At 37.3% G+C, this 72,089-nt stretch overlaps 1 protein-coding gene and 1 long non-coding RNA gene across 2 annotated transcripts; both read left to right on the forward strand.

Moving 5' to 3' along the window:
- The first annotated feature begins 4,776 nt into the window (after positions 1–4,776).
- Positions 4,777–7,762, forward strand: LOC140169477 (galactosylceramide sulfotransferase-like). Its single transcript, XM_072192739.1, has 3 exons — positions 4,777–4,859; positions 5,729–5,844; positions 6,718–7,762. Exons 1-3 carry the CDS (start codon positions 4,848–4,850, stop codon positions 7,760–7,762), a joined length of 1,173 nt encoding a protein of 390 aa, XP_072048840.1. The 5' UTR covers positions 4,777–4,847.
- Positions 7,763–34,530: 26,768 nt separating this feature from the next.
- LOC140170272 (uncharacterized) lies at positions 34,531–40,516 on the forward strand. Its single transcript, XR_011861515.1, has 4 exons — positions 34,531–34,707; positions 37,069–37,261; positions 37,871–37,926; positions 40,264–40,516. It is a non-coding gene; the product is annotated as an uncharacterized lncRNA (long non-coding RNA).
- Positions 40,517–72,089: the final 31,573 nt, after the last annotated feature.

Here is a 72,089-nt window from a genome sequence, read left to right on the forward strand (position 1 = left end):
TGCCGCATTCTCCTGTGAGCTTCGATCAAAGTGCAAAATATGACCACTTTAAACTTCAACGGCCTTTATTTCAATGTTCATTTTCTCGGTAAAATGACGATTTAGGTACACGATAACTCAATAAATACAGCATCTATAGGTAAGCAATTATGCTCATCATAAAAAGCATGATCGACTTAAGAAACGGTTTTCTCATTTTTTATATTTTGGTCTATTTCCGATTTTAGGCATCATTTTGTGCAAATAGGCGTTTGTGAATTTTAAAAAGTTCATTTTGATGCCTTATATGGTCAATATCTCAAAAATAAGGCCAATATCAAAAACTAAAAAACCGTTTTTGGAATGGTGTCTCAAGATTAAGAAAAAAATAAAACAAAACTTTTTGGAAAGAATGTTTTTTGTTATGATGTACCGAACAAAAAATTGCCAAAAACTCACTTTTTGTGATTTTCTTCATAATTGTTGTTTTTACACCAAATTTGTATTTATATTAAGATTCATTGATGTCTTGCCTTTATAAAAATGTATACTTTTATATGTCTTGTGTTAATAATTACAAAGTTATGGCACTTTTACTACATGCATGTCTGAGAGTACACAGCTGCCTTAAATTACAACCTCTTTACAAAAGAAATTTTGAACTCAATGATTTAAATTCATTAAAAGTAGCATTTCATCCAACCCTAAATTGTCAATCAATTTACAGCCGTTTTAGCCTAATTATATAAAAAAAATTGAATTAATAATTTTGACCCCAAGTTTCCAAACCTGCCAACTTGATGCAAAAAATTGTAACTTTAATCAATATCACATGTGGTTTGTTCAGGGACCTGTGGTATTGAAGTACATATACTAAAGCTGGAGCATCAGAGCTGCTGGGCTGGAGCACAGGGTGGCAGTTTGAACCAAAATCTGTGTACACTGCATGTGAAACAAATAATATTGTATTAAAACAAGTAAAATACCCCGTGTGGGGTTCTACCTGGTTGAAGGTATGTGGGGATATGCCATGATTTTGGGGTCCTTTTCAACGATTTTGGTATTCAGTGGAGACCAATATTTGGGGGAAGTGCCAAATTAGGGTAAATTTGGGTGCTTTTGTGAAAACTTGAATACTCATAGCCGAGTGGCGAAAGCAGCAAGAAGTAGGCACAATTTTTCAGCCTGATGTGTCAGCAGGCCCGTACGCAGGGGGGTATACAAAAAGTCCCAAAATTTCAGAATCTGCGAGCAAAAAATCAGGTTTGTTACGCTTTTTTGGTCAAAAGGTCCAAATTTGGGGAAGAAAGTCCACTTTTCACAAAATTGCCCCCCTTGTAAAAAAAGTCCATTTTTTCAAAATCAGCACCTCCAAAAAAATCCTGCGTACGGGCGCCTGTGTGTCAGTGACGTAATGCGTTGAAGCAGCTGATCCATGCGTGCATCTATTGCGCGTCTTTAATCACGTGTGTGCGTATGCCAGCACTTTAAGCGTCCACCAGCTACATAAATAAATAAATAAAGCTGTGTAGCTGTGAAGCACATGAAGCTGTGTAATGAAATGCACACTGACATCACTGCTATATCAGGGTCAAAAATGGTTTAGAGAAATGCGTGGCACATCCCTGTTATCAAAATTACACCCCCCTCCTCTGCGGGAATGCCTTTTCTTGTTTGGTTGGCGTTAATGTGTGTGTGTGTGGGGGGGGTCATATGATTTTCATGTAGCTCGGAGGGGGGGGGGTCATATGGTTTTTATTATCGGAGAAGGGGGGTCATATAGTTTTCGGCAGTGACTTTCTGTCTGCTCCCCCCCTCCAGTAGAAATAATGAACGGTCCCTAAACTTTGTGAGAAGTTGAATGTTGAAGTGGGATATATCTAGGCAAAATATGTATTATGATTATAAATAAATATTCTGTTATTAATTGATAATATTATTACGATTCAACTATTGTGACAGATAAATCTAAATATAGACCCCTTGGCAAATAAGTGAAGCCAACCAATTTAGGATCAAATGATCAAATGACTCGGCTCCAAGTTAGTCATATTTTTGGGTGGTGGCGGGGGGAGGGGAGGTGGTCATCTCCTATTTCATAAAAAAAGGGATATATATTTATGATCTTCTGGCCACTAGAAGATCATGGCCACTATTTTTATAATCTTCCGTTTTGAGACCCACCCCCTGCAGATACCAGACATTTGTACGACCCTTTCAATTCACAGACACAAATACCCAGATATCTGTATTATTTTGTACATGTACATTGATTAAAATTGTCTTCTTGATGGTAGTAAAAACAGTGACCCACTGACCCCTCCCTTTCCGAAGAAAATGACTGCCCCCTTGTGTCCGAGTGTGAGTATAGCCAAGTCTGTTTGTGTCGGAGTCCGAATCCGACAAAAAAAGTCCGAGTCCAGACTCAAAAGATGAAAATCTGGATTTCCGGAGCTTGGATGAATAGAAAAAGTCTGGATATCCAAACTCCTCTATAGGTCAAGCGTATGGCTATGTCTGAAAAGTCCGGATTTCCGGAGCTTGTATGCATAGAAAAAGTCTGGATATCCGAACTCCTCTATAGGTCGAGCGTATGGCTATGAGGGGAAAATGTCTGAAAAGTCCGGATTTCCGGAGCTTGTATGCATAAAAAAGACTGGATATCCGAACTCCTCTATAGGTCGAGCGCGGTACTATGTAGGGAAAATGTTTGAAAAGTCCGGATTTCCGGAGCTTGGATGGATAGAAAAAGTCTGGATATCCGAACTCCTCTATATGAAAAGTCCGGATATCCGGAGCTTGATGGATAGAAAAGTCCGGATATCCGAACTCCTCTATAGGGGGTGTGCGCTTATTTTCTGGAATAGCCCAATACAAAATGACAATTTATTTGAATGACTTATCCTTCACTTTTAAGCAATTTATAAATACTTTCGCTGGGATCACTGAGGACATAATATTATTTATTAATTTTGAAAATAGCTGAGGCATATAAAAAATGCATGGTAACAAATTTGATGCTTACTTTAAGGGCTGGGGTATGAACGTTTGGGCAGTATTTATTGTGGGACATTAGAGCACATCAGACATATCGAATTGCATTCTGAATACGAAGAATGTCCTTCTGATATCAAATAATTTTGATTTTTGAAATTCGCAATTTAATACACATTTTATGGCAAATCATTAAAATTGATATTTTGATATTTAACAGTACTCGAAGTAAACTTTATAAATCTGATGATTTATACTTAAAGTGTATGTAGGTGAGATGAAAAGCCGACGATCAATTGAAAATGTTGACCTTTCGTATTGAATATATGGATTTTTTTCCCAAAAACACACACATAAGAAAGGTCTTTTGGGGAAAAAAATCCATATCTTCAATATGAAAGGTCAAAATTTTCAATTGACCGTCGGCTTTTCCTCCCAGCTACATACACTTTAAGAATATATCATTAGATTTATATAATTTACTTCGAGGACTGTTATATATCAAAAATTTGAAAAATGTCAACATTTTATAATTTGTCATAAAATTTGTATTATATTGTGATTTTCAAAAATTAAAATTATTTGATATCAGAAAGACATGCTTCGTATTCAGAATGCAATTCGATAGGTCTGAGGTGCTCTCATGTTCCACAAAAAATACTGTCGAAACGCAATAAACGCTCATTCTAGATCCCTTAAAGCAATATAATTATCGAGACAATGAATTGTTATTGTACGTACCATCAGGGCTATGACACTCACCTCATTTGCATGGCAAAATTACCCGTCTCCTCTGCAGCCAATTTGGTTTCGCTCCATCGAAATCAAGCTGGTCACGGAGGAGACTACCCTCCTTTGTGTTTGTTCATTTGTGTATGGAGAGCCCTTTTTGGAGTCTATAATGACTTAGGCTACGCTCTCAGCTAGAGTCCGACGCTGCATTGTACTAGAAATCGGGATAGAGCCAATCGGGAACACGTATTCGTTTTGAAAATATAGCATTAAAATTAGTATCACCCTTGTGGCCCCCGTGCAGTGGAAAACCTTAATTCTTTCATTAAAAGGAAATGGAAATTAAAAAAACACGGATCTACCTGTGCACCTATAAAATGGGCACAGCAATTTGTCTCAAATATGAATGAATTTTAAGAAACATACGGGATATGATGAACATTGACCTGACGCCATGATAGTAGGATCTATTAGTCGTTTTATATACAATGTATATACCGTATTGCCATAATACCAATATTTGTCATTATATATGATGAGTAATATTTAGCAACGTAAATGTGCAGTTCATTTGCACAATCGAATACTGATCTTTATGATATTCAGGTTTTTGTACATCACATATAACATGTCACATAGGAGGTCATACGTGTTGACCTTCATCTATTGTATTTGTTCATCTGTGTATGGAGAGGATTAACGCCATTAAAACTCCATCAGTATTAGGGCGTAGTTCAGTGAACTCACCGGATTGCTGTTCCAAGTACTTTGATAATACAGATAATATGTATTAATGGGTCGAGGCGATTGCATTGAAAAACCTAATAAATTATTCATAACAGTTACGTAATCAATCGATAGTGCGGACACTTTTCATTTGCAAACCACCAAAATTCGTGATCTTTTAGCGTTGGAAAAGAAACCACGTGAATAGAGTGCCCTCTCAAGAATATCAACTCTCTGGTACCATGTTCGGACTATCCGGAAAATACATTATCTGCACGGTCTATTGAACGAAATCTGGTACTTAAACCGTGCAACGCGTGCACGCTGCATAAACCACTGTGTGCATGAACATTGACCTGCATTCAGGGTCAATCATGCTACTATAGGTTTGTGTGTGTTGACTGTGTTTTACTGCTATGGCACTAAACGTAAGTACTAGTAGTAGGCATATAATACTGTATTAAAGCCATGTAGCTAAAATGTGTTAACGTAAAACTATAGTCGCGTTGAAAAAAACACTGATCATGAATAAAAATATAGGCCTGTAGTGATGCAATACAGGGGAAAACAGGAAGCTTAAGCTTTTAAACTATATAGCAGTAATAGCACACCATGCAGTAATGTAGGTCTATGCTAATTGCTGTACATGTAGGCTACTATCATCGTCAGAGCTGTTACAGATACAAGGGTAGTAAGCTATAATTGCAGTCTTTGCAGAGAAGGCCAAAGCCAACAACTTGAACTTCACAAAATGATCGATTCAAGCCTTCGGCATATCCGTAGCTGTGTGGTGCGTGGTATGTGTAAATCCGAGTGTACATGTACGGCATTGTAATTTGTATTGTAGGAAGTACTACGAAAAGCGTAAGGAAATCCGAAATTGTGTAGACGCATTACACATATCCTTAGGACCCCCCCCCCCATGTTGAAAATCTTCCTAAACAAATGAGACGGGTGTAAGGGTTTTATACGTGCAGTTAATTTTACTCATTAGTCAATAGACAAATAAATCAACAAAAGCCGAAACAAATGAGGTAGGACAATAAATGAAAACACTTTGCCTATCTTCGCTGTTTAACATTGGATGGAGTTCTATCTTAATTAGTACGGTATTTCAAAATTGTCCTATACATGCACAACGAGTTTGGCTGATTCAAATTAAATGTGTGTTAAGTTGGACATGCGTTAAAACATTACAAATATGCCACAAAATTCAGGTTGAAAAAACAAAATAACCGGATTAATTTTTTAAAGGATACATTATGGCTTTGAATAACATTTGGTTTGTTTGTTTCAGTTTATATTCCAGAAAAGATATTTCATGGTGTTTTGTGGATTAACTACATTGGGACTACTATTTCAGATCATATTCCTCAAGAAACATATCATATACAGGAACGGATTCCTCCCACAGTACGTATATTATAATCACAAAACATTTTTGTGTTTCCTGTCTTATTGTATTTTTTGACGATTAAAATAAAGAAGGTTATAAACGTGATATATGGGATTAAGGTTTTATTAAAAACGTTTTAATAACATTTAAATCTCGGGTTGTAGGTCATGATGACGTTTTTAAAACGTTTTACATGAAAAAACCCGCTATATCTTGTCAACTCTTAAATAACATTAATGTTAGAATCTTTTGCATCAAGTTAAATTTTCAGAAATGTTTGTGAATGTTGTTAAAATATTGTTATTCTCTTTATTGTAACCATATTTATTATAAACGTGTAAAACGTTTTGTGTTTGCTGGGTATGAAGCCAAAACTATTAAAGATTTCATACCAGAAAAAGACCCGGTGAAATCGCAGATTGGGTTTTCTTCCCGAATGTCACAAAACTTCACCGTCTGCACTGGCTTCCAGTTGCTAAACGTGTCTAGTTCCGCACTCTCGTCCATGTTTAGAAGGTTCTTGCTTCATCTACACCTGAATACCTGTCCCCTATCCTTCACACCCTGTCATTCTGGGTACTCATTGCGCTCTCCTGCTGCCACTTGCCTTTCCATTCCCATATCCCACAAGCTAGCTGTTGAGAGCATTTTCCATCATTGCCCTTGTTTTATGGAATGGCTTACCACGGTGACTCTGCCAATGTCCAAACCTTTAAGAAGAACCTGAAAACTCACCTATTCCCCTAACATGCCTAATGCCACCTCTTGCATTTTTCCTTTTCCATAGCGCTTTGTTTCTTCATTTAAAAAGCGCTCTCAAAGTCTTGTGTATTAATTAGTATTACTATTATTATTAATTATCTTTGCATCTTTTTTTCTTTCATATTCAGGTTGCAATTTCAACATCCAGAACCTACGACGCTTTATAACATTCCTGCATGTACTTCACCGCATAACCAGTTAGTGTTCGTCAAAACTCACAAAACGGCTAGTACTACTTTACAACACATAATTCATCTGTATGGATATTATCGAAATCTCTCCTTCTTGTTCAATGCAAACGATCAAGTAAGGGGCCATTTTCGATCTCAGAAATTGACGCCAGAAAACATCGCATCTTTTCTCCCACCTATCAATATCCCAAAAGGGAATTACAGTCGATATAGAAATTATGATATATTCACAGGACATATGGAATATAATCGCCCAGCAATAGATCAATTTATGAAAAAAGATGCAAGATATATTACTATACTCCGTGAACCAGCAGAACAATTCGAGTCTGCCTATAGTTTCTTTGTCAAAAATGGTAACAGTTCAAATCCAGAAGAAACGAATATTAATATACGAAGTTTGATACAAGAAGCGGAATTATTTTCGAAATTTTATAGCAGAAGTTACACGATATCAGGATGGTTGGATAATGGACAAATCGTTGACCTCGGATTGAAGTCAGAATACGTCCGAGATCGAACTAGAGTAACACAAATGATTAAGAAACTGGAGCGAGAATTTGATCTTGTACTTATTGCCGAATATTTTGACCAATCCCTGCTACTTCTCATGAAACTCATGTGTTGGGATCTGGACGACATTTTATATTTGAATCAAAACGTCAGGGGCAAGCGATCGCTATTAACACCTCAAACACGCATGCGCATTAGAAACTGGAATGTGGCGGATGCAATGCTTTATGATCACTTTAAAGCAATTTTATTTCGGAAAATAAAAGAATATGGACCAACTTTTCATATAGATCTTTTAAAGTTCAGATTGAAACTCAGAAGACTTAACGAGAAATGCGTTGATAGAGATATTATCAAGAAAGAGGAGAAAAACACAATGGTCCATTTAGTGAAACAAAATTCGTCCGATTATTGTTTCTTAGTAAGTTACGATAGGAACGTTTTTGTGTACATTATAGTCACGTGGTAGCCCAAAATAATTGAATTTCTTATATGAATTTATGCACTCTGTAATATCCCTGCATATTGTGCCTCATCAGTTACTTGGTATAACCGATTTACTATAGAATAGTTCTTATACCAAAGTTTTATCATATTGATAAAATGTGACCAAATGTTTATCAAATATCTTCCAGGGTCTATGCTGAAACAGATGTGCCTTCTGACTACTGAGCATGCCGGGAAATCAATTCAGGTCATAGACATGATGTGTGAATCGTGACCTTTTTCAGTCACAATTTCCGGATATCTAAGTTCCCTGATTCATGTGAATGATTTGTCATTAAATTTAATGTACAGCGTAGAGCATTGTCATGATGATGTCACCTTTTAATAACTGACAGTGTTTTATGTTTCAAACGCTTATTTAAACACACTATATGTACTTTGTAACACTTTTGAAACACTACTAATTGTTTACCACTCAGTGTTTGTCTAAGGTTACAATGTATTGAGAGTTTGTTAGGGGGCCTGATGCAAAATGGGGGCCTTTAAAAGTTTTGACCCTCCTAAGGGGGCCCTGAAAAAATTGACCACAAATTTTTCCAGGAAAATTGAGTTTATGCTTTTATATGAGGTTGACCCATAATTTTCGCGATGAAATTGTTTGTATCAGGCCCCCAAACAAGTGTTTGTGAACGGTCCCGTATTCAAAACTACGATTCATCGCAAAATGTAGCAATATCCAATCAAATACAAAATAGCTTTTGAACTTTTTCAAACATTTTCAAAAATTACAAATCGAAAATTAAACCAAAACATTAATAAAAATAGACATCACACAATTTCAGAACGTTTGCACCAAGTATGCGAGACCTTTGTTGTTTTCAGTATACGATAGCATAATGTTTGTATAATGTAATACTTATAGTAACTATATCTTACATGTTAAAAGATTTGGAAGTATTTTTGTTCAAAACTTTGTGTTGGGCAATTTAATCTGCTCTACATAATATTTTTTTTCGAAATTCGAACCCCCAATCTAACTATTTACTAGTCTATGCATGCATAAAGTCTATGCAAGCTAAAACTTGTATTGGCTCTAAGTTCCCCTAAGACTTATGGTAAATGTCACACATCTTTGTGATCGGTCAGAATTACTTCATATGTAAAGAAAGATGCAGTTCTGAAAGTTGCACTTCGATCCATCAAGTTCAACTCTCAATCAATGCAGCAGGTGCTTCATACAGAAGTCCTATATGCTAATGAGGAATATAGATTTATTCCGTTGTTGAGCACCAGTGTTACATGGGTGTTAGAGTGTGACATTGTATTCATACATACTCACGATATAACGACGTTTCTGATTGGATTTGCGCTCTCTTCTTGCTGGTCATAAATACCGTTTATGACCAGTACGCAGGGCATAAACAAGCTGCGTCACGCAGCGTTGGAACCCAATTAACACGATCCACGATTTGCTAGTGTTGCGTACACGCGCATGTCACCGCGCCCATCTCACGCGGAGCGCAAAAGATGACGCGTATCACGCGTTGACTCCCGGCCGTTGACCTCATGAGCCGAGCTGCTTCCTGCAAGTAGGCCTACTCATTTTCTTCCAATTTATGAAGGAAAACGGTATGGAAATGTTATTTAAACTTGTAAACCCTTATTATTTTCATCTGTATTGCCTTGCTAAGAATGTTGGGTATGTATGAACGGGGTTCATTCATAGGATTTCGGGCATGATCGCTGTTTATGCCCTCGGCTTTCGCCTCGGGCATAAACAGCGATCATGCCCTCAATCCTATGAATGAACCCCTAATTCATAATCCTCATTAGCATATTTGGGACTTCTATTATGAAGCAACAAAGGCGCAGACCTGACCTATACAATGGATTAATTCGATTTTTTTTAAAGTCTTAGGGGACCTTAATACAACTTGTCGAACACCTTAAAACTATGTGCCTTTTCTTTTATTTCAAAATCATCTAATTTTGTGCCTTATTTTCGTTGTACGTGCTATTATTACACTGGGCTTTTGTGCTTCACAAACAGTTTTTAATGTACCTTCATACATACTCACGATATAACGACGTTTCTGATTGGATTTGCACCCTTTTTTGCTGGTCATAAATACCGTTTATGACCAGTACGCAGGGCATAAATAAGCTGCGTCACGCAGCGTTGGAACCCAATTAACACGATCCACGATTTGCTAGTGTTGTGTACACGCGCATGTCACCGCGCCCATCTCACGCGGAGCGCAAAAGATAACGCGTATCACGCGTTGACTCCCGGCCGTTGACCTCATGAGCCGAGCTGCTTCCTGCAAATAGGCCTACTCATTTTCTTCCAATTTATGAAGGAAAACGGTATGGAAATGTTATTTAAACTTGAAAACCCTTATTATTTTCATCTATATTGAATTGCTAAGAATGTTGGGTATGTATGAACGGGGTTCATTCATAGGATTGGCATGGCTGTTTATGCATCGAGGCATAAACAGCGATCATGCCCGAAATCCTATGAATGAACCCCTAATTCATACATACTCACGGTATAACGACGTTTCTGATTGGATTTGCGCCCTTTTGCTGGTCATAAATACCGTTTATGACCAGTACGCAGGGTATAAACAAGCTGCGTCACGCAGCGTTGGAACCCAATTAACACGATCCACGATTTGCTAGTGTTGCGTACACGCGTATGTCACCGCGCCCATATCACGCGGAGCGCAAAAGATGACGCGTATCACGCGTTGACTCCCGGCCGTTGACCTCATGAGCCAAGCTGCTTCCTGCAAGTAGGCCTACTAATTTTCTTCCAATTTATGAAGGAAAACGGTATGGAAATGTTATTTAAACTTGTAAACCCTTATTATTTTCCTCTGTATTGAATTGCTAAGAATGTTGGGTATGTATGAACGGGGCATGATCGCTGTTTAAACAGCGATCATGCCCTCAATCCTATGAATGAACCCCTAATTTGTATTGTAAGAAAATATACTTTTATTAAATGACCAATCATCCAATTGGACTATTCCAGAATATAACTTAAAGGCCGCTATAAATATCTGGAAAACACATTAAGTTGGGAGCTGTACAAAGTTTGGTGGTATACGCTGGCGAAGTTACGTAATTAATCGGATTAATTACCATAGCAATAGGTGAAAACAATTTTGAACATATCGCGCTGCACTACAAGCAGGTTACACTCATCATCTGTGTATGTCTGCAATCATAGATTGAATACAATACTGGTCTTTTCAAAGATACTAATCTTACAGGTGCAAGTAATCAGCTTGATATGGTTCAATGAAGAGGTACTGCGTGACGGTTTCAGTGCAGCGCGGTATATTCAAAAATTGTTTTCACCTATTGCTATGGTAGTTAATCCGATTATTACGTAACTTCGCCAGCGTATAGAGGTGAACATTGACTTGAATATATTTTAAGCCTACTTAATTGGGTTGTCCTTGAAAGTTTGCCTGGTCAACTGGATCCCCCTTTAAGTGGTAAAATACGCACTATTATCATACGGGCCTTTGTGCTTCACAAACACCTTTTAATGTACCTCTGTATTGTAAGAAAATGTACTTTTATTAAGTTACCAATCATCCAATTGGACTAGTAATAAAATACGTGCTATTATCGTACGGGCTTTTGTGCTTCACAAACAGCTTTCAATGTATTTTGTATTGAAAGAAAATGTATTTATTTAATATGTTTAATAGCTAAAATTGGACAGCACGAAAAAATATATTAATTTTTGAGTTTCAGGATTATTTTTATATATATTTAAAATGCATTCCAAAGAATATGCCTACGTCAAATTGGAGCTATATCAAGTTGGAAATCTTGAATCTGACGCTCGTAAAACTGTTGGAACGTTAATCGCGGAATCTGGAACTGACAACCAGTGGCGTAGATTTCTTTTTGACATTAAGGGTGGGGTGGGGTTGGAAAATAATTCTTGAAGTATAGTGAATCAATCGCCTTTTAGCGACAGAATAAGTCAATGGTACAAATGCGAGCGTAGTGCGCGAAAAATTTTGTCACATTGAAGCTAAATTGCAAAAGTGGAATAAATGCGATATATATGAGGTTAATTTGGTCAGAAACCCACATAGAGGCGTCAACATGGGGGGGGGGGTGATTGTATGGACTACCCCCCATGCAAAATATTGGGGGATTTATCAAGTTGGAAATCTTGAAGTTTGAAATCTTGAATCTGACGCTCGTGAAACTGTTGGAACGTTAATCGCGGAATCTGGAACTGACAACCAGTGGCGTAGATTTCTTTTTGACATTGGGGGATGAGGTTGCAAAAGAATTCTTGAAGTATAGTGAATCAAGAGCCTTTTAGCGACCGAATAAGTCAATGGTACAAATGAGCGGGTAGCGCGCGAAAAATTTTGCCATATTGAAGCTAAATTGATGATATATGGTGCAAAAGTGGGATAAATGCGCGCGAAGTGCGCAATAATTTGCACTTTGGGGGCCAAAATGGCCAAATATGAGGTTAATTTGGTCAGAAACCCACACGGAGGCGTCAACATGGGGGGTGGTGATTGTATGGACCATCCCCCCGGCAAAATATTGGGGGAGGATTTATCCCCCCCCCCCATCTACGTCTTTGCTTACAACCTATCCTCAGAAAGGACCCAATTTTGTCAGATTTAAGGTGCATTAGAGGGTATCATATCGTCACCCGGCTACGATAATTACCAAATCATTTTGAGAACAAAGTACAAAATATGGTTCAAGCATGCATCAGTTACGTAATCACCCTAATTATATTTGATTATTCCCTTTAATTGGTCTCATTATCATTTGTTCTTGTGCATTAGATTGGTGAATAAATATGTTTAAATACATGCTTGAACCATATTTTGTACCTTGTTCTCAAAATTCTCAAAAGAAATGACTTAGACAATTATCGTAGCACGCAGACGTTATTCAAAATTTGGGCGCACTTGTCTCTGCTGAAAACACAGACAAACTTTAAACAGTCAAAGTCTCAGCATCACCCGATAATGAGGGCCGATTGTCCCATGAAATGCGACAACGCACGTACCGCGTATTTTATGGTCTTTCGCGTAAACGCGAAGACAAGCAAAGCTCTTCCGCGTATACGCGAAGGAACGCAACGCTGGCGTTATTGTTAGACACGGCAAAATCGAACGATCGGCCCTCATGAATATGCGAGAATTCACAGCATACAATGCATGGGCACTTTTGACTGTTGATAAATAGTCTGTAGTAGCAGGGACCGTATACGGTACCTGGTAGTAGTCTGTGATTTACGCACATTGTTGATCTGACCATGATTATACCGTTTTGATATTACTGCAATGGTGCCCTCACGCAAAAACGCTTTGACAAAATTGATATTAAACCTGGTAAATTGACGGCGTCGTTGTCATTGCATGTACATGTAATTTGGAAGTGTTTTGCCTTTGTTCAACATTTTATTCTAGCTCTATACTGATCTGCCTACAGTTGCGTACCTGTCGGGGAACAGGGGCATGGCCCCCTAGTTCAGGGGTAAAAGAAAAGAGGGGAGAGAGGGAAATGAGAGAGGGGGGAAGAGAGAAGGGGAAGGGTATTATCCGACTCCTCCACACGTGTATCAGAGGTAAAATCTAGACAAAGAGGCCCGTAGCTATGTCGTGACTTCGTTTGGTCAACTCAACAAAAAACCTCTTCCCAATATTTTTCTCAGATAGTAAGAAAAACATCAACAGAACACAACTATCACAAAAATGGGCACATCAGCCTTCATTCCAAACTTTTCCCTTTAAAATTAACCAGATATGGTCAACGAGAATGTAAACACTGGCTTTTATATTTCCGGGTTGTATCTTCAGTCAGATAGGCGCACAGTGTCACCGCCCTGTATTATAAATATTTTTAATTAGTGTATTGCATTTCCAGTTAGTGTATTGGAAACAAAACCTGGGTTTTACCTGACAACAAACCGAATTTTCTTGTAATGGCAACATCATATGGGGTACTGAGCATGCGCAAATCGTAAAAATGTGTAGAATAGAAACTCTGTGGTATCTCATATGATAGCCATATCGTGTAAATGGTATGCTTAGCCTGAGTCGCTCGGCCTATCTCGAACAAAATCGCCATGCGTAGCTGTTGAAAAACGAGAGGATTCGCCGTACTATCACGGCAATTTTTGACATGAAGATATAGGGATGATACGCTGTGAGGCGGGGACCTGAATTAGTGGTGTGATCTCAGAAAAAAGTGGTGAAATACGTTTTTCCTTTTGGTGATATTTTCAAATACAGGGTGTCCCAAAAAAAGAGGCCCCTCATTGCGCCCTCTTTTTCTCCTATTTCTGAAAGGTTGATCAAATATATTTTGGTATGTAAAGAAACCTTGAGTCGTTAGCTTTAACAAACCAAAACAATTATTTATATCGGCTCACAACTTTTGAAGATATGCTCTTTTAAAGAAATGTACCCGTTTTTCACTCTGTCCACGGAGAAGGTTTGGCTACTTCAAAGATTGGAAAGGAGCACACATACCATGCATGATCAACATATTCATCAATGACAACTTTATAAAATAATTTCATTTATGGAATGGGCTTTACCGGTGGGTTTATGGGCAATGGATTTCGTGTTCACAGTGTCATTAATTTGTGGGTAAAATGGGTGCCAAATGGGACTTCTTTTGCTTTACTTGCAGTTACTTAGTTTTTCTTGGTTATTTATGCATTTTTGGTTTATTATGTTTATTACTTTCTTACTTTGTTGTTTCTTGCTTTCTTTTTTTATTTACAACATAAGTCATTTCTCTTTTTAGGATAAAAGGTAGCCCTAAAAGGCTGTTTGGTTTGTCTTTGGTTCTTCTAAAGTGAGTTTACTGTGCTGCTCTGCCCTCTACCTGGTTGCCACCTTGGCGAATACAGGTTTCAGCCCTGGTCCTCATTGCATCAATTGCGTTGCGAAGATCTTGGATTTTGCCACAAAGGAAAAAAATCAAGTGGTGTGAGGTCTGGTGATCGTGCAGGCCACTCCACAGCATGAGCCATCCCAACCACTCTGTTTGCTATCCGAAAAAAAAGAAAAAAACGGGTACTTTTATTCAAAAGGACATATCTTCAAAAGTTATGAGCCGATTGAAATAATTGTTTTAGTTTATTAAAGCTAACAATTAAAGGTTTCTTTACATACCAAAATATATTTAATCAACCTTTCAGAAATAGAAGAAAAAGAGGGCGCAATGAGGGGCCTCTTTTTTTGGGACACCCTGTAGCTAATGACAATTATTTGATTGACGCATCCTTCTAAAACGAGAGGGGTAAGGCTAAAATATTTCAGCATATTGTTGTTCAGACAACTAAACATTTTGATCTGATTTTGATATTTCTGCAGGAGTAAAGCGCCATCACGCACATAAACGCTTTGAAATAAATACAAACTTATAATCACTGATATTATACGTGGCTGGCGGCGGCGCTGTCATTATTGCCAGTGTATGTATATAAATCGTCCATGACAAAACCTCGTATCTCAAAAAAATTAAGATGTTCAGGAGGGCAAAAAAACATTGCTATCTGCAAATTTTAGCGCAAATGACTGTCTTTCTTTGTCAAGAAATGATGTTTTGTATACACTCAAGTTTCGTATAGTTTGGTAATGTTTTATACATGTTCAGGGGCCAAAACAAATCTTTCACAACCTTTCATGATGTTTTCACCCTGGAACATGTATTAAACATTATAAAAGCCTAAGAAACTATACGTAACTTTAGTGTATACATGTTGAGGGGCCAAGTGGACTTACGGTCTTCTTACGCTCAGGTCTTCACATGCCTTTCACTTTTGGCTGAAATGTGTCATGACGAAACCTGGTAACTACGTACTATACCGTATCTCATCTTATCCTTTATATTATATACGAAGTTATGTCAATTCAATAAGGAAAATGAGGTGACTGTGGGTTTACCATGTTTACTGTTCACCTGAAAAATAAGGCTTTGTTATCATTACAGCGACAAATTTGTATAATAAAAGATAATACCGCGTATTTTATGGTCTTTCGCGTAAACGCGAAGACAAGCAAAGCTCTTCCGCGTATACGCGAAGGAACGCAACGCTGGCGTTATTGTTAGACACGGCAAAATCGAACGATCGGCCCTCATGAATATGCGAGAATTCACAGCATACAATGCATGGGCACTTTTGACTGTTGATAAATAGTCTGTAGTAGCAGGGACCGTATACGGTACCTGGTAGTAGTCTGTGATTTACGCACATTGTTGATCTGACCATGATTATACCGTTTTGATATTACTGCAATGGTGCCCTCACGCAAAAACGCTTTGACAAAATTGATATTAAACCTGGTAAATTGACGGCGTCGTTGTCATTGCATGTACATGTAATTTGGAAGTGTTTTGCCTTTGTTCAACATTTTATTCTAGCTCTATACTGATCTGCCTACAGTTGCGTACCTGTCGGGGAACAGGGGCATGGCCCCCTAGTTCAGGGGTAAAAGAAAAGAGGGGAGAGAGGGAAATGAGAGAGGCGGGAAGAGAGAAGGGAAGGGTATTATCCGACTCCTCCACACGTGTATCAGAGGTAAAATCTAGACAAAGAGGCACGTAGCTATGTCGTGACTTCGTTTGGTCAACTCAACAAAAAACCTCTTCCCAATATTTTTCTCAGATAGTAAGAAAAACATCAACAGAACACAACTATCACAAAATGGGCACATCAGCCTTCATTCCAAACTTTTCCTTTAAAATTAACCAGATATGGTCAACGAGAATGTAAACACTGGCTTTTATATTTCCGGGTTGTATCTTCAGTCAGATAGGCGCACAGTGTCACCGCCCTGTATTATAAATATTTTAATTAGTGTATTGCATTTCCAGTTAGTGTATTGGAAACAAAACCTGGGTTTTACCTGACAACAAACCGAATTTTCTTGTAATGGCAACATCATATGGGGTACTGAGCATGCGCAAATCGTAAAAATGTGTAGAATAGAAACTCTGTGGTATCTCATATGATAGCCATATCGTGTAAATGGTATGCTTAGCCTGAGTCGCTCGGCCTATCTCGAACAAAATCGCCATGCGTAGCTGTTGAAAAACGAGAGGATTCGCCGTACTATCACGGCAATTTTTGACATGAAGATATAGGGATGATACGCTGTGAGGCGGGGACCTGAATTAGTGGTGTGATCTCAGAAAAAAGTGGTGAAATACGTTTTTCCTTTTGGTGATATTTTCAAATACAGGGTGTCCCAAAAAAGAGGCCCCTCATTGCGCCCTCTTTTCTCCTATTTCTGAAAGGTTGATCAAATATATTTTGGTATGTAAAGAAACCTTGAGTCGTTAGCTTTAACAAACCAAAACAATTATTTATATCGGCTCACAACTTTTGAAGATATGCTCTTTTAAAGAAATGTACCCGTTTTTCACTCTGTCCACGGAGAAGGTTTGGCTACTTCAAAGATTGGAAAGGAGCACACATACCATGCATGATCAACATATTCATCAATGACAACTTTATAAAATAATTTCATTTATGGAATGGGCTTTACCGGTGGGTTTATGGGCAATGGATTTCGTGTTCACAGTGTCATTAATTTGTGGGTAAAATGGGTGCCAAATGGGACTTCTTTTGCTTTACTTGCAGTTACTTAGTTTTTCTTGGTTATTTATGCATTTTTTGTTTATTATGTTTATTACTTTCTTACTTTGTTGTTTCTTGCTTTCTTTTTTTATTTACAACATAAGTCATTTCTCTTTTTAGGATAAAAGGTAGCCCTAAAAGGCTGTTTGGTTTGTCTTTGGTTCTTCTAAAGTGAGTTTACTGTGCTGCTCTGCCCTCTACCTGGTTGCCACCTTGGCGAATACAGGTTTCAGCCCTGGTCCTCATTGCATCAATTGCGTTGCGAAGATCTTGGATTTTGCCACAAAGGAAAAAAATCAAGTGGTGTGAGGTCTGGTGATCGTGCAGGCCACTCCACAGCATGAGCTATCCCAACCACTCTGTTTGCTATCCGTGGACAGAGTGAAAAACGGGTACTTTTATTCAAAAGGACATATCTTCAAAAGTTATGAGCCGATTGAAATAATTGTTTTAGTTTATTAAAGCTAACAATTAAAGGTTTCTTTACATACCAAAATATATTTAATCAACCTTTCAGAAATAGAAGAAAAAGAGGGCGCAATGAGGGGCCTCTTTTTTTTGGGACACCCTGTAGCTAATGACAATTATTTGATTGACGCATCCTTCTAAAACGAGAGGGGTAAGGCTAAAATATTTCAGCATATTGTTGTTCAGACAACTGTAAACATTTTGATCTGATTTTGATATTTCTGCAGGAGTAAAGCGCCATCACGCACATAAACGCTTTGAAATAAATACAAACTTATAATCACTGATATTATACGTGGCTGGCGGCGGCGCTGTCATTATTGCCAGTGTATGTATATAAATCGTCCATGACAAAACCTCGTATCTCAAAAAAATTAAGATGTTCAGGAGGGCAAAAAAACATTGCTATCTGCAAATTTTAGCACAAATGACTGTCTTTCTTTGTCAAGAAATGATGTTTTGTATACACTCAAGTTTCGTATAGTTTGGTAATGTTTTATACATGTTCAGGGGCCAAAACAAATCTTTCACAACCTTTCATGATGTTTTCACCCTGGAACATGTATTAAACATTATAAAAACCTAAGAAACTATACGTAGCTTAGTGTATACATGATGAGGAGCCAAGTGGACTTACGGTCTTCTTACGCTCAGGTCTTCACATGCCTTTCACTTTTGGCTGAAATGTGTCATGACGAAACCTGGTAACTACGTACTATACCGTATCTCATCTTATCCTTTATATTATATACGAAGTTATGTCAATTCAATAAGGAAAATGAGGTGACTGTGGGTTTACCATGTTTACTGTTCACCTGAAAAATAAGGCTTTGTTATCATTACAGCGACAAATTTGTATAATAAAAGATAATACCGCGTATTTTATGGTCTTTCGCGTAAACGCGAAGACAAGCAAAGCTCTTCCGCGTATACGCGAAGGAACGCAACGCTGGCGTTATTGTTAGACACGGCAAAATCGAACGATCGGCCCTCATGAATATGCGAGAATTCACAGCATACAATGCATGGGCACTTTTGACTGTTGATAAATAGTCTGTAGTAGCAGGGACCGTATACGGTACCTGGTAGTAGTCTGTGATTTACGCACATTGTTGATCTGACCATGATTATACCGTTTTGATATTACTGCAATGGTGCCCTCACGCAAAAACGCTTTGACAAAATTGATATTAAACCTGGTAAATTGACGGCGTCGTTGTCATTGCATGTACATGTAATTTGGAAGTGTTTTGCCTTTGTTCAACATTTTATTCTAGCTCTATACTGATCTGCCTACAGTTGCGTACCTGTCGGGGAACAGGGGCATGGCCCCTAGTTCAGGGGTAAAAGAAAAGAGGGAGAGAGGGAAATGAGAGAGGGGGAAGAGAGAAGGGAAGGGTATTATCCGACTCCTCCACACGTGTATCAGAGGTAAAATCTAGACAAAGAGGCCCGTAGCTATGTCGTGACTTCGTTTGGTCAACTCAACAAAAAACCTCTTCCCAATATTTTTCTCAGATAGTAAGAAAAACATCAACAGAACACAACTATCACAAAAATGGGCACATCAGCCTTCATTCCAAACTTTTCCCTTTAAAATTAACCAGATATGGTCAACGAGAATGTAAACACTGGCTTTTATATTTCCGGGTTGTATCTTCAGTCAGATAGGCGCACAGTGTCACCGCCCTGTATTATAAATATTTTTAATTAGTGTATTGCATTTCCAGTTAGTGTATTGGAAACAAAACCTGGGTTTTACCTGACAACAAACCGAATTTTCTTGTAATGGCAACATCATATGGGGTACTGAGCATGCGCAAATCGTAAAAATGTGTAGAATAGAAACTCTGTGGTATCTCATATGATAGCCATATCGTGTAAATGGTATGCTTAGCCTGAGTCGCTCGGCCTATCTCGAACAAAATCGCCATGCGTAGCTGTTGAAAAACGAGAGGATTCGCCGTACTATCACGGCAATTTTTGACATGAAGATATAGGGATGATACGCTGTGAGGCGGGGACCTGAATTAGTGGTGTGATCTCAGAAAAAAGTGGTGAAATACGTTTTTCCTTTTGGTGATATTTTCAAATACAGGGTGTCCCAAAAAAAGAGGCCCCTCATTGCGCCCTCTTTTTCTCCTATTTCTGAAAGGTTGATCAAATATATTTTGGTATGTAAAGAAACCTTGAGTCGTTAGCTTTAACAAACCAAAACAATTATTAGGCATGTCCACTAAAAATTGAAGTACTTTTAAATTGATTCAGACCTAACTTATTGAATGGGAATTGATGAAAGAAACATTTTGGCGTTTAAATAATCTTAATCGGACGTTTCATTCCAGAGATATGGCCTTTCGAGTGTCACGGTTTTATATAGGGCTGCTAGAACATGTTAAAAAGTTAAAGTCCAAAAAGGAATACTAACAGAAAGTGCAACTTTAAGGTACTTTTTTTAATGTATTTTATTAACTATCTTATCTGGAACATTATATTTGCTTATAACAACATGAAAATAAGATCATCCTGAAAATTTAATCGATTTTGTTGACATACAACAAAAACTATAAGACCTCAAAACCCATGGTTTGTTTGTTGAAACCTCAAGCATGATCATAGATGGCCGCCATGGAAAATATCTCCATAGAGGAGATGAACAATAAGTGCATTATTTCAAATGAAAAGCGGTAGTCTTAAACATTGTTCAATCTTTTAAGGTCAGCACATTTTATCTTCAAAATTATTATATTTCATCATGGCATAAGTTTGGTAACATTAATCACTACCAATTTTGAGAAATTTGCTCCAACTCAAAGGTTATCTTTACTACATTGAGCAATACACTGTGTGCATGGAAGCCATGATGGTCCCCGGTTTTTATACTCCCTATGAAATGGACATGGTAGTGAGAAGTGCACGAGGAAGTGCATGATTTGAGATGGGCCGCGGTAGGCTTAAACATTCTTAAATTTCTTAACATCCTACACATTTTGTCTTCATAAATAGTTAAATTTTATGAGTATGTAAGTTTGCTTGTCTGATTCACTCCAAATTCGGAGATAATTGCGTTTGAACACCTGATGCACGGAATGGTGTCACTTCAACCTGTTGTAGTTCTCATCTCATTAAATTTTTCATTAAAAAAGTTGATCTCTTCATGCAGGAAGGTCCTCTCTATTTACTGACCAAACAGGAAAAAGTTTGGTGAATGTTTTCTGGTGGAATCAGGAATTTCTTGAAACACCCTGATATAGGCCTACATTTGGATCAAAACAAGTATGTACGCCATTTAACATGCCTGGGATTTCTTGTATCGATCAGTTTCTCCATAGACAATACGTGTGTGAGTGCACGCACAAAGTAAATGAAAAATCGTTCTAGTGGAAACTGTATTGAGAGTGGGCATCCCTACAATTATTTATATCGGCTCACAACTTTTGAAGATATGCTCTTTTAAAGAAATGTACCCGTTTTTCACTCTGTCCACGGAGAAGGTTTGGCTACTTCAAAGATTGGAAAGGAGCACACATACCATGCATGATCAACATATTCATCAATGACAACTTTATAAAATAATTTCATTTATGGAATGGGCTTTACCGGTGGGTTTATGGGCAATGGATTTCGTGTTCACAGTGTCATTAATTTGTGGGTAAAATGGGTGCCAAATGGGACTTCTTTTGCTTTACTTGCAGTTACTTAGTTTTTCTTGGTTATTTATGCATTTTTGGTTTATTATGTTTATTACTTTCTTACTTTGTTGTTTCTTGCTTTCTTTTTTTATTTACAACATAAGTCATTTCTCTTTTTAGGATAAAAGGTAGCCCTAAAAGGCTGTTTGGTTTGTCTTTGGTTCTTCTAAAGTGAGTTTACTGTGCTGCTCTGCCCTCTACCTGGTTGCCACCTTGGCGAATACAGGTTTCAGCCCTGGTCCTCATTGCATCAATTGCGTTGCGAAGATCTTGGATTTTGCCACAAAGGAAAAAAATCAAGTGGTGTGAGGTCTGGTGATCGTGCAGGCCACTCCACAGCATGAGCCATCCCAACCACTCTGTTTGCTATCCGTGGACAGAGTGAAAAACGGGTACTTTTATTCAAAAGGACATATCTTCAAAAGTTATGAGCCGATTGAAATAATTGTTTTAGTTTATTAAAGCTAACAATTAAAGGTTTCTTTACATACCAAAATATATTTAATCAACCTTTCAGAAATAGAAGAAAAAGAGGGCGCAATGAGGGGCCTCTTTTTTTTTGGGACACCCTGTAGCTAATGACAATTATTTGATTGACGCATCCTTCTAAAACGAGAGGGGTAAGGCTAAAATATTTCAGCATATTGTTGTTCAGACAACTGTAAACATTTTGATCTGATTTTGATATTTCTGCAGGAGTAAAGCGCCATCACGCACATAAACGCTTTGAAATAAATACAAACTTATAATCACTGATATTATACGTGGCTGGCGGCGGCGCTGTCATTATTGCCAGTGTATGTATATAAATCGTCCATGACAAAACCTCGTATCTCAAAAAAATTAAGATGTTCAGGAGGGCAAAAAAAACATTGCTATCTGCAAATTTTAGCACAAATGACTGTCTTTCTTTGTCAAGAAATGATGTTTTGTATACACTCAAGTTTCGTATAGTTTGGTAATGTTTTAAACATGTTCAGGGGCCAAAACAAATCTTTCACAACCTTTCATGATGTTTTCACCCTGGAACATGTATTAAACATTATAAAAGCCTAAGAAACTATACGTAACTTTAGTGTATACATGTTGAGGGGCCAAGTGGACTTACGGTCTTCTTACGCTCAGGTCTTCACATGCCTTTCACTTTTGGCTGAAATGTGTCATGACGAAACCTGGTAACTACGTACTATACCGTATCTCATCTTATCCTTTATATTATATACGAAGTTATGTCAATTCAATAAGGAAAATGAGGTGACTGTGGGTTTACCATGTTTACTGTTCACCTGAAAAATAAGGCTTTGTTATCATTACAGCGACAAATTTGTATAATAAAAGATTTGATATTTTTTTTGTTTTTTATTATTCTCCTCTGCTTTGCCCCTGTTTGAAAAATAGAACCACGTTGCCCTGCGATTTTCTGATGTGTCGATGATTGATGAACTGTCCCAGTCTTTTCTCTTGATGATAGGCCCTACATGATCAGAAAATCGCAGGGCAGGATGGGGCAAGGAAAGCGATATGGATTCGCACGAGAGGGGACAACACCATGAACAGAGACGAGGGAACGTTCTTTCTAAGTCACATCTTTGATCCTCTACTCAAGACCAACGCTGGAGATAGGAATACCACTTCCGGGAAAATTAAAACATCCGGTCGAGTTTCCCGCTCCAAGCAGATGGATCAATAACATCATTAACGCTTTGAGAAAGCCAGGTTTCTGGCGAAACTGTCGGCAGAAAAACGTGTTTCATTTGGTATTGACAAATGAAATCAAAATAGCTAGCGCAGTGTTTTTCACCCAGGTACGTAGATTTGGGTATAGCGCGGTGTTTTTCAGATTCGGACTAGCGCTGTGGTTTTCAGATTCGGTCTAGCGCTGTGGTTTTCAGATTCGGGAGCTATGATTTTCAGTTTAATTCGGACTAGCGCCTTGTTTTTCAGATTCGGATCGGACTAGCGCAGTGTTTTCCAGATTCAGATAGTGTATTTCGGATTCGGACTAGCGGCGTGCCGGACTGAATAAGTGCTTTCAAATTCGGACAAGCGGCGTGCCGGAATGTTGCAGTGGTTTTCATTTTCGAACTAGCGCATGCTTTTTTCGGACTAGCGCAGTGTTTTTTCATTTTCGGACAGACTCACACCTAAGTCAGGGAATTTGTGCAGTCTGACTAGTGGTTTGTTGGACTAGAGGCGTGTCAGACTAGAGGTGTGTCGGACTGAGCGGTGCACAACAAACGGTTACTTACTTTTGAGTAGTGATGAAAAATTATCAGATCCTAGGCCTAAATAGGCCTATCACAAATCATGCTATTTGTCAAAATAAATGCTGTTGCAACTTGCTTGCAACCATGATTAACATTCTAATAAAATCCCTTGACCATACATGCCCACAAAATCTGTACATGCATGTCACTTTATAAAACTAGGATTTTCCGTAACTAACCCACTTGCCTGAAGCGGGGATATGAGACTAAACATGCTAAAGGCTTGTGAAAAGTTAACAGATCATATACTTCTCTGTTTAAACCTGTGTGTGCATTTAAACAGAAATTGGTTAAAATCGTAAACTATTTTTCATGAACAGCGCAATATTAATTTCTATGCTGAAATAAAAGTGTATAGCACAGGGCGCTATCGGGTGATTTTTTAGTTAGGATCTAGTTTTGCTAGTAGGCCTATAGTGGAACCAATTTGTAAGCATAGGCCTACTTAATACACCTCAAATGATAAAACTAGAATCGGTTTCATTTTTTTCTCTGCCCCCTGTGCTTCCCTAGAGTGGTCGAAGGTCATAATGGGACCAAAAGTTAAAAATTTGTTCTATCATGTTGTAATATACCTCAAATTGTTCCTCTCATTGCTAGGAATAAAAACAAGTCGACTGTGATTCTGCACTAGAATGCTTAGTTCAGAGTTTATAAAGTGAACTAGGTCAATGTCAAATATCTCATGCACAGAGGCCAAATTTTCAAAATGCACCGATCCAATCGCAATTGTCTCAAATTACTCCTCTCGGCAATCGAAATAGGAAAATAATTTGTTTGAGAAATGTATAACCTCAGAGTGGGATGAAAAAATAGAACCAATTAAATTGTTATCATTTCATATTCAAGGATGCCAAAAAACATTGGTTCCACAAATGTAAGTAAATAAAATCCCAAACCCACAGTGCCCTGTACTAGTATTGCTGCCATTGAGGTGTAGGAATGCGTGAAATTGGATTCGTATCATAAAGAACTCCTGAACTAAGCACCATAGAAAAATTTGAAATCTTGGATTTTTGATTAACTATGTTAATGACCTTGAACCTTATCTGACGTAGGCCTTCTTTGTATGAGTGGATATATTGTAGTAAGGCTAATACTAACAACAATGGGTTGTAATCTATGCAGGAATATTGATGACAACCTTATTAAATTTAATTGCCGCCGTCACTAAAGCAAATTGCAGTAGGAAACGTAACTCACAATATTGGTATGTTGTTCCGCATGTTTGTGTTTACTACGTGGCGCTATGGGTTTGGGATTTTACTTTTCTACATGAGGCCCATGAAAGTCAATTCCGAGTTTAGGCGTCCTTTTTTATTATTTCATCAGATTTTATTATTGACCTAAAAGCGTGTTGATTTAAAGCCACACTCATACATGTTATTTATAAACATGTTTTTATATGGGTAGGGAATAGAAAAGTTAGAAAGGAGCCTGGTTTTGCTTCCAAGTTATGAATTTATATGTTTTACAAACAAACATAGGCCTATATATGTTTCCAATTGCTAAAACTGGTGAAAACACTGATACTTTGAAAATAATGAATTATTTTGGCATTTTGAAAATTTGACGCGGGTGTTTTTGGTTTCCAAAAAGTGACGCGGGCGGGGGACGATAAACTCGGAATCGACTTTCACGCGCCTTATGTGTTTTGGGGTGTTTTGACATCCTAAAATCTGAAATGATAAGCATATGATAAACCTTTATATTAGCAGATAGGCGAGATCTGCTTGTTCTCTATTGACAAGGGCAGTCTTCAGTGAACGGCTCTTTTCAGAGTCATCAGTAGACAAGGGGCAGTCTACATGTCTCATTCTTAGGTACTTTGTCCTGAAGAAGTCAGAGCTACTCCTGACGAAAGCTTGACAGTTCTAAACTTGTCCGACGGTGAACCCGCTAAAAACCCACTAATAGCATATGATTGGTTCAATTTTTTCTATGCCACCTCTGGCTCCCACAAGTAATCGATGGTCACTTTGGTCCAAAACTTAAAAGTACTAGTAGTCTCGTTGGTCCATATGCACAAAAGATTTACACCGGGTCTAAAGTTAGACCTGGTCTAAGTGGAATTTAGTTCCATCAGGTATGGTCCTTTCCTATTATTTCCTTCCAATAGTAGCTAGCAAGATTTTAATGCAAAGTTCAAAAATAATACAAAATAACTTCAGCAAATGTAAAGGAAATGTCCTTTCTCCTGAGACTAAATTCTACTTAGACCAGGTCTAACTTTAGACCCAGTCTAAATCTTTTGTGCATACGGACCATAAGGTATCTCAAATTGCTTTACTCATCACAGGTAAAAAACTAGAGCAGTTACCGCACCATAGCTGAACCATGGGGCTTTAGCAGTATATTGTGGTACATGTATATATCAACCCTTTATGACCCCCTTAATGAATTTTAAAATATTTTAATTTAAAGGGACCATTGAAAGAAAAACATATTTGGTATCAAAATAAAGCTAATAACATATAGAATCCATTTCTAAAATGATAAACGCAATTTTCCTTCATTTTACCCCCCCAAATCAGCAAATAAAGACAAAGTGCCCAATGTCGCATTGTTCCGCCCAATTCATATGTGCAGAGACACGTGGCAACCCCTGTGACGTCAAAGTGGTTATCCTTTCCGCTGCATGGCAACACTGCATAGGCCAAACCAACGCATGAATGTACGTGTTTACAGCAATGAACTTTTCTGTGCCTTTTAGGCCTAACAAGTACAATGAAGTATATTAAAAAGGACATTATAATATTAATTACAAAGCTACAATGACTGTTGCAAGATGCCGACATGAGACGGACACTAGACTGGTAGGCCTACTATATATAAATTCTAGCTACTTAAAATTGGCCGGGGAAACATAAGTAAGTTAGGCATAGGCCTATTGAAAAAGTCAAAGCTGTCAGTGCTAGCTTCACTCCTTCCTCTTTCATTTGACATCACTCGGGGGTTCATACCTTCATGGCATTTAAAGATATGTCCATTTCAGACCAAAAGGTTAGTTAGTAACCTAGTAACATACACTGTTATAGGCTGATACCATTTCATGGTTCAGCAAAAAGTCAATGGTCATAATTTTTTCTACGTTGCTCTATGGAGTGAGGATTGATTAAACTAAATTCTAGTTGTTTTTGGATACGTAATTATTTTGCTGTGGAAACCCTATTATTTAGAGTGGTTAGGGGCTGTACGTATGCACAAAACAACTTTAGATCTGCTCGAACTCTGGAGATTAGTCTAGGAAGAAAGAACTCTTTGGTATTTCCATACCTTATTCTATATTATTTTAGATCCTGCTCAGGGCATATACATGGAGCTTAATATTAGATGGCTGCAGTTTAACTTTTGTACTTTGCTAGGAGTAAAGGAGGAAGAAAAGAGTAAAGAATTCCTCCCTAAAGGTCCGTTCATACTACGCCGTATTTGCTTTGCGGTGCGGTGGGGTGCCGATACCATCGATTACTTTTTGCCGCAACTCAAGTTTTCCAAGTTAAAATGTATCTAACTTCATTGCGATACAGCAATGCAGTATTTTGCAGTACGATGCAGTGCGGCCACGTACCGCACCGCAAAGCAATTAGTATGATCGGACCTTAAATCTAACTTCCATGGTTAGATCCGGTTTAAAGTTAGACCTGGTCTAACTAGTGTTGTGCATTTATGTTTAAAGTAGAAAGCCATAATTGCAACTGAAATTATTCAAACATAACATAAAAAGTGAGGTTATGTAATATATACAATGTAAACTAATATGATTTTAGTCATGTTTGACACCCGAGGGGCACTGAACACAAATGACCATACGGGTATGTTCCCCCGGAAAAAACAGCGGCAAACGAACTTTTTAATTAAGATGGCCTTACACAACAAAATCGTTTTGAGCCAAAGGGAACCTTTGCTACTAGTGTTTGAATATTTTATTATATTCAAGCACCATGCCTTTGATTCACTTCATTTTGGAAAGCTTATCAACCGATTTTTTTTTTAAATTGTGGATACGCGTTGTTAACACATAATGTTGATGTAAATTGACAATAATTGGTTCCTGATTTCTTTTATGATTTCATGAACTTGGTGATTTTCAGTCCTCCACTACTCCACACACATAAAAAACGAATTGGTTAAAATGCTTCTTATTTTCAATATAGCTATATTTTGTATTTTAACTAGCGACGTTATTTCACTGAAATTAAGACAAAGGTAAAAGTTTCCACAACCAAACTACGGTAATGTTGAAAAAAAATACATTTCTCGTCAGATTAGGGATAGTTTTTCATATGCTTTACTTTGACCTCTTTGCCAATAACTCCTGAATGATTAGTCGTACCGGACTTTACACTCACAAGGAAGTTCTATCTGACTAGTATGTTTATTAGTGCAACAAAAAACGTTTTAACACTCTTTGTTGGCATACACTGTAGTTCGGGGTACAAAATGACCAAAACAATACTTCATTTTAGCCAAAAATTGCTGCCTTTCCTTTCAAGACCAGTTTAAGTTTGATGGTTTGGAATCATCCATATATTGTAAGCTGAGCTGACAAAATTTGACAAAACTTTTCTTACTGGGTTATCTTAGTAATACAATCTTCATTATAGATGCATGGTGCCTGTGTATTCTGCTCACAAGACCTAATGTAAGCCCAAATTAACCCTACCCTAAAGCAATCGGTTTCAGGCCATTTTTGTCCCGTGGTCAGTTCTCCTAAACATGCTAAAGAAAGTGGTGTCTAGAAAAGTTTCTTTTTGTGGCTGTCTATATATTTTCGACACCAATACATTGATTAACAATTAATTGCCCAAAATTTCTAATTTTGCGTTTGCGAGTTTAATGCATAATAATTTATTGTATATTACCATTTTACGTTGCTATCCTGGACGCGTAGTTTCTTTTTGCAACCATAAATGGGCCGCAATGCGATGAAACACAGTACATTTAAGAATATGGGGCTAGATATAACACAGGTTTATTACGGTTTATTATCATTTCCTCTTACTTAACAAAATAAAAAGATATTTATTAGAATTAAAATTCTACTAATGTTTAACCGGGGCTCGAACCCACAATCTACTGATCAATAGTCCATAGGTAATACCACTATGCTACGAGTCGTTCTGCCAGTGAGGCGTTTGTTTAACAAACTTATTGATTACGGTATAAAGTGCATATAGACGAATCCAACGAGCCAAGTCATGGTCAGGATTTGGTCGGCCATTATTGGGTCCCCGCAGCACCAAACTGGTGTTGTGACTGCCCAATTGGGTGGATTAAAGCCGCTTAAAATTCGATGTTAGATTCTTTTGTGTTGTAAAGTGTCATCATTCTTTTGTCTACGTGTAACACGGGTGATAGAAAGCAGTTTAAAATACCCTCCAAGGCCGCATCATTTCACATTTTAGGTAAGATGGAGCCGACGGGGACCCAGCTTTGCCGGCCATTGAGGTGTAGGAATGCGTGAAATTGGATTCGTCTATAGGCTATACGATATACTATGACTAGTAGGGGAGAGCGGGGAGTGTTCGCCCTATATTTTTCTGACCAGCCTAGCGATGTCAATTTTAAGGTTAGGGATGACCTGATTAGCCCATGTGAAAGCCCTATGTCTTAGCTATATATAGCCACAATCCCAGAACTATATAGCCTTACAATAGCAACTGGATAGAGCAAACAAAAAAGTTTTTCAAAGTGGCGAACTTGCCCCATATTGGGGCAGGTTCGCCCATATGGTGGGGTAAGTTCACCCTAATCACAAAGAAGGGTTTAAACATTGCATAACAATAAAATATATAATGTAAACATTTAGCAAGAGTATACAGGGCATTAATTCTCATGGGGAGTCACTAAATTTGTTGCAGGGGGTCGGGTCAGGGTAAAATGTAAGGGCTCAAAGTGAGCTTAAACGTATCATGTTTACAACTTCGGGGAGATTATGGATTAGGACATAAACGGTGGTATGAGTAATACTGATACCACATATCTTTAAAAAACATGCTTTTCAGTAGTTTTACCTTGTTTAATGGTACAATTATAAATATTTTGCATAATACGCTGATGGGGCAGGTCCGCCCTCCAGTTTGGGGTAAGTCCGCCCAGGGAAGATATAGGGCGAACATGCCCCATCCTCAAAAGGGCGAACGTGCCCCTTGTGCACATTTTTGTTTTTTCTTCAGGGTATGCAAAATACAAATCGAATAAGGAGTTTATAACTGCATTAAATCTTTGACAAATCCCATATGTTCCCAATACAGATTTCCATTAAAACCATCTGTATTTATGTATCAATGATAATACAACATTATTAATGCAAGAAAAATTACGTTTTGGTGTAATTTTTTTGTTTTGGCTGCAGTTCGATGGACACGTCCCTATATGTCGCGTAGCTAATATGAGAAGTTTATAATGACCTATGTCACCTAATTTTGCCATCACCAAATTCCCCGATAGCCGTAGTGCTGAGAAACAAGGGGTGGGTGAACCTGCCCCTAGGGCGAACACTCCCCGCTCTCCCCTATAATTACCAATGAATACGTATATAATTAACCCTAACCCTATCCATAAACCCTAATAACCATAACCATAACCCTAAACACTAACCCTAACCCTTATCCTAACCCTAACCCTAACCCTAACCCTAACCCTAACCCTAACCCTAAAGGTTTACCCTAACCCTAATCCTAAACCCTATCCTTAACCCTAATTCTCGGACTATGCGAGTAGTGATATATTGCGGCCCATTACGGTTGTAGAAAGAAATTAAGCTTCCCGGACAATGTGCTGTAATTTCCGCGTGCTGGTTGCATTACATGAAACATATTTCACATTTTTTCTCAAGCTAAATTATGCAGACAAATCTTATTTCAGAAAAATGAGTATATAGTGAGGCTATGGATCAAGAAATTCTATTAATCATTATCCGGGATCATTATTTTTATTTATGTGAGAAATAATTTTCCCAATTGAATCACAGGTTATTGCTATGCTTAATAATAAAGGCACATTTTTCACACTCTAAGTCAAAACACTTGTTTGTGGTATAAGGCTAAACAAAGCAGTGTTTCCTGTTTGAGGTTTTGTATTTTTATTATTGTCTGGATTTACGAATAAACATGTCCCTCGTTCATCAAATCACAAATGCCTAATGTCAAATAAGTGCAGAGTAAGTGAAAATTAGTTTTGAGAAAATTATAGAATGATTTTCATAGAATTTAGAAATTGAAATTTACAATGGTATAAACATGTTCATAAACATTGCTTCCAAATATCCCTCTGTTTCTGGATTTATCTCAAATATTTTATTTATACTGTCATTTTTTTTTTTTTTTTTTTTTTTTTTTGCTTTTGAAAATATCGTTTTGTGTGTAGTTATATTCTTAAATTTAAAAAAATGCTGAAACGCGATTTAAAAAATACTGTAAAAACTAAACAAGCTTGTTATTTAAGCTATGGAAATGTTTCCCCTCACGCAAACGAAAACAACCTGCTCTACGAGCCCCATCAACCAAGGATTTAGTTTTTTAGGGAATTCTTTTACCGTTTTTGACAGAAGTGTTTCCCGGGGGCACTTCAATATGAAATGGATATAGGTGTAGGGCTGGCACTTTCGCACTAAGGGGCATTCGGTGAGAGCAAAATGTAAAAAATATGGGGTCATTGGGTGAGAGCATGATTTTTGGCATTCGGTGAGAGCAAAATGTAAAAAATATGGGGTCATTGGGGGAGAATATGACCAATCTTTTTAAATGGAATCTTTGGGTGAGCGCCAAAACAGCGTTGCAGAGACCTCGAAAATCGAATTTCTAGTTCTAAATGGCTTCAAATTTCTTTGTTTGTTCAAAATAAGTAACAAAATCAGTGATAAATGAAAGTTGCTGTTCAAATTGAACTTGTAAGGGTCTTTCGGTGACAGATCAAATGGAAAAATAAGGGGTCTTCGGGTGACAGAGCATGTGTTCGTAAAAAAAATATGGGGTCTTTGTTAACCACATTAACAATATAACAACTGGTTGGTTAAAAATATTAACCAAACCAACCAGTTGGGAAAGCATGTTGGGCAAAATACAAGCAATAGTTGGTTTAACACTAAAATAGGATGAATGGGAAGTTCATTTCACTGTTTACATTTTAACCCCCTGAGCACTACCTGCCGATCTAACATTGCCATTGATTGGTCAATTACATGATATCTTCACTTTAATCAACAATCAGAATGGAGCTTTGCAAATAATTCACCCCAATTTTTTTGTGTGGTGAAATTATTCTTATAATGTTGCTGATTGGTCCAATTGATAATGAAAACTTCTTTTTAGCCAATCGGCCGGTAGTTCTCATGGGGTTAACCAATATGCTGGTTAATTTAAACTCAGGTTAAATGAGTACACAATGAACTACAATTGGAGACGATTGAATGTAAGAAAGTCGCTACATCAGTCCTGTTTTATTGATTTTTCAAAGTAAAATGCTAAAATACTAATTTCAAAACATCCGAAGTCCAGCGGAATAATTGTGGTGTTACTGGAGCTGGAAAAGAGCTGATTTGATGTGAAATCAAAACAAGGAACGTGGGCGTCACCTTCCCCTATGCCGACATAATTCAAAAACTTAAAATAAAGCATAATCAATATCTCTAGAATCCTAAAGATGCCTCCCCCTAAACTACAATACCATGACCTCTTCTACATTCTAGCTTTCCCTTTTAAAGGGATTTTTTATTGTGTTGTGTTTATGTGTAAAGTAGCCTTTGACAAGGTGCCATTCGATATTAGCCTTTTTGAAATTGTGTGTGCGAGGCCCACAGCGTCATCATCCCTATATCTTCGTGTCAAAAATTGCCGTGATAGTGCGGCGAATCCTCTCGTTTTTCAATTGCTACGCATGGCGATTTTGTTCGAGATAGGCCGAGCGACTCAGGCTAAGCATAGTACGACTATCATGTGAGATACCACCAAGTTCTATTCTACAAATTATTACGATTTGCGCATGCTCTAGTATCCCATATGGTGTTGCTATTACAAGGAAATTCGATTTGTTTTGAGGTAAACCCCAGGTTTTGTTTCCAATACACTAACTTGAAATGCAATACACTAATTAGCGACCATTGCTGTTGGCTCTGGATACATTTTACTGCATTTTTGGCGTAACGATTTTTAAATCGTAAGTTAAAATTGTGATATATATAATTTTGAGAATTACAATTATATAAAGGAACACAAATAGCCCATTCACCTAAAATCCAGGTGCTTGTATTGAATATTCGATCACACGTGTATTTCACAATGCATATGTAAACTTTCTTTATCTAAGTCAACAATAGAATATTGATTTCACCAACGGAGTATGGAGCTATGAAAAAAATATTTATAATACAGGGTGTTGACACTGTGAGGCCGAGACTGCGATCAAGACTTGCGATGATTTATCGGCGACAGCTCTACCACCACAACCGGTAAGCTTAACAGAAAGGAAAGGGATTATCAATTACTTAATGTATTTATAGTTGAATAGACTAAGCGTCATGTTATAGCAATGTTTTCAATCATTGTAAATGATATCGGCACCACGCTTGACTTACTTAAATGGTACAAGCTTAAAAGTATCACGTCTTTCTGTTATTTACCTATTCGCCGTAGAAGTGACGTCATAATCGGATTAACTACCATAGCAATAGAGGAATACAATTTTCGAATAGATCGCCCTGCACTACAAGCAGATTGCACTCTAACAGGTGTGAGTGATCAGCATAATATGCATACTAATATTCTATAGAATTACGATACAGGTCTTTATCCTGTTTTTGACAATCTATGGTTCAATGCATAGGTACCGAGTGAACGTTGTAGTGCAGGGCGATATAGTCAAAATTGCCACTATTCCTCTAGGGCCTATTGCTATGATAATTAATCCGATCAACGACGTCACTTTTACCAATGTCTACGGCGAATATGGAGGGCTCATGGATGCACCATTTACTAAAAAGCCAAAACCTTTCTGTATACGATAATGTATGAAAATTAAAAAAAAAACACCTGGGCTTTACCGGATGTAAACAAATGCCCCGCTCAACTTCCACCTTTCCCTGAAGACAAATGGTGCGTCCCTTACCGAAGAAAGTATTACGCAGTAGTAGGTAATGGGCAATTCCAGAAAATAAGTGCACACCCCCTATAGAGTAGTAAATTTTCAATCAAAGAAATGTCCGGATTTCCAAGTCTGATTTCTGAAAACGGCTGGAATTCCAGTTGCCAATGTCAATGGAAAAAGCTTGGAAATCCGATTAAATGAAGAAAAATTCACGGAAATATCAAAAATGAGCTCTTAAATTGAGGATTTCTGATTTTGAACTATTTTTCTGCCGGATTTTTTTGCATTCGGACACTTTAAAAGTCTGAATTTCCAACAGTCACGATTGGACAAAAAGTCCGGTAATCCGAACTCCTCTATAGGGGGTGTGCATCTATTTTCTGGAATAGCCCAATACCTTAATACCAAAATTATTTACATCACAATAAACATCTATAGAAGGGACGGTGCTTGCGGGACAGGGAAAAACTATTTTATTTAAAGATGAATTCTTCGAATTGATATTACGGATATGTTTTACATGTACTTTTATGATTGGTTGAAATTTATCATTACAACATTCTATTTTTAGCGCTCATACATTGCTCTTCTTTTTCAGAAATGCATAAAATAATGAATTTCTGTCGACCAGACTATCATTCGGTCCTTGACAACATTAAGATAGTTTAACAACTGCAGAGTATACTAAAGCATATTATTTCATTTCGCAAGTTTGCTGAGGAGCACTGCTGGTGTGATACTTCTAGCTACTTCGAATTCAACAAGGAACTTCTTCGGGTTTAAAGTTACAATGACGGTAAGTTAATCTAGTGGTGATGGTGGACAGTGGTGGTAGTGGTTGTGGTGTTATGTTGGTATTTGTTATTTTCAATTTAGGGGTTCAAATTTCCCACAAGTTTTCACTGGCCAGTATAAAGCAAACATATTTAAACCATAATTTACCATTTACGTCCACTTTAATATTATTATTCTTTACCTAAAATGATAAAATAATATATGAGGAGCTTTGTTGCAAAACCCCTGACATCGACTTTTGACTTTTTGAGAAAAACAGCTTTTTTTAATTGTGCAAGTATTACTTGTTCCATTTGATTCAATTTGGGTTTGGATAAAGTGTTGATGAATAGAAACTAAAAGAATAGGTTTGGTACAATTTTCAAGCCTTCCTATTTATTTTATTATTTATTTTATATCGCACCTTTTGTGGATGTAAGGGTTTTGCAACAAAATAAATTTACCCCTTTTCTAGAAACCACCTTTGCAATCAAATTTGAGCCCATTTGTTTGCACTACTTTATGTAACTTGACTAATGCATTCAAAATCAAAAAGAAAAATTGAAATATCTCATTTACTTGTTTAATTATTAATTTTAATTAAATTCAGGAAAATGGCATTTTTTGGGTATTTCCGAAGCTACACCTTTTGTTAATTAAAATGATTTTTTCAAACATAGTGACCAAAAAACAGTTCCTCTTGGTTTTAATAGGTAAAGAACATTCCAGGCTACTATTATACATCAAAAAAAATTAAAACAAAACAACTCTATATTCATTTTAAGTTCAGATTTCCGGAAATTCCCTAAGATTTCCCAAACGGGAAATATACGATACCTCCGGAAGGGAAGGTAGTATGAAGATCAAACAACCACCAAAATGTGTATTTTTACCCACACTATAATATCATGCCAATAACTCAATTTCAGCCAAAAGTGGATGTAAGGTTTTTTTTTTTTTTTTTTCTTCATATATTAAAATAACAGGAAAGGTATTTACGTCGAACTTATCAGGTAAAATGAAAGAAATCCTACTTACTTAGCAGTTAAGCTAGCTTAATCGATAAGGCGTTCAACTTCGGTGCGAGAGGTTGCGGGTTCGAACCCTGGCGGTGCCTAGTACGTTCTCGTGGAAAAATTGAGTTAGCTTGAAATTCCCCTGGACAATGAACTTACTGTTAAATTTTCTCGTTGTAACCCATACGAAACTCGGGGAGCTGATCCTGGTTGCGATGGTTATTCGTGGAATGTCTAGGGTGTGCGCTCTTGAAACAGCAAAGTCCTTGATTTGTTTTAAATGGTTCATAGAATGATGTGGGGCCGTAGTGGTCAGTGGCAACCTGTAAAGTGTGCTGAGGCTTGGGGATCACGCGTAGCGCACTATAAATCACTGCGCTTTTTTTTTTTATCTTAGCCGTTTAAGAGCTCTACAGTGGATTGATTTTATGTCGTAAATTGCTCTGTTGTCCTACAAAATTCACAGGATTGTTTGTTTTTAATTATCACACAAAACAAGGAAAAGGTCAAGTAGATTAAACACAGTAAAAAATCCGTTTCGCGTGGCTTGTTTGCTTTTTAAAAAGCATAGCACATTCAGCATAATGTTTGAGAGACGACATTTTTTCTGCGGGGTTTAAAGTTGGGATGTGTGTAAACATAACAAATAATTATGTTAAAATATTTGAAAACAATCTTTCATTTCAAGTGGTCGTACATTATGGCTTTCATATTCCGGGTCTGGAATGTTCGAAAGTACTCAAGTATTATAATATGACATTCCATATACTGGTCAAATTACTTGGTGTTTGTTTGTTTGTATATAAACGTTCGCAACGTTTTACAGAAAACATTTAAATGTAGGGTTATATAAATGATATAACAACGTTTTAATTACATTGATGAAACATTTTTGAAAACGTGGTGCAAAACATTCTGAGAAAGGTACATTTTTCCAATTAAAAAGTTCATCAAAATTTGGAGAAAAATTGACAATAATTCCACGCGTTTGGTGATGCGGTATTCAAAATGTCCCAACAAGGGCAAGTTTTTAGGGGGACACTTGTCCACTTTTTACAAAACATCAGCGCAGGCGTACGGATTTCTCAATCGAAAAAGGTCCATTTTTGCCATGCCCCTCCCTCCCTCCCCACCTCACCCCTTAAAAAATAATGATAAAAATCCTGCGTATGGGCCTGCCATCAACTTCTTTTCACGTGCAAATAAAAAAAACAACAAGCAGATGTAGGGTTATTAGTTCATATACTAGTAGTGCATCGGGTTTAAAACCATTGAGGTTTGTACCACCCCTCCCCCACCCCCACACCGTCATTTTGTTACTATACGAGGGTCACTAAAATTGTATTTTGTTTATTTTTGTGCATTAGAACTTGACGATAAGAGCACTTGTATTGGCGTTTATGCTGTGTCATGTAATTATCACGATTTCTGCTGGTGAAGTGGGGTGCAACAAGTGCATTCGACGATACAGCGGCGACAAGTTAAATGCTGCGTGTACTCTGAAATGCTGCAGCGCCAGTTACCAACACCCATATTGCTGTTCGGAGTTGGGAATTGGATGTAAGTAAATTTTCGTTATTTTTTTTACTGTGCCGAATATAAATGTTCCACCGCAATTTAAACGATTTAACTTAACTTTGATTTGACTGTACTTGAAACTTGAAGACTTTTAAGACAATAATTAAGATTTATTTACTCTTTGTGTGAATCAAAATGCGGGGCGTTTATATTCCTGGTATGTTTTAAAAGCAAGTTATGCAAGGGATTTCTTTTTTACAACATACTCAATATTGGACCATCTTGAGTCATTTTAAGGGGGAAATATTGCAATATGACTCAATTTCATAACACATGATTCGTGGCTTATTTTAATACCCAAAATCATGGTTTAACGCTAGATGATCATACCAGTATACGGCATGTTATTAACAGACGCCAGTTAACACACCACGTATGCATACATAAAATATGGGCTTGATGGTGATACTCTTTATTCTTAAGCACCACATCAGACCCAGAACACAGGATATATATACATTAAATTACAACAGGTATAATGTAGTATATGGAATGTGGCACCAAAGAAAACTCCAATTATCATTGCCGTTAAATCTGCAACTTTTACCCCTACTTTTTCTTACCATTCTTTTATGTATTTGATATTAACAGGCTCAGGCTAGGTAACTTCAAAACCTTCAAAACACGGATCAAACAGGTATATCTAGGTAAGCTATTCCACTTGAAATCCACAGACTCCAATCAATCAATCAATCACCCGTACCCTCCTATACACCCAAAGGACATACCTAAAATGAGCGCAAAGGAAGTGAGAGTCTTTTTTTTTTAGAAGAAATTTCATCCCATATCTTTACACGGGGTAAGGCCATGTTGTCCCATATTTGTCTCCCAATGCTTCGCTGTTGACTTGCTAGTTGAAAATGTAGTAAACCAGGAACTTGTCGATTTGTGTGTGTTGAAAAAAAAGGTGCAGTGATTTATAGTGCGCTACGCACAGGCACAACGCCTAGACGTTGATCCACAAGCCTCAGCACACTTTACAGGTTGAAGCAAGATAGGTTGTGGTAGGCTAGGCCAGACCCCGTCCAATTTCCTTGGCATTATAACACTATGCAACAGTATAGGCAGTTCTTGAATAAGCATAATCATTATACCAAAATCAGGAAAGTATACATCGTGGAGGTCTTATAGCTTAGCCTTATCCCATAACAACTCTTGCCATTTATGAGATTTATGTAATTTTGGTACAATAGCATAGTAAAATAGATCGTAAACCGACAGTCTGATGGGCCTTTCCTGACACATTGCATAAATTGTAATAGTATTAAAACGGTGGTGTAAAAAACATCGGCTAGTGACGCATACTCCATCTTCGGTATGGGGATGAGATGGGGTCATCATATGCAAAGATGGGGCGGATTTCCTTCTCACCCCTATGTAGGGGTATTGGGTGGCCTAGAGGAAAATAAGTTCCTAATTGTAACATGTGCTCAAGGTGAAATATATTATTCATGTTACTGTCAGATCATTTTCCTGGGAAATGAGGAATTGAAGACCTGAGCGCAAGAAGACCGTAAGTCCATTTGGCCCCTCAACATGTATACACTAAAGTTACGAATAGTTTCTTAGGGTTTTATCATGTTTAATACATGATCCAGGGTGAAAACATCATAAAAGGTTGTGAAAGATTTGTTTTGGCCCCTGAACATGTATAAAACATTACCACACTATACGAAACTATACGCAACTTTAGTGTATACATGTTGAGGGGCCAAGTGGACTTACGGTCTTCTTGCGCCCAGGTCTTCAATTGCAATTATCAGTGTACTTTGGATATTTATAAATGTGCTTTTATAAATACGCACGTGACCCACGGGCACGATATACCAAGACCAGCAAGCGTGACCAAATCCTCGTTCATTGACCACTATACAGAAACGGATAGGAACTGTGCAGATAAAATATCATCAAATTTTAGTATGAATTGAATAGCAAAATTATTACACATGGGGGCGATTCCGAATTTGTATTATGTTATCAAAAACAACATGTTGAAAGTACTTGACGACGAAAAAATATTCAACCACGGAAACGTTTACAATAAAGTCACAAAGTTGAACAAAATAGACAATTTTGCTGCACAGTCGTCTCATGTTGTTCCACCTTTGTAATCAAATGTATAGGAATACCACCCGCTATGTAGAAGGTCACTTCGAGACTTACTATTTTAAGCTGTTATGGCAGCGCGGAGGTGGTCACGTGCGTATTTATAAAAGCGCATTTATAAATATAACCGAAGTACACTGATTATGTGGCTTTGATCTCATATTTGGGCGCGTAGAGGTTTTAGCGCGCCGAGAGGGATCTGTTGATGTTGTGGATAGTACAACCCCATAAACCCATCTAATCTGTTCGATTAATATTCAATCGGGGCCCTAAACTTCAGAGCTAAAAGACTAAGAATCATTTCTTTTGATTAATTCAAAGATTTAAAGGAGTATTTTGTGATCCTAGCATGCTCTTTTTATGACATTTTTCGTGTGACGTGTACCAGAACACTAATTCAAATTTCGCAATATCTTTGCTAAACGAATTAATCTGCAAAAACATTTTTGTACATAAACATTGTGAAGCCAGAGGTTTCCAGTAGTATGAAAATCTGAATTTGTTTTGAGAAAAGTGTGTGGGATGATGCTGTCGATCACGAAATGCCCTTTTAATTCACTAGGATCCACAACATGCTCATCTATCAGGGCACAGTTCTTTAACCCCAATACATTTTGCACATTCATTAAATGACCTTTGAATATTTTGGTACTAAAACTCATACTCTGCAACTTGAGGTTAAATTTTGCAATATGATTGTTTAATTGAGGTTATTGAACTATGCCATTGGGATGAGGCCATTGTGGTCCATAGTAATTGCAGTTGGCAGAGGAGTGAATAAAATTGGAGAGTGTTATCGTTCTTCACTCTTCGTTGAATGTCGTCAATATAATGGACCGATATAACCATTAATTGTCATTTTTATGTTTTTATCGTAGGTAGCCAGTGTTTATTTCAACAACGAGGACTACTATACGGATAAGAAACTGCAAACACGTACAAGGACGTGAAAATGGACTGCAAACAATTGAAAATTGATTATTGAATATTGCTCAAGTTTTTAAATATAGCAGTAATTAGGGCAGGTCTGTAAAAATCAAAAATCTTACACTAAAAGACACAATTTCATGCCTAATTTTAACACTAGGAATTTTTGTAAAAAGTTATATCTTACTTACTATACTCCTAAAGTAGGGGAGAGCGGGGAGTGTTCGCCCTAGGGGCAGGTTCGCCCACCCCTTGTTTCTCAGCACTACGGCTATCAGGGAATTTGGTGATGGCAAAATTAGGTGACATAGGTCATTATAAACTTCTCATATTAGCTACGCGACATATAGGGACGTGTTCATCGAACTGCAGCCAAAACAAAAAAATTACACCAAAACGTAATTTTTTCTTGCATTCATAATGTTATATTATCATTGATACATAAATACTGATGGTTTTAATGGAAATCTGTATTGGGAACATATGGGATTTGTCAAAGATTTAATGCAGTTATAATCTCCTTATTCGATTTGTGTTTTGCATACCCTGAAGAAAATACAAAAATGTGCACAAGGGGCTCGTTCGCCCTTTTGAGGATGGGGCATGTTCGCCCTATATCTTCCCCGGGCGGACTTACCCCAAACTGGAGGGCGAACCTGCCCCATCAGCGTATTATGCAAAATATTGATAATTAAACCATTAAACAAGGTAAAACTACTGAAAAACATGTTTTTTTAAAGTTATGTGATATCGGTATTACTCATACCACAGTTTATGTCCTAATCCATTTCTCCCCGAAGTTGTAAACATGATACGTTTAAGCTCACTTTGGACCCCTACATTTTACCCTGACCCGACCCCTGCAACAAATTTAGTGACTCCCCAGAAGAGAATGAATGCCCTGTATACTCTTGCTAAATGTTTGCATTGAATATGTTATTGTTATGCAATGTTTAAACCTTTTTTGTGATTAGGGTGAACTTACCCCACCATATGGGCGAATCTGCCCCAATATGGGGCAAGTTCGCCACTTTGCAAAACTTTTTTGTTTGCTCTATCCTGTTGCTATTGTAAGGCCTATAGGTCTGGGATTGTGGCCGTATATAGCTAAGACATAGGGCTTTCACATGGGCTAATCAGGTCATCCCTAACCTTAAAATTGACATTACTAGGCTGGTCAGAAAAAAATAGGGCGAACACTCCCCGCTCTCCCCTACTATGGTTTATCTAACATTACTGAAAAAAATGCACGAGAAATTATTTTCAAACCAAAAAGGTGTATCTCGGAACTTTTTGATTTCAACATGTATCGATCAACTTCCAGCAAGAACAATTATAGGGTGTTCAGTAGCGTTCTGATTGGATTGTTTGTTTGTTTGTTTGTATATACAATTCGGCCCTGATTTGGTAAAATGATCTAACTTGAAATTAAAATCGCTGTTTCGAGAAAAAAGAGCTTTTAAGTTTGAACACTTGACGTTTTTCTTTTTGAATATTAAACAGATCTAATGTCTTAGAAAATATAAAAATCTCATTATTTGGTGGCATGGGGGTGATTTGAGGATGTCACCAATGGTAAGAGCGTCCTCACATTACCCAAGATATGGATTTATCTCAAAATGTCCAAATTTCAAGTTAGATCGTTTTACCAAATCAGGGCCGAATTGTAATTATATTTAAGGTAATTTATTTAAGAGTAAAAGTCATAGATACAATTGAATTGTAAATTGCTTAAAATTCAGTATTATATAGTCATACATTCCTATTAATAATATTGGAATACTTCATATCTTAGTCTATCACATTAGGGCCTATACGGTAAAACCTCGTCTACAAGCATATACAGGTTGGGTTTTTTTTTATGAAAGCTCAAATCGAAAAAGCGCAATACAATAGATTGGTCTTAAAATAATACTTGTTTGTATATGCTTGGATCCGTAGTTTATTTGATCAAACTCCATAATGGCGCCTGGATTAATGTAGCTTTCATCAGAAGCACTCTATATGCTTGTAGACCAGGATTATGGTATCTTAGTTCATCATATTATTATTTTACATTATAGCATATTTGACTTGACTATATTCTGTACTTCTCTGTTAGATATATTATACTTTTCTTTTCCCTGTTACGACATGTCGGAACCTTCGGGATACATTTTTCTTAAATAGTATATAGTGTGCAGGATTATCCATATATTGATGACATATGATGCAATATTATACACTAGACATACATTTAGTAGATATTCTTGCAATTTACTACTTCAAATTTCTCTTGCATCTTATTGTTTTTCACCCGGCGATTTCTAACATGTAACAATGTTTGAACAATAACATGCACGCGTTTATATAGCATATGAATCCTGTAGTTCATTCTTAAAATCCACGTGATTTATAAATCCATGGATAAAATAACTCGATGTACGATTGAATTGTAAAATACGAAGCAACTTGAAGCAAGAACTCTTGGAAAAACAACGTAGATTATAGTGGTGGCGGTATAACACTTTGATCCAAAGAGCCAGAGGGGAGGGGCAACCATATAATTGCCATGTGCGCCCAAGGGCGTGCTAAAACGGTAAATCCAGCACGGAAAAGAAAAGTTTGTCTTTTTCGACACGTTTGGGGTTTAACTCCCGGGTGAGGCACTCCCTATCTAAAGTGGCAGGGATGTGCCTCGGCCGTGAGTACGGGGCATTCAGGTCAAATGTACAATTACAAAAATATGGGGTCATTCAGTACACAACCTGAATAAAAATGGGGTCATTCAGTATGAAACCTTGAAAAAAGCATGGTCATTGGGGTAACAAATTGTAAAATGGGAGTCATTGGGTACAGGATTGCCAAAAGAGTATTATTAAGTACACATTAATAAGTGCCAAACAGCGAAAAAACAACTTGACCACCTTGGAAATTTGAGAAATCTCATTATTTCTTAAGGAGAATACAAATACCACCTAAATTTGGGAATTAAAAAGGGGGGTCATTGGGTAGCAGGAAATAGAATAAGGGGGGTCATTGAGTACATGATTTTTTTAAAGGGGGTTATTGGGTAATAGGTGAGACCATAAAAACAAAAAGGGGGTCATTGGGTACAAGCCGGTTTGAAAAAGGGGGTCTTTCCCGAGGCACATGATGCATATCTGTTATGGAAGTGCCCCCCGGGGTTTAACTTTGTGTAAGCTTATTTATTTGTTTTACTTCAGTCCATCGGATGTTGTGTTACCTAGTTTTTTAATTTGCGCTTTGTTAGTGTGATACACTGGTATTCGTTTGGATCCATCCTTTGATATAGAATTTTCAATTTTTTATAATTTGAACGGATTAACACGAAGAAGTGCATGGCCCTTTTGTTGAATTAACTTTATTTATTATCAAAACCATCTTGATGTATTTAATATTTAAACATATTTTATCTTTATAAGATACATACAATTATCTTTGTAAGATACACATAGGCCTATCTTGTTGTAGGCCTAGATAATTCATCCAGTAGTTTAAAATATTATTTTATAAATTAATCTAGTACTGGAACTAAAATTTGCAACTTATTTTGCTAAGTTACGTCCGATACCTAGATTTGATCCTCCAATCCTCAGATACTCACGCACGGCCGCTCCACTTTGGCAACGTGAAGGATGGTGGGTAAAAAAAGGCGCCGCCATTGAAGGCCAGAAAGATTCAGGCTATCCGATACCATTGGGCTTCATCAGGCATCTGATTGATGATGGTTTGACGTCACTAGCATGAAGGGGGTTTCCGCTTCCAATTGTCACACGCATGAGACACCCGTCATTGCAAGAACTTCCCCGTCGTATGACGTCACACCACACCATCATCAATCAGATGCCTGCAGTCCGATGGTACCGTACCAGTTCCAGTGCTAGATTAGTTTACAAAATAATACAAATATTATCTTTGTAAGATACATTGTTATCTTTCTAAGATCTCAAATATTCTTACATTTGTATGAGGTGAATCATGTATGTCAATATTAAAATTTGATTTGAATTGAATTTGCGTAATTTTCACTGAATTAAGACCACGCGTGCCATACATAGTCCAGAAGGGGTAGAGAATAATAGTACAGCTGCTAAGCTGAATCATTGTGCACCAAATTATTTGTCTGATCACAAAAATGTATAGTTTGGGCTTTCTACGACCTTTGTCGTTGGCAAAATCGGAGCAAGCTGAAAATTTCACCCCTGTACATCCAAAAATGTGCTCTTTTTACCCAAAAATGAGGTTTTCGTAGAATAATTCTGTAACGATATATAGGTCGTAGATAGCACAAACAATACATTTTTGAGATCCTTGTGATGACTCGACAAATAAGTTGGTGTATCTGTCGACAAGATTGGAGCATTTTCAAATTTTTAACCCTGTGTGACCTTTTGTGACCTCTAGATATCACTAGGGGTCAAGTCTGAAATGGCTCCACATCTTAAAATAAACTTTGGACATGTACTTCATGTGTGGACATTCTCAAGCTTCTATCACAAAATGCACAATCCCAGCAAACACAAAACGTTTTCGACATCATTCGCCAAAGGTTATAAAAAGGTTGTCAGAAAACGTTTAAATGACGGCTTCGCTTATATAAAGGGTATATTAAGGGTATAAAACGTTTTTATAACATTAAGAAACATTTTCTGATAATCCACTGCCCAACACCCACAAAATGTTTGACAGAAAACGTTTAAATGTCGGGTTATATAAAGAGTATAAAAACGTTTTATAATTACATTCCAAAAACATTTTTGAAAACTTGATACAAAACGTTCTATACAGAATGCTATTTTCGGGTTGAAAAAATATTCTACGAAAAATGTTTGCTCAAAATATTTGCAATAACGTTTTAAAAATAGTTTTCATGACCTTTATATAACCCGACATTTAAATGTTATTAAAACGTTTTGTAAAGAAAATTTTAAGAACATTTCTGTGTTTGCTGGGTGCAAATATTTTAACATAATGTTATTTAAGTGTTGACAAAATATTCGGCAAAAGATGTTTGCAAAAATAGTTTACAATAACATTTTGAAAACATTTTGAAAATGTTGTTGTAGTGTGTTTTCATACAAAACGTTTTAAAACGTTTTCATGACCTTTTTATAACCCGACATTTTAATGTTATTAAAACGTTTTTACCTAAACCAAAAGCCAAAATATAACTTATTAAAAATGTTATTAAAACGTGTTTGTGTTTGCTGGGATTGTACCAAAATTTAGGAGCTTAGCAGCTAAACTATACCGGTATATGGGACACTATAAGCACGAGCCACCGTTTAGGCTTTAAAATTCGATTGCTCAGTGCCAGAGGTGGTGTAAGTATAATAGCTGCTATGTATAGATGAGTACCATGAACTGTGTGTAAATTGCACAATGTTCACAGGGCAGCTATTGCACTTGCCAACTTCTAGCACTGAGCAGTCGAATTGTTGTGCATCCGGAATTTTCATGCAAAAGTATGAATGGCCAAGTGGACCAAAAAACGTGTAAGATTATACGTGTAACCTTACACGTGTAAGATTGCATCTTATACGTCTTCGAATTTAGCGGGTTGCTTAAATTGACGAATCAAATATAAAGAACCCATATTTAAACCCCAAACAACCAATCATCTTACGCGTATTCATCTTCGACCAATAAAATTACGCCATAGCATTTCTTACACGCGTAAGAATTGACTATATAGGGATGGACGGTATTCCAATTTGACTAGTACATACGACGAGCGTCGAATAATCTCAGCGTCGATATCGATATGTACCACGGTAGACTCGCAAACGTGATCATTTTACTTTCACCTCTTGAAATTAATTGACATTGAGTAAAAATTGACTCCAGATTACTGAGAAAAGGTAACCAGAAAGCTGTGACTATGACGGTCCAACAATAGGAACAATTCATGACAGTTTCGGTATACAATACATTGTTGCACAGATTGTAGCAAATATAAATTGAGAAAATACCTTGTTTACGATGTTGGTGATGAGCTCTACTTATCCTCGGTACGCCGCCAATAATATCGAGTATTGTCCATCACTAAATTCAAAATCTTACACGTATAAGAAGTCGTGTGTGTTACAAATCTAGAAACGTCTTTACATATTATTGGTCGAAGTTTGCTACGCGTAAGATGGTTGGTTGTTTGTGATTTCTTACTCTGTGATTCGTCAACTTAAGAATCCAACTTCATTCTTACACGTGTAAGATGCAACCTTACACGTATAAGATGCAATCTTACGCGTATAAGATGCAACCTTACACGTGTAAGATGCAATCTTACACGTGTAACCTTACACGTTTGTCTTACCCGTTTTTTGAACCACTTGGCCATTCATACAAAAGGCCCTATACACACAGAAGTGATTAACTAGAGCTAATTGCGCATACACATGTACGCGACCTTAGCAATGGCTAATTAACTATGGCTATAGCCAATTAGCCCAGCTATCTAGCATGCATGAATGTAAGGCATATAAATAGCCAGCAGTATATGCTGATTTCACTGAGAGGTCTTTTTTGAAATGCACTCTATTTTGAAATTTGACTAGGGACCAAGGGACCAGAGTTATAGCATATGCGAGTTCAAAAGGACCAGCATTTTGGTATTTCATCGGAATATGAACAGAAGTTATATATTAATTACATAATTATTTCCCTAGTATTACGCTCTGTCCTATGTGAAATCATTTTGTTAATCAAAAATTATTCAATATTCATGTTTAATATATCTGTACAACTTTGGTCATGCGGTATTAAGTTTGACTTCCTGAGGTAGTTTGCTTCATACCGGAAGTAATCCCTACATGCTGTATTATAATCTGTGGAATGACTTAGCATTTTAGTAACAGAACAGAAAATCACATCAGCCATAATGGCCTTTGTATGACCTTTGACCTCAAGGATAATGCATGTGTCAAGTTACGTCATCGTGCTATGTAATTCGTGTAAGAAGCTGAGTAGCAGTTTTAGTAAAAATAACAGGAAATCACATTTTCGGCCATAATCCAATTCTGTACAATAACTTTTAGACACTGGGTATAGTAGACTATGCCATAGTCGATTTTTGATAAATAAAATCATGTTATTAATCATGATGAAAGCATTCAGTTGAACTCGAAATTATACTGATATTTATTACATCAAAATACTAGTACAAATTGTTATGAAAAAGTTTATATAATTATATTAGTGACAGTAAAAGTAAAGTGTACGTAGGCTTATATTATTGAATGCAACATATCATAATGTCATAATTATAACATTGGCACTTCAATACTGAACAATTCTGATTTTAGAATCTACCAGTATTAATCGCGACGGTCCCGAGTTAAAAATCGACTATGGACTTTCACTTTTAAGCAGAACTTTACCCCGGGACTTCGTTCTCTAAAACACACTGTCAATCATACTTGTTTATCATCAAATCTAACCACAAGACTACGCATGGTGGTACAATACGCACTAGATGCGTACGTTCATCCACCAGGCGCACCAGCACAAAAGCGCCGCATTCCATAGATAGTTGTGTACTCAAATCAGAGTTTTCAGCTTAAATACAATATCCAGAGTATGCACAATGGGCAAGTGGACTACAGAGTAGTCTACTGGGTATAGCTGATGCATGTGCCCAAGTGCCATTATCGTGCTGTGTAATGTGTGGTAGAAGTAGCATTTTTAGTGAAAATCACGTTTTTGGCCATTGACCGGAAGTGGATGACCTTTAACCTGAAGTTGATCATGTTTCATTTGTCCCCCCCCCCCACCCAATGGTCCTAATGACCAACTATGGTCAACATGGCTCAAATCATATGGTTACGGTGGTTCATTATAAGATTGATTGAAAGAAAAAAAGAACTTGACAGAAAGAGACCTTGGCAATTTTGCAAATTGCTAAGGGAAAATAAAAGGTATATTTAAAGTGATTAAAATGCTTAAAAGACAGCAAAAAACAACAGCTGAAAAAATTTGTATTGACACTTTGAAAATCATTTAGGCTTACTTTAAAAAAAAAATGAAGGGAAATCTGAATTTCGGTGCGACTTTAGTAGTGTTAAAATCCCCCGTTGCAGTTGTTCGAGCGAAGTACTCCCAAAACGTCCACTATATCTCTTTCTTTTGCATGGAAGCGATTTTTTTCAATTCCGCAGCCCACGCAAAAAGCATCCCGGAAAGCATCCTGGCCACGGTCCCGAGATATGCTTTTATCAAATACAAATTGAGGATATATAAGACAACTCCAAAAGCTTTCGGTACGATTCCCAGGTCCGCGTGTCTTAAAGCATCAAAAGCACAGCCGGTACCAAGCCACACACGGTAATAGAACATGATTCCTAAGTGCAGCAAGCTTGCTGTGAAAATATACATCTGGTCGCAACGGTTTATACGCAACATATGGCGTAGAAACCCTAAAGGAACAGTCACCTCGTGATAAATAACCGCAAGACATGCAGCTGATCCGGTGTATCCCAAATGAAGCGGGATAACTGAGCCTACAGCCGACAGGAAGTGATGACAAATAACCACATGTTTCTTCGCCCAGGTCTTCGATAATTCAGGAATAGGTAGTATGATTCTTGTAAGATCGTATATGTAAAATCCGAGAACAATGGTTAGCGCTAGAGTCTCATCTGGAGTATTGGGACTTGCTGAAAATTAAAAAAAAATGCATTTGTCAAATAATATCATTATATTTCCCTTACAAGTTGAGTCAAAAAGAAGTAAAGTCATGTTTGAGGGACTGTTACTAGAGGTCTGTAAGGAATCTGCTATAAATGAATATATCATTGAAAAGAGCAAACTCTATACGTCTAAATAAAAAAAGAATTGTTGCAATTGCTGTCAACAAACTAAAGTTATACTCATTTGAATACAACCACCCAAATGGACGTCTTGCAGATCTACTCACATAATGGCTTTGAGATCGTGCGCTTTAAGGCTGGTTCAAAGTGAATATTCGAAGGCGAATATTCGGCTTCGAATACGTTTTGGGCGTCAAAATATATGCGACTTCGAATATAAAACTATGAACCGGAGAAAGATATATTTCTACAATTCATAGCGTTGCCCGACTGTTAACAAGTATTGCCCGTTGACCAAGGTAAGCAAAATTTAGAGAATTTCTTTAACGAAGTTAATAAAATCATAATAGGTAAACTCCATTGAACTATTGTCATGATTTAATGTCTGTATAAATGGGTCAAATAGGAGCCGTGGCGTAACCAGTGGGGGCCGGGGTGCAAGCTGCCCCCCGGACACAAAAAACCTGGAAGAAGAGTCCTCGGAAGAGTCAAAAATTGGGAAGGGGGAAAGAGAGAAAAAGATGGAAGAAAAAGAGGGAAGAGAAAGGGGAAAGAAGAGAAAAAAGGGGAAGGGAGAAGAAAAAAAAGGGAAAAAGAGGGAAGAGAAAGGGGAAAGAAGAAAAGAAAAAAGGGGAAGGGAGAAGAGAAAAGGGGAAGGGACTCAAGGGAGAAGAGAAAAGGGAAAGAAAGAGAGAAGAAGATCTATAGGCCTACTACTTTCATTGTGAAATTTGTACTCTGAAACACTGATATTTTCTAATATGCCAAAAACCAGGAGCTTCATGGCGCTCAGCCCCCCTGACCCCCGCCTGGGCTTTGCCCCTGGACCCCACCGACTCCACCCGTTTAACGCTTCGTGCAAGCGAGCGTTCTCTCGAATATAAATACTAAAACTTTTGATCAGAAATTGGGAAATTTTTCAATCTTGACCCCCCCAGATGGTCAGGTCTGGTTACGCCCCTGACCTGAATAGGAGTCAAAAAGATTTGGTTTTCGGGGGCATTTACGACCTGCCTGTAACAGGCGCGGAGGTTGACCCATACCTTCTTGTAGGTTTCAACTGCAAAGCAAATCAAGAAATGAATGAGTAATAGATAAATAAATAAATAAATAAATAAATAAAAAATAAATAAATAAGTCAATAAAAAAATAAATAATTATATAAATATATATAAATAAATAAATAAATAAATAAATAAATAAATAAATAAATAAATAAATAAATAAATAAATAAATAAATATATAAATAAATATATAAATATCATAAGATATGATTGAAGCGACGACAAATATGACAGCCCTCACAAGTGTTATATATGAGACCACCCACGGTGACCCACCAAATATATATCTGTCGAGTTCAACAAAATTCAACTCCCACAAATATATTTCCGGTGAATACTTTTTCATTGGCTGATATCCACTTGAGATCGGTATCATCAAAGTAGTATTGCTCTCATTTCATGATTCATTGAGCAATCAATTTTGGCATTTGACCGAAATACGCGTCAAAAGATAAAAAGTCTCGTTCCGAACTTGTGTAGGCCTACATTGCTAGGGCCTAAGTGTGTTTTAATGCCTGATTCACAAATTATAGAAATAAACAAGAATTTATTTTAAAAGAACACGCAATGATAGGGTACCAACGCTCGTGGTTTTGGTTGTTCTGCATAGTTTATGAAGAGATTCATTGCAAAGCGCTATATATCCATTCCTACATATTACTTATTTTGCCCTCTTTATTATTAATTATAATTATGAATTTGACTGATAACAACGCATTACATCTTTATTCGGCCCAAAATAACAAAAATGGGTGAACTTCCATGGCAAACGTATTTTTATATCAATAACCAATGATTTACCACCCCGGACCCTCACACGTCCTCTGCCAGGGGCAGATGCATATGGGGACCTAGAACTGGGGCCAAACATTATTTATGTAAAACCGGTGTGGAGGCATAAATCTGAATTTGGAGTTAGACTTTTTTCTGCATCAGTCGATTTAAATAGAGCTACGTTAATATGGAAACATTCACTTGTACATTTAGGTTATGTTTGTAAGCCTAAATATCATATTATTTGCATAAAACATTACTAATCATATAAAAATGGGTACTCTTGTACCGCACTAATAAGGGGGCACACCACTAAATCAATGCGCAGTAGGTCTATTTATTGTGGGACATTGGAGCACATCAGACATGTCGAATAGGATTCTGAATACGAAGAATGTCCTTCTGATATCAAATAATTTTGATTTTTGAAATTCGCAATGAAATACACATTTTATGGCAAATGATTAAAATTGATATTTTGATATTTAACAGTACTCAAATGAAACTTAATAAATCTGATGATTTATACTTATAGTGTATGTAGGTGGGATGAAAAGCCGACAATCAATTGACAATTTTGACCATTCGTATTGAAGATATGGATTTTTTCTCCAAAACACAAAAAAAAAAAATAGGTCTTTTGGGAAAAAAATCCATATCTTCAATATGAAAGGGCAAAATTTTCAATTGATCGCCGGCTTTTCCTCCCAGCTACATACACTTTAAGAAAATATCATTAGATTTATAATATTTACTTCGAGGACTGTTATATATCAATATGTGAAAAATATCACATTCTAATAATTTGTCATAAAATTTGTATTGTATATCGTGAATTTCAAAAAATGAAAATTATTTGATATCAGAAAGACATTCTTCGTATTCATAATGTAATTCGATATGTCTGATGTGCTCTCATGTCCCACAAAAATACTGTCGAAACGCTCAAAACGCTCATTCCAGATCCTTTAATTTTCATTGGGGATTTTTGAAATCATCGTTCGTCGAACGATATTCAGGTGACCTCGAGCCTTTCATATAAGTCAATAGTATCTCGCTATCAGTTGCGCGATATTTAATCCGATTCAACTCATATTTTATTCGTTGCCGTATATATTTTGACGTCACAAAAAGTATTCGAAGCCGAATATTCGTCTTCGAATATGCACTATGAACCGACCCTTACCGAGATCGTGAACATATCGACTGGTGCCCAATAGCTAATCTCAATAGAGGTTATCCGTGTTCTATATCCTATCAGGCGGAGGGCAGGTTAGTGTAGTGGTCTTCTCGCTCGCTTCTCACCGCTGTGGCCGGGGTTCAATTCCCCGCGGCGCCACATGCTCGTCCTCGCAGGTTATTTTCCGGGTGCTTCGGTTTTCCACCTGCATCAAAAATCGGACTTCTTTACATATCCCTGTCCCGTCATATCCGGATGGCATCCCTTGAATTTAGTAGCCTCTGAGCACTATTGGGATTAGCCTGGCTTCGGCCGAATGTTATAAATAAAAAAATAGAAATCAGCGACTGCTATAGTACGTTTAAGGGACCCTTGGACTATGTTTGCCAGAAGAGAGGTAGAGGGTTAGATTTGAGGTGCATGTGCTTGGTTGGAATGTTAAATGAAAGTTTATACATGGCCTAGCACCTACGGACATGCGCAGACGTGTGACAATGTTAACCTTGCGTGCATGCTTCATACCTAATTCGTTTATTTACACACACCACACGAGAAGCATATTAGAAAGGCTAGCTTCGGGCGACGTCGCAATAGATGCTAGTAGATGCAAGTATGAATACAATATCATCCAAGAGTATAATCTCTTATAATCTTTAGGTCCGAGAAGTACTAAAGTTTGTTAATGATGTTCTATACACGTCAGTGGGGAATTCTGCTATGTCACCTCATTTGCAGTAGGCATAATGTGGTACAATGTCATTAAACACTCGGACAAGTATTCAGAATCAAAGGTCTTTTGACAGCAACGGTTGAGTACGCAATCTCTAAACGCTGCATAAATAGACAGATTTGCACTACAGACCTTTAGTTCAGGCCACGCACACAGAATATTTTGTTTACTCCCCAACAGGCATTACAAATGCAGGCGTGTATTAAACATGTTTAACGCCAATTGAAAAAATCACAAAAGTAGGCCTACTAACCAATACTTTGTAATTCAGAACATGTTCAGAAGCGCATACTGCATTAACTCTAACTTGTTCCCACAAAGTATTCTTCGCACAATTGATATATGTCCCATTTTGTTTTAGACTATATTTTCACTAATACAAGTTATAGGCCTATGATGTAAGGTATTAAAAGAAAAGAAATAAGTATAATATTGATCAAATCAAGAAGAATATCAGAGATTTTTTTCCTACTCGCACATTACACACGAGGCAGGCCTGTGTTATATGATTATAAGGCCTACGGTAAAAAAGATAATATACTACAGTTACCAGTTAGCAGCCTGCACAACCGATTCTTTTGTTTGGCAAGGCTCACTCAGTCATTTAATGATGCAATACAAACGATCGAATTTGGTGTTGAAATGAGCTAAATTTTTAGTTACACCTTTTCGATGTAAAATTAATTTTCTCGGCCAAATGAAAAGCAATCATTTTCATTTTTTCAGTAAATGTCAGGAAAAATTGTAGTGCTTGATACTGTATTTTTTTTCAAATTCTAGTGTTAAACTTAGGCGTGAAATTTAGTCATTTAGTGTAAGATTTTCAATTTTGATAGGCTTAAACTCTGTCCGCGAGCCTTTTTTGGATCAACCTTTTAGCTTTTCAAAGTAAGATAGTTCGCTAATGAAGGATTTTTCCCAACTTTCTAACGCACATCACCGTGAGCGATATATCATAGTTTTGTCAGAATTTCCGTTTTGATTTCACCATCTTTCACTGTCGGCTGAAAAAATTTCAAAATCAACACGTGTAGTACTAGCATTGTGGATCGATATCCCTGGGTTTAATAGGAATACCGGCATGGCTATAGTGTTGCCAGAACTTCAATATAGCAAAGAAAGATTCCCAGACCTATAGCGCTCCTACTGATCATGTTTAACCAGAACACCCAATTGGGGATTTAATCGCTGGTCGGGCAATTTGCTTTCAATGGAAAATTGACCTGGATAAACAACAAAGGAAATATCGACTATTTCTGTTGGTTGCTCACGAGAGAAAAGTACTGAGATATCCCTGGTTAGACATTTTCGGAGTATGAAGGAAAAAGGGTAAAATAAAAACGGAAATTCTAACAAAACTATAATATATAGACCCACACGATGTGCTTTACAGAGGTGGGAAATATCTTTCTTTAGCAAACTATATTAGTTTGAGACGCTAAAAATGAATTCCGTAAAAAGCTCGCGTGCGAACTGAAGGCCTATAAAAATCAAAATATCACACTAAAAGACACAATTTGATGCTTAATTTTAACACCAGGATTTGTAAAAAATGTATATCCAAGCACCAAGTTTTTAACTGACATTACTGAAGAAAAAAAAAATATTGCTTTATATTTGACCGAGAAAATTAATTTCATAGCAAAAAGGTGTATCTCTGAATTGTGCTGATTTTAACATGTATCGATCGACTTTCAGCGCGACTAAGCATTTCTAAAGAATCGGTTGTGCAGGCTGCTAACTGTTACGCTAAACAAGAGACTTTTTGTGCTTGGCTGATCCGCACTTGATGAAGGTCATATTGATTTATCGTCTACAAAGATGCCTCCTCTCCAGGCCAATGGTACGTTCAAATCGATCGGTTGGACGTCCAAAGGTCCCATGAACGTATTATATACCTTGTTTAAGACTTTCAAAAGGATTACATGCATGCGCAACTATGACTGTTTCAAAATAGCCCGCCAAAGTCACGCAGGTAACTCCGAGGTCGTGCATTGAATTGGTTTGAATGAGGAATACTACGGGAACCAGCGCCTTTTGTTAGAAGTCACACATGAGTAAAGTGGATAACCTCAATTGATGCTGATGAACAGTGGCGTAGATTTCTTTTTGACATTGAAGGGATGGAGTTGGGAAAAATTTCTTGAAGTGTAGTGAATCCAGCACCTTTTGGCGACAGAATAAGTTTATGGTACAAATACGCGCGAAAAATTTCTATATTGAAGCTCAACTGGTGAAGTATGGTGCGTGTTGTAAATGAGAGAGAGAGAGAGAGGGAGGGAGAGAGAGGATGACGGTATCCAATGTGTTTCTCACATCACATGAGCATGATGAGAGAGGGGGGATAAAAACTACAATAAGTTCGTAATATGGCAACTTTTGGGCCGGTTGGGCCGGTATATTGGGCCTACAATGATTTTGGCCAGGCGCGTTGAGGTTATGCAGACAAAGAACTAATGATTTTACAAGATCGACAAAATATGTGCGCATATCCCATCACCTCTCCAGACCACGCCCTTCATCAGCATAGGCGTAGATCCAGGTGGTGTCGCACACCCACACCCGCCATGCGATGGCCCTGTCTGAATACGAAGAATGTCCGTCTGGTATCAAATAATTTTGATTTTTTGAAATTCGCGATGTAATACAAATATTATGGCAAATTTTTAAAAATAGATATTTTGTTTTTGACATTTAACAGTACGCGAAGTAACATTTATCAATCTAATGATATTTACTTGAAGTATATGTAGCTTGGACTGGGAGGCAAAGCCGACGATCATTTGAAAATTTTGACTTTTCGTATTAACCCTATCTTAATACTAATTATGGCGTGTCCGTCCGTCCTCTGTCCTCGCGCTGTCGCGTGCGCGTGGCTCACTAACGCGTGCTCGCGGTGCGCTATCGCGTAGTGCGCGGTGCGCTATCGCGTAGTGCGCGGTGCGCTATCGCGTAGTGCGCGGAGTACTGACGGGCGCATGCAAGCATCGGAAAGCATTGCAGTGTGGTTAAGGGTTTTCCGTCGTCACCCGATTCGACTCGACTATTGCGCCTCTTTTCAACGCGTGCGTACTCCGCGGCGTGCTCGGCGTTGCGTTGCAGACATCGCAGAGAACGATGCGTTTTGTGCGTGTCAATGCCCAGGGCCACAAAATAAAGAAAACAATGTTTGCTGAGCGCAAGAAAAGTGCCCGCTTAAATATAACATGTAGGCCTACAAACCAAATTTTGCCAGCGTGCTTCCACTGATAAAATAACGGACCTGGACCCCTCTCCCAAAGTGGGCTTACGACCATGACGACAGTAGGGTCCAATAGATGGTATGAAGTTATAGGCCTACCCAACAAACACAGAATCAAGGTTTTTTTTAAACATTAGGCCTAAACGAGTGTTGGATAAATTGGTTAATTCGTTTTAATAATATTTTGGCCTAAATGTTGGGTAACCACTACCGGTATATTATAGGCCTATTATTAAAGGTTATACGTTTGTAGAACGTTTCATAATGAAACGCACCACACGGCAAGTTTATAATCCAACATTTAAATCTTTAAAGCATTTTGTGTTATTGGGTAAAGACCTAGGCCTACTACGTGCACTGAATTCATAATGCATGCGATATAGACAAAACCATCAAAACTATTCAATTTCAAAAAATTGTATCATACATTTACAAAAATAATATCATAGCCTAATATGCCAAACGTTTTTCTACAGCTATAGGCAACCCAGTGTTTAACTATTTGCTTTAATTGAACTGCTATGTGATATGAATCCACCTCGAGATAATTCCGTATAGTTTTTGTGACCAAAAACGTTTTCCTCTCGGTAAACGGCACTAAGCATGCTAAGTAGGCATATGCCTATAATAATTGTAGGCCTATTATAGTCAAACACTTCCGGCAATGGTGTCAAACGCTTCGCTTTAACATGTTTAATAAATCCTCTTTTTGGTCGATCGAGTCAGGTGAACATGGTGAAAGCTGAAAATTCCTCACTTTGTGTAACTTGATCATTCTTATCTTTGCAGATTGCAGAAATGGGAGTCTTTCTTACACCCGTTTATGACCAAAATACACCAAATTAGTAAGAAGTCTTAATAATCGACATCATTAGAATAATTGTTCCTGTTATGGTAACTTCTTAGGTAACTTTTTTTACAGTGAAAACTTTCCTGCGTAAACAGACAATTCCTTTTTTGTGGCCATATGCGTAAACGAACGCTTATCCGGCATCAGATCGCGCGTGTATACCAGCGCGTTGGTACACACCAAAATATCCATGTACGCAATTAACTACGCATGGTGTCGCAGAAAAAATGCATTTTTGACCTATTTTGGTCAATTTACGCGAAAACAAGGTCCGGTACCCCCAAATTTTTTTTGCGCGATTTACAGAGCTTTTTATTTTTCATAACATATATAAAATTAAAAAAATTTTATCGATACAATTTTTTTCTACAACGCAAAAGGTTGTCTATTTTGAGAAAATGGCTGATTTTGCCATTGACGTGTACAGAGATTTTTGGAAATGTACACCTCTTTTAAAACGGCTGTAGCTCAAAAATATTTTTTTCCGTTGTTAACATTTGAATAGGAGAAACGTATACCCTAACCCTAACCTATTACCCGTTATATTCGGCCTGATTGCGTTCACATTTATCCCGATTGATGTTATTACTTTAACATGTTTTGTAACGTCCTACATCCAGATACTAATTTAGGGGTATTGGGTTCCTCATAATGTGGTAGCAGGACAGGGCTTGGAAGAGGCGAACAATCGAGAGACGTATATACCATAGTACATGTAGTTTAAAAGGTCAGGGCATGTAGGCCTATATGGGTAACGGGTGTTGGGTAATTAGAGAGAGTCTTATCACGAGAACCACCCAACCCGAGAACCGCGAAATCTACAATGCTGGCCAAAAGTGTTGGGACGGTTTTAATAGGGTAATGTAAATAAGCCCCCCACTCCCCCGATCAATGTTGAATCCTACCTTTTTGGTCACACGCTCCTAGTGGCAAATTAATCAATCAATCAATCAATCAATCTTTATTTCATTCAAAATACAACAATACAATAACAGTAAAACAACACATTTGAATGAGGAGATGCTCAGAAGGCCAAAAAGGCCTGAACAAGCACCCCCTTAACCTTAGCCTAAGTTTCTTAATTTGTCTAATAAAATACAATTGACATACATACAAACACCCCCACCCTCTTCCATACATTCATGTAGAACGAACTAAGCAGGAAAAAAATGATGAATAAAGAACATGCAGAATATAAGTTTAAGACAAATTAGGATTTCATAACATATGCTCACGTATATCGCAAAAGAAAGCTGACATTTTGTGAATATAGTATAAATGCTAAGAGATCAGTTAATTTTAATCGATTTTTTGTTTTAAAAGGGAGAAAAATAAAAATAAGTAAATCAAAACTAAGAGGTATTAAGTGTGCATTTCCATAAGGTTTGTTTTAATTTGGGATCTAAAGAGTTTGACTGATGTAGCCGTTTTGGCGCATCTGTCGATCGAATGCCATTTTCTTGGCCCGGCGGTTCTTATTGTTTTGTTAGCAAACTCTGTTTTTGTAAGACAGATCTTGTAATCTTCAGCGTTTCTTGTGTGATACCTGAGGTGATTCCTCTGCTCAACGAAATAACTATTAAAGGCCTTTGGTAACAGATTGGTATTATACTTGTACATGAAAGTGCTTAGTTCGAGATCATAACTATCATAAACATTAAGCAAATTGTAATTTTTGAAAATAGGGCTGAGTGACTTAAAAGTGACTATTCGATATCATTCTAAGGGCTTTTTTTGAAGTTTGAAAATCTTTTCCAAATATTTTTGACAAGTATTTCCCCATGCCAAGATACCGTAGTTTATGTAGGGAAGTATTAAAGTACAATATAGTGAATACATTATTCGCTCGGGAACAAAATGTTTCAGTTGGTTTATTACACCAACACCTCTAGATATATTCTTTGAGATGTTGGTAATATGAAATTTCCAAGTTAGATTCTCATCAATTGTCACTCCAAGAAATTTGGTCTTATTCAACCTTTCCAGGATTACATTATCTAATATAATATTATTAGTAACATTGTACAATACGCGTGATGTTTTGTGATTTGTACCAAGCACCATATAATTAGTCTTGCTTGCATTCACTGATAGCTTATTAGCCTTAAACCAATTATTAACTTCTTTTAATTCATTGTTGATAAGATCGTATTTGGACACAATGTCCTTATGTGAATAAGTTATAGTAGTATCATCGGCAAACAAGACAAATTTTAGAATGGTGGAAGTATTTATGATATCATTAACATACAAAATGAACAATAATGGGCCTAGGATGGAGCCTTGAGGTACTCCACATATTATATCTTTATATTCAGATTTACAAGAATTGTAATACACATACTGTTTTCTATTATGTAAGTAATCTTTAAACCATTTTAAAACGTTTCCTCTAAAACCATAATGTTCCAGTTTATGTAATAAAATACTATGGTCGATAGTGTCAAAGGCTTTTGACAAATCTAAGAAAATCCCAACAGTTGTCTCATTGTTTTCGACAGCATTACTAATTTTGTCAATAAATTCCAACATTGATTGGTGGGGAAGGGGGAGGGTTGGGGTGTTAGGAAAGGGTTTAGGCTTGTCGCCAAAGAAACCTCCACTTTATCACGTTAACAATAACGGAAATAAGACCATAATTTAGTGTACGTTTTCTCTAAGTGTCCCAACACATTTTGGCCATGGTTGTAGTTCTATATATTACCCCCACAAAAGTGGTATATTTGAGTGGTGTGGAGGCATCATATTAACTACTGCGTTGCAGTATTATTGCCTGGGTAAAAACCAATAAGTGGCGTACCATTGACAAGCTTGGACTCTAAGCTTTGAGAAAAACAAGATTAATATTTAATTATGTAAATTTTATGCAAATTAGCTCATGAATACTTAATGAGCTCATAGCCAAATATGAAGAAAAAATTATTTTGATTTACATTTTTGAAGTGTATGAGTACATTAATGTGGCATTTTTATGCAGTTTTAAATACACTACCGTGTTTCTACATATAATGAAAAGAACTCCGAGTTACTTTGGACTATATATTAAAAGTTAATGGACATTTTTGGGCTATTTTTAGGGCAAAATTTGGCCTAAAAATGGTTAAAATATGCAGGTTTCCAACATTTTAAACCATTTTATGATGTGTTAATGATAGTTAAGTTATATTAGGAAAAAAAGGTGTGTTGTTGATAGAGAAGTGATAAATTATCAAAACTGTTCCAAAGATAGATAAGACCTTATTTGTGTAAATTATTTTTTACATGCATATTAAGCCATTTCGTGCCATATGGCACGAAATTGATAGGGGGTAATAGAATAGGGTTAACATAAATCATAAATCATGAATCTAATGATAGGTACTTAAAGCCATAATGTGTGATTTGCTTCACAGCGACGCCCTCAATTTTACTCGGATTTCTACTTTTTGCATAATTATTATTCCCAGTGGTGTACTAAAATACCACGTAAAAGACTAAGCCTGAAGTGCTCTAATAACAGTAAAATTTAACTTTTTATATTAAAACCGGGTCGACCCGGTTTTATTCATAGCACTATTATGTGGGGAATATTGTGTACTTTTTTTACTCGTATCTCTGGATAGAGAAGTACGGTGTACCATGTATAGAGCTATACATTGGTGTTAAATGATGATGATGATGATAATGTTATTTTCTATAATGTATTTGAGAAAATGGCCCGGGGGTACTACAACTTTGGAGGTGACGCGTATGTAGGGTTGTTAAGACCCCCTTTGTCAGCATCGCTGTCACCCAAAGACCCCTTACTTTTCCATTGTGCCTGTCACCCAAAGACCCTTGGTCAAAATAAACTATTATGTCGTACAGTTATTTCTCGATAGCTTAGCTGATCCGGTTTTCTTTTTACCCGTGTTAGAAGCTCACTGCACTCATTAGATAGGCCTATAATTAACTTCTGTTTTTTTTCCAATATCACTTTCCAATGCCTGTTTTTTTTCCAAGATATAGCAAGATCACGGGATTTTTTTCTCCTTTAAAGCCATAATGTACGATCTTATAATATGAAATTGGTTAATTTTTTTCAAACCTGATTTTTTTGCCTATTTGTAATGTTTACACATGTCCCAACTTGCACCTAAATGGAATCGGCCAAATTTGATGTCTTTGTAGCTCAACAGAGCAAAGTTCGTCATATTATCATAATTTGAAAATTATGATAATATGTCCTCCCATAGAACTGTGTGTTAAATGGCCAAATAAGCAGTGCGGTTTCTTTTACTTTACCTTGTTATTTCAACCTAAAATGGACAGCAACCCTTCCCGTCAGTTATTACTAATATTATTTCAATATTTTGAATAAGGAATAACAAAATCAAAACATTAAGGCTTTAAATGGGTTACAGACTGTCATTTTCTTCGAAATGGGGCGGTGTTCATGAATATTATTGGGGTCATTAATTATACTATAATATTTTTAACAATGAAAAAGGGGGTTATAAAATGAATATATAAGGGCTGGTGACTCATAATTGACTCAAACTCATAAAAAATGGCGCGGTCATCGACTTATTCATGACACCCTTTTCAATGAAAATGCGAACCCCCTTAGAAAACTTTGCTTGTTCGAGAAATATAAAAATGCGACTATGCGTCCAATGAACTCCGCCTACGGAACTCGTACATTAGACGCATCAACATGATCAAGATCTCAGTATGCGTATTTTGTGCAATTTCACTCTCAACAAGTATTATATAACTCATATAAAGCTTCTTATCATTTGATTGGTCAATTACTATTGAATATATTTGCCATTTATAGAAAAAAAGACTATTGCACTCCACGCCAGTGCAATAGTCAATTTTTCATTGCACTGGCGCGCAGCTATCATGGCAACGCTGACAGACGCAGGCGTATATCGCTAATGGTGACCACCTCGACTCGCCAATCATATGGGTGTCGCTTCTAAAATGAATTCCTGGTGATTTATGAAATTAAGTGGAAGATAAAGAATTTTATATATAATATATGAAGAAAATATTGAATGTTTTTGTTCAATGGAAAGAATATTTTCATTCGGTGAAATATGAACTGTTCCATAAAAATATTCTTACCATTGAACTCATAAACATTCAATATTTGTATAACATTTCCTTCCTAGAGAAGCTGAGAAACTTACTTAGGTTTTGCAGGATAGTAGACCAATTGTTTTCGAGCTGGTAGTAACAAACCACGCCAAAGAGGAAAATCCAATATATGAAATCAACAACTAAGCTGTTTGCAAAGGAACCTCTATGCGGCAAATATAGGGATAATATGCTGAAAATTGCAGTGAAAGCAAACACTATAGAGAGTGTTGTGAGTAAAATGACCATTTTGGTATCCGTCAGCCTTCTCTGGTGTATAACAGACTTCTGTAACTATACGCCGTATAAGCAGGTATAAGCATATCCTCCTTGATAGGCCTACTTGATGAATGTGTATAGTGGCTGTCAACGGAAAGATTATACTGCAATAACATTATTGATTTCGCAGTACTAAATGACGGATGATCTGGCTCATTGTTAACGCCCCACGGGGCACGGGGCTCATTTGCATGGTATACGGACTCCTCCAAGATTCTGTTTACCCCACAAAATATATTATCATAATCAAGCCATTTATCTCAAGTGTTTGTCCACCGTTTATCGGCATCTTCATCCCCTCCTCTATTATTATTCAGGTATCATTTTGATCATAAAGGTAATCCAATAATATCACCAATTCTGAGATTTTCTCTCTCCTCCTTATTGTGAAGGGATCAGAATGTATAAACCCAAAATTATCCTAATTGGGATTATGAAAGTAACGTTGGTGGCCGCAATTAGGCCCTGGGATCTTTACCCTATCGTGATTGGTCGAAAGTGATCCCAGTGTCTTTGATTTGTGACCTCCATCGGGAGAGGACTTGTCTTCAACCTTACTCTCCACCATCTAATCTAGACCAGATTTATATATATATCACATCATTTATTGAGCGCTATATCAAAAATTACCACAGCGCTGTACAAAAGCAAATAACATGGTTAAAAACACAATAATATAAAATTATACAGCAAAAATAAATATCACTTACATGTACAACAATAATTATTAAAAAGCAACACGATAAATCATCAATCAATCATCAATCATCAATATTAACATGATTAAAATACAAGAAGTACAATTTTATAAACCCCAAAGCAAATATAATGATAAAATAAATGTAGGCAAATACCAAGGATGCATATAAGGAACAAAACTTATCATTTCGTTTGCCATCAAGAACTTATATTGTTCAGCCATCTACATCAGCCTAAATAAATATATATTTAATCAAAAATTATTGGTATCCTGCTTATGTGTTTTCATCTGTGCTCCTCCAAAAGAACCTGCCCGTTACTCGCTCATCTTCCTTCAGCGGTAACAACTGCAACTGGTGCCGTGACCAGGATGTGTTGGAGTATCGACTGTTAAAAACGAGCTTATAGTGCCAAGTCTGCCAACAATTTCACCATGTTCCACGAAACGCAGCAGAAACAGTCAGAAGACCAAGGTAGGCAATGAAATTATACTATAGTATCATGATGATTTCAACCCCCTCCCACCAGATAGAGAACATGGCAAAATTTGATGCTTTATAATTATTTTACATCAGTACGATTTTTGTAGTAATACATGTAATAATATAAGTTCTATTCTCCTTTCTATATCTATGCGTAATTCTAGTCTGGTATATTAGGAGAACTTCACCAAAGTGATAATGGTTTTGTTACGTACTCCTTGGCCTCCCCCTGTTAGTATTATTGATATCATTGCATGTTGACTGCCTGGACCCTCGCCAATTCCCCCACTTAATATATGATACCGATTCATTTCTACAAGCATCGTTTTTATAGCATTGTTTTTATACCTCCCCCTTTTAATTGATAAATTAGTTAATTATACATTGTATCAAGTATACACCAACTTACAAATTTTCCCGCGCCAAGAGTTAATCACGCGTCTCAAATAGTTGTCTATATAGCTTTCATTAGTTCATTGTTTCATTTCAAGCATGTCAAGTGTCGTTTCGGGTACTTTTAATTTCCAAAACTGTCTCAGAAACCATCATTGCATTATGGCGCGGTGTAAACGAGATGCATCTATTGTATGGTGCCCTTATTGTGAACACTGTAAAAGTATATATGACAGGAATTATCGTAATGCTCAAATAAATCGCTACTATCGCCGTGATGACTATCACGGGGACTATCACCGTGGTGACTGTCACCGTGGTGACTATTGCCGTGGTGACTATCGCCGTGGTGACTATCATCGTGGTGACTATCGCCGTGATGACTATCCCCGTGATGACTACCACTGTGGTGGTCACCACTTTGATGGTCGCCACCGTGATGTTCACCACCGTGACACAGACAAAGACTATTATTATGACCAATACGGGCGGCCTCCTCCGCGGGGCGGAAATAGGCCACACCCCCACACAGAGAGTCGCCATAGGGTAGGCCTACAACAGGGGAGTAGAGTTCCAAAACCTCAAGGTGTTCTCTTCCTCCGTCATGGGTTTTTCACAGGGCTCCTGATATTCATGATTTTTGACTTATCAGTGCTATTATAATAATGCTAGTTGTTACAGATTGGTTGTTGTTGTTGTTGTTGTTGTTGTTGTTGTTGTTGTTGTTGTTCGTTTTGTAATAATGGATGGAAGGTATTTCTTCTTCATCATGCAAAATATTTATGTGCTTTCTCCTTCAACTTCACATTACACCTATTTTGATCTTTATTAATTCGGGGATATGAACTTTGCATTGCAATAATTGATTAGAATTATAGGATTAGTGAACCCGGTTAGATTTAACTAACATTAGAGATGGCGAATTTTAGTGTAGCGCGCGAACTGTTGCGATAGCAACCAATTTAATAGATTTTTCCCAATTCCTTATTCCCTAAATGATTCCCCTCCCGAGATACGCCTGTCATATCTGAGAGACTTTCCTTTTCGATTTTGATTTGAGTGAGGTCCGGAAGGGGCTCGCCTACCCTTGATTCCCACGTAGACAACTCACATGACTAATAATAATGCAAGTTCTTATACCTCTATACTTCTCCTTTCCAACCCTTCCATATAAACACACCTGTGCTTTCAAGATGGTGTGTTTCTGTATACCATTGCATGAAAGAGTTGTTACTTTTATCTCAAAAATGTAAAAAACTTCTGTCCATATGTTTATGTATAGCAATAATGCACCCGTGTTGTATGTTTTGTTAATTTACCACCAATCTACAGATAATTGATCTGCATTAACCTACCCCTTTCAGGGCTAGCCGGGCTAAGGTACTACTAGTACTTTATTTCAACGCAAGTTAATCAGGAAAATGATATACTTTTATTATATGTTAATTCGTATAATTAGGCGTTGGTCTAAGCCTATTAATGTGATTTGTGGCAATATTATTGAGTCACAGCATTGATTTACCGGTGTACAATGCTGGGATTCAATGTATGCACACATCACAACAAAATATCAACTATTATTACTTAAAACCAGTATGTTACACCCATTCCTTTTTAAAGGAATACTTGTTGTTTAATTAGTGTAGAACTATTAATAATCCCGATGTATGTATGATACATGTAACTTTAAGAACATTAATCATGTTAATTTACAAGTCAAAAATCTAACTATTACTTACTACTTCTCTAAATATTAATTTTATTATATATCTAATGCTATCAATTTCTCTAAATATTGTGTATTTAATGTCTCCATCAGATTATCCTCACTGAAAAGAGAAGTATTCATACTTAATGACTCTAGCAATAATAATATACTGGACTTGTGCAACATTTTGTATTAAAAAGGTTGTGATGCATGCATAATCACTCTTGTGACTACAAAAGTGCCAACATCTCTTCTATTCAATAATTTTCAATGATTTAGGTTCCAAAAGAGTTCTTTCCTAAACACCTAATTTGACTTTTAAATTGCCTTGAGTTTTGTTTATCATATTATTGCTGTGGCAATTTGGGTATTTGTTTGGTACCCTATATGGTTGGTTTACATTAGCAGTTTTACTGTCAGTTTAAATTTAAAGGCATTTTATATGTATACGTATTTTAATATAGGTTATAGTAGTGTTATATCTTTAAGGATTGGTAATATACTAATATTAACACCTTATTTATTCGCAATTTTGTTACTTTTGCAGTGTTTTCTATCCATCGTAAATCTATTTTAGTCATACTTTCAATTTACTGTTCATAGATTATGAACTTTAATTTATCACAAGTTTCTCATGTGATTATTACTTCCAATAGTGCCCAATCATATTTAAGTACGAAACCATCATGATATAAGTCGTTTCATTGCCTATACCATATGAACTCCATCATGTATCTATTTTTCATTACGAAGACCGCATTAACTTTGATCGCTACTGACATTATTGTTTGCAGTTCCTATAGCACATTCCTGTTTTCATCACATAGTTATGTTTGATCATTGAACTTGAGTGTCAACGACTGACTTAAATTTTTACTGAACATATTTTGTGACTACACCTTATCTATAGATGGTGCTGACAATTTTCTCCAAGTTCATTTCTTTTATGGTGGTCACCAACAGTCAACGAACCAACTACAATATGCTATTAATAGACTATAGATTTCAACTTTTGCACGACATGGCTGTCATCTTTTAAAATTATCAGAACAATAATTATTAGTGATATTTATTTACCATCACTATGTCTAAAGACTTTTCTTCTTCAGATAGACCTAGATGTGGCTAAACTATTTTGGCCAAATAGGCTTAGTGACAATTGGTCTACTTCTAGACATTACCATTATATTGTGCACCCAAGCACAATAATTGCTACCAACTTGAGTGGTCACATCATTTCATTTCTTCGAGGAAGTAAACAACATTATCATGATTATAGCCTACCACTATTGATGGCAGTCATAAAAATCTTCATAATTTACTTCACTTGCTGCTTTTATGGTTAGCTATTGCATATTTTATATATATAAAGAGAGAGAGAGAACATTTATTGCATTATACATGCTACATGACTCTGCATACCAAGTCTTTCAGTATGACTTAATTGCTAAGGACTTGAGAGCCTTCATCATCTTCAAGAAACTTTCAGTGATATGAACACCCCATGCCAGTCAGCCACCTGCACAACCGATTCTTTAGAAATGCTTAGTCGCGCTAAAAGTCGATCGATACATGTTAAAATCAGCACAATTCTGAGATACACCTTTTTGCTATGAAATTAATTTTCTCGGTCAAATATAAAGCAATATTTTTTTTTCTTCAGTAATGTCAGTTAAAAACTTGGTGCTTGGATATACATTTTTTTTTTAATCCTGGTGTTAAAATTAAGCATCAAATTGTGTCTTTTAGTGTGATATTTTTGATTTTTATAGGCCTTGAGTTCACCCGCGAGCTTTTTACGGAATTGGTTTTTAGCGTCTCAAACTAATATAGTTTGCTAAAGAAAGATATTTCCCACCTCTAAAGGCACATCGTGTGGGTCTATATATTATAGTTTTGTCAGAATTTCCGTTTTTATTTTACCCTTTTTCCCTTCATGCTCCGAAAATGTCAAACTCAGTACTTTTATCTCGTGTGCAACCAGCAGAAATAGTCGATATTTTCATTGTTGTCATCCAGGGCAATTTTCCATTGAAAAGCAAATATTGCCCGACCAGCGATTTAGTAGCCCAAATCCCCAATTGGGTTTTCTGGTAAATTAAGTGAATTTTAAAAATGTGCTCCCGTTATAGCCTGCAATTTCAATTTATATGGATTCCATGATTATGAAAAACATTTTGTCTGTCTGTTTGTTTGTTTACCTAGGTTAGTCCGTATTAATTTACAAGCTATTGCAATCTACCGCGACAGCTCGTCTCACATACATAACAAATGCACTATACGATCAAATAGGTTGACGACAACGTTTGATTGAATGCACTGCATTGCGCCATGATTATGCTTCTGTCACACTACACCGAATAGGTCTTCCGTACAAGAAACGGATGGTATTTTAGTAAATCCGTTGTTGTTCGTCAATGATCGTTTTATGTTCTTTTTATGTCCTGCTATCATCCGCCAAATGCGTTTCGTGTTAGGTGATGTTCGTTAAGTCCATCGGCATGCACAAAACTTGAAACGGAGTGTACCGAATACACATGTTCGGTATTTATCCGATGTGTGTTCGTATGGTGCTGAATATTGCCGGAGTTTGTTCGCTTTCCTTTCGTTCATGTTCGTTCTTTGTTCGTTGCACTCGGCCCGTGTTCGTTGCAAATACGTTCCTGTGAGGCCTTCACCACCGGATAGCATATTTATGCATTCGGTGATGTACGTTGACCCAGACCGTGTTAGTGTCACACTACACCGGATCGGTCTTCCGTATAAGAAACGGATGGTATTTTAGCAAATCCGTTAGTGTTCGTCAATGTTCGTTTTATGTTCTTCATATGTCCTGCTATTATCCGCCAAATGCGTTTCGTGTTAGGTGATGATTGTTTAGTCCGTCGACAATACGTTTCAAGTTTTGTGCATGCACAAAACTTGAAACGGAGTGTGCCGAATACACATGTTCGGAAGTTGTCCGATGTGTGTTCGTACAGTTCTGTATATATACCCTGGGTTTGTTCGTTATTCTTTCGTTTATATACCGCAGGTGTTTGCAAGGTTTCGCAGGCGCTTGTGCCGGATGTAGGCCTATGGCGAACATGTGCATCAATCATGGGGGGTCTGAAGGGTGTGTGACGCAATATCATATTTCCCCAGTACTTTAGTGACTGACAAGTAGAAAAAAGGGGAAAGGAGAGAAAAAAGAAAAGAAAGTGAGAAAAATTGAAGAGAGAAGAAAAAGTTAAATTGCACGTAATTTAGTAGGCCTATGCATGTAAGTAGTATTGAGCATGTTGAGGGAGGGGCACTTTCTGAAGGGTAGAGGACGCAATATCAAATTCCTACCAGTTTTAGTGATTGACAAGAAAGAAAAAGAAGAAAAAACATGGAACAGGTTAAATTGTATGTTATTGAGTAGGCCCAGGATAGTATATAGTAAGCCTAAGTATAGGCCTGTGATTATTATAGGCAGTGCTTTAAATGTCGTTCCTTGGCCCAAAAGCCTGTGAAAATTACTGCCGGCCCGTCGATATGTAGGGCCCGTGACATTTTGTACTCCCATTTTGTCACCAAAATCAGTATTTAAGACGGACTTAGGTCTATTACTGACTTTAACATATCAATCCATGCATGCTTTACCTGAAATTACGAGTCTGAAGTCTTATATCTTAAAGTGTCAGTGGATCAGTGTAACATTTTAAATTTTGCAAATTCAGTTCGGGCCTTCTTTGTTTTTTTTGTTTAAGGCAATAATAGTGTAAAAATGATGCACCAAAAACAAGTGTCCAAATTTTCCATTTTAAAACTAAATTTTTACACAATAGGCCCAGGCCTAATAGGCCCTACAGTCCCCATGCAAATGGCTTCAATTGGACCTTCATTTTGAAAAATGGACAAGTCTTCCTTTTTGCTTCTGCTATGGACATCCACGTGTTATTTTTAAAACAATTGTTTATATTATACAATAATTGTGAAAACTTTTCAATGGCTTTAATTAGGCTTTCGTTTCACCAATTTGCGGCTGTTTCAAACTAAAATAGTACCCAATAATAGTGCTAAAATTGATCTAAAAAATGACAAATGGCTTCAGTTGGGCCTTCATTGTCCAAAGGTTTCTCATCTCTATTGCCCCCGGACTCTGGTTGCCCTGATATATCAGATTTGTAGCCCTTTTGTACTTATTAGCCAATATTTGACCATTTTCGTCAAAGTTTTCCCCCTTAAAGTTGTCTTTCCCCACTTTGTTCACCCTCTGAAAAAGTGCTTGCTACGTCACTGCCTCTAAGGGGTCAAAACCTCTCAAACACCCTCTCCTCCCCACTTTTCTGATAGTGTGGACGTCCCTGTTGGTGCCACATGCCACGGATTCGCCGGTTATTTGTCGGACGTTGAACGATTGAATATAAAACGCCTGCAGGATTATTAGCGGCCACAACGCATAGAGAGACGAACGGGAATCGGATCCCAAAATCCGTACATTTGTCGGACGTTGACCCCCAAATCCGGTCATTTGTCGGACGTTGAACGATCGAATATAAGACGCCTGCAGGATTATTAGCGGCCACAACGCATAGAGAAACGAACGGGAATCGGACCCCAAATCCGGTCATTTGTCGGACGTTGAACGATCGGATATAAGACGCCTGCAGGGTTATTAGCGGCCACAACGCATAGAGAGACGAACGGGAATCGGACCCAAAGTCCCACCGAATCTTCTGCCGGACTGGTGATTTTTCCACCGAATAAAATATTTTTGTATTCGGTGATGTACGTTAATCCAGTCCGTCGTAGTGTGACAGACCTATTACGGTGAAGGACACCGGTTCAAATCCTTTGTATGGAGCCAATCAATAATTTCACGCACATCCTCTATTAGTGTCCAATTTATTGCCCGGGATGATTGCACACTGTAAAAGAGCTATTGTTATAATGTTTGATGAAATCGTGTTTAACTATTTGCTTAAGGTTATACAGGATTTTGACAGTTTGTGTAGGCAAATTTTAAACCTTGTGTGACCTTTAGATGTCACTAGGGGTTAAATCTGAAATGGCTCCGCTTAAATGGGACATATACTTCATGTGTGGACATTCTCGTGCTTTTAGCACAAAGTGCACAATTGTACCAAGTTTAGGAGCTTAGCAGCTAAACTATACCGGTATATATGAGACACTATTCGCTGTCGTAGTCCGACGTCACTTCTTGCCGAGGTCACAACTACTTCCGTAGTGATGGATCAAGCGGTTGCATAACAACGCTATCTACGCTGTACACACCGATGTTCTGCTGTTTGAAAATCAAGTTTTAGCCATCTCTTATGGGTCTCACTGCCTAGTAAGCTTTTGCAAGATGTTTTTCTTCTGAAATCATGAGGTTTCAGGTCTTAAATATGACTGGTAATTTAAAAATTTGATAAATAAATTCCATACATTGATATCGCCATTGCGGTTCTCATGAAAGCGTGATCCAGTCGCTATGGTAACGTCCTGGGGTCACCAATATGACGTCATGTCTACGATAGCGAATAACCACGTGCCACCGTTTAGCTTTAAAAAACGATTGCTCAGTGCTGAGGTAATGGTAAAGGAAACGATCCTGTATAAACTGTGCTCGGAGTGCCCATCTCTCTTTCATTGGCGATTGGGCCAGACTCCTCCATGTGATGTTGCCGATAGGGGGATCGCTACACTTCCTCTCAGTACAGCGAGCATGTGGCGAGTCTGCTACCTTCCCAGCATTTAAGAATGCCGGTACCCATTTAAACACATGGGTGGAGAGGAGTAATTGAGATAAAGTGCCTTACTCAAGGGCACAACACAATGGCGTCGCCGGGGCTCGAACCCGCAACCTTCCGATTATGAGTCAGTGCCCGTTCCGCTAGGCCACCGTGCTCCAGAGGTGGTGTAAGTGTAATAGCTGCCATGTATAGATGAGTACCATAAACTGTGTGTAAATTGCAAAATGTTCACAGGGCAACTACTGCACTTACCCACTTCTAGCACTGAGCAATCGAATTATTAGGCATCCGGAATTTTCATGCAGCCCTATACACTGGCGAAGTTACGTAATAATCGGATAGCAATAGGTGAAAACAATTTTTGAATATACCGCGCTGCACTGATACGTTCACGCGGTACCTCTGCATTGAACCATATCATGTTGATCACTTGCACCTGTAAGATAAGTATCTTTGAAAAGACCGGTATTGTATTCAATCTATGATTATAGACATACACAGGTGATGAGTGCAACCTGCTTGTAGTGCGGCGCGGTATATTCAAAATTGTTTTCACCTATTGCAATGGTAGTTAATCCGATTTATTACGTAACTTCGCCAGCGTATACACACAGAAGTGATTTAAAAAAAAAAGGTATTTAAAGTGATTAAAATGCTTAAAGGGGGTCTCCGGCAATCATAACATTATGCCTTATATGTTAGAGAAATAGTTAACAAGCACGAATCACATGGGTTTATTT

The sequence above is a fragment of the Amphiura filiformis genome, chromosome 14 (genome assembly GCF_039555335.1).
Source record: "Amphiura filiformis chromosome 14, Afil_fr2py, whole genome shotgun sequence".
Taxonomy (NCBI): Eukaryota; Metazoa; Echinodermata; class Ophiuroidea; order Amphilepidida; family Amphiuridae; genus Amphiura; species Amphiura filiformis.

Bases quoted from the DNA above. Each gene is read 5' to 3' on its own strand.
- LOC140169477 (XM_072192739.1), top strand. The intron at 5,845-6,717 runs GTACGTATATTA...TTTCATATTCAG, and splicing joins AGGAACGGATTCCTCCCACA to GTTGCAATTTCAACATCCAG.